Source organism: Balaenoptera physalus (assembly GCF_965194825.1).
Source record: "Balaenoptera physalus genome assembly, chromosome: 2".
Lineage (NCBI taxonomy): Eukaryota > Metazoa > Chordata > Mammalia > Artiodactyla > Balaenopteridae > Balaenoptera > Balaenoptera physalus.
In genome coordinates this window covers 59,523,259-59,595,347 of record NC_138883.1, presented here as the reverse complement: position 1 = coordinate 59,595,347, position 72,089 = coordinate 59,523,259, and the positions used below count along the sequence as shown (strand labels likewise).

Genomic DNA, 72,089 nt, shown 5'->3' with positions numbered 1-72,089 from the left:
TACATGACTCTTTTCAATTATGGTTTCTCAGGGTATATGCCCAGTAGTGGGAGGGCCAGATCGTATGGTAGTTCTATTTTTAGTTTTTTGAGGAACCTCCATACTGTTCTCCATAGTGGCTGTATCAATTTACATTCCTGCCAACAGTGCAAGAAGGTTCCCTTTTCTCCACACCCTCTCCAGCATTTATTGTTTGTAGATTTTTGGATGATGGCCGTTCAGACTGGTGTGAGGTGATACCTCATTGTGGTTTTGATTTGCATTTCTCTAATGATTAGTAATGTTGAGCATCCTTTCATGTGTTTGTTGGTAATCTGTATATCTTCTTTGGAGAAATGTCTATTTGTCTTCTGCCCATTGTTGGATTGGGTTGTTTGTTTTTTTGATATTGAGCTGCATGAGCTGCTTGTATATTTTGGAGATTAAACCTTTGTCAGTTGCTTCATTTGCAAATATTTTCTCCCATTCTGAGGGTTGTCTTTTTGTCCTGTTTATGGTTTCCTTTTTAAGTTTCATTAGATCCCATTTGTTTATTTTTGTTTTTATTTCCATTTCTCTAGGAGGTGCGTCAAAAACGATCTTGCTGTGATTGATGTCATAGAGTGGTCTGCCTATGTTTTCCTCTAAGAGTTTTATAGTGTCTGGCCTTACATTTAGGTCTTTAATCCATTTTGAGTTTATTTTTGTGTATGGTGTTAGGGAGTGTTCTCATTACATTCTTTTACATGTAGTTGTCCAGTTTTCCTAGCACCACTTATTGAAGAGGCTATCTTTTCTCCATTGTATATTCTTGCCTCCTTTATAAAAAATAAGGTGACCATATGTGCGTGGATTTATCTCTGGGCTTTCTATCCTGTTCCATTGATCTATATTTCTGTTTTTGTGCCAGTATCATACTGTCTTGATTACTGTAGCTTGGTAGTATAGTCTGAAGTCAGGGAACCTGATTCCTCCAGCTCCATTTTTCTTTCTCAAGATTGCTTTGGCTCTTCAGGGTCTTTTGTGTTTCCATACATATTGTGAAATTTTTTGTTCTAGTTCTGTGACAAAAGCCATTGGTAGTTTGATAGGGATTGCACTGAATCTGTAGATTGCTTTGGGTAGTAGAGTCATTTTCACAATGTTGATTCTTCCAATCCAAGAACTTGGTATATCTCTCCATCTGTTTGTATCATCATTAATTTCTTTCATTAGTGTTTTATAGTTTTCTGCATACAGGTCTTTTGTCTCCTTAGGTAGGTTTATTCCTAGGTATTTTATTCTTTTTGTTGCAGTGGTAAATGGGAGTGTTTCCTTAATTTCTCTTTCAGATTTTTCATCATTAGTGTATAGGAATGCAAGAGATTTCTGTGCATTCATTTTGTATTCTGCAACTTTACCAAATTCATTGATTAGCTCTAGGAGTTTTCTGGTAGCATCTTTAGGGTTCTCTATGTATAGTATCATGTCATCTGCAAACAGTGACAGTTTTACTTCTTCTTTTCCAGTTTGTATTCCTTTTATTTCTTTTTCTTCTCTGATTTCTGTGGCTAAAACTTCCAAAACTATGTTGAATAATAGTGGTGAGAGTGGGCAACCTTGTCTTGTTCCTGATCTTAGAGGAAATGCTTTCAGTTTTTCACCATTGAAAACGATGTTGGCTGTGGGTTTGTCATATATGGCCTTTATTTTGTTGAGGTAAGATCCCTCTGGAGGGTTTTTATCATAAATGGGTGTTGAATTTTGTCAAAATCTTTTTCTGCATCTATTGAGATGATCATATGGTTTTTCTCCTTCAATTTGTTAATATGGTATGTCACATTGATTGATTTGCGTATATTGAAGAATCCTTGCCTTCCTAGGATAAACCCCACTTGATCATGGTGTATGATCCTTTTAATGTGCTGTTGGATTCTGTTTGCTAGTATTTTGTTGAGGATTTTTGCATCTATGTTCATCAGTGATATTGGCCTGTAGTTTTCTTTCTTTGTGACATCTTTGTCTGGTTTTGGTGTCAGGGTGATGGTGACCTCGTAGAATGAGTTTGGGAGTGTTCCTCCCTCTGCTATGTTTTGGAAGAGTTTGAGAAGGATAGACGTTAGCTCTTCTCTAAATGTTTGACAGAAGTCACTTGTGAAGCCTTCTGGTCCTGGGGTTTGTGTTTTGGAAGATTTTTAATCGCTGTCTCAATTTCAGTGCTTGTGATTAGTCTGTTTACATTTTCTCTTTCTTCCTGGTTCAGTCTCGGAAGGTTGTGCTTTTCTAAGAATTTGTCCATTTCTTCCTGGTTGTCCATTTATTGGCATATACTTGCTTGTAGTAATCTCTCATGATCCTTTGTATTTCTGCAGTGTCAGTTGTTACTTCTTCATTTTCATTACTAATTCTATTGATTTGAGTCTTCTCCCTTTTTTTCTTGATGAATCTGGCTAATGGTTTATCAATTTTGTTTATCTTCTCAAAGAACCAGCTTTTAGTTTTATTGATCTTTGCTATTGTTTCCTTCTTTTCTTCTTCATTTATTTCTGATCTGATCTTTATGATTTCTTTCCTTCTGCTAACTTTGGGGTTTTCTTGTTCTTCTTTCTCTAATTGCTTTAGGTGTAAGCTTAGGTTGTTTATGTGAGATGTTTCTTGTTTCTTGAGGTAGGATTGTATTGCTATAAACTTCCCTGTTAGAACTGCTTTTCTGCATCCCATAGGTTTTTGGTCCTCGTGTTTTCACTGTCATTTGTTTCTAGGTATTTTTTGATTTCCTCTTTGATTTCTTCAGTGATCTCTTGGTTATTAGGTAGTGTATTATTTAGCCTCCATGCGTTTGTATTCTTTACAGATTTCTTCCTGTAATTGTTATCTAGTCTCAAAGCATTGTGGTTGAAAAAGATACTTGATACGATTTCAATTTTCTTAAATTTACCAAGGCTTGATTTGTGCCCCAAGATATGATCTATCCTGGATAATGTTCCATGAGCACTTGAGAAGAAAGTGTATTCTGTTGTTTTTGGATGGAATGTCCTATAAATATCAATTAGGTCTATGTTGTTTTATGTGTCATTTAAAGCTTGTGTTTCCTTATTTATTTTCATTTTGGATGATCTGTGTATTGGTGAAAGTGGGGTGTTAAAGTCCCCTACTATTACTGTTTTACTGTCGATTTCCCCTTTTATGGCTGTTAACATTTGCTGTACGTATTGAGGTGCTTCAATGTTGGGTGCATAAATATTTACAATTGTTATATCTTCTTCTTGGATTGATCCCTTGATCATTATGTAGTGTCCTTCTTTGTTTCTTGTAACAGTCTTTATTTTAAAGTCTATTTTGTCTGATATGAGAATTGCTACTCCAGCTTTCTTTTGATTTCCATTTGCATGGAATATCTTTTTCCATGCCCTCACTTTCAGTCTGTATGTGTCCCTAGATCTGAAATGGGTCTCTTGTAGACAGCGCACTTATGGGTCTTGTTTTTGTATGCATTCAGCAAGCCTGTGTCTTTTGGTTGGAGCATTTAATCCATTTACATTTAAGGTAGTTACCGATATGTATGTTCCTATTCCCATTTTCTTAATTGTGTTGGGTTTGTTATTGTAGCTCTTCCTTCTCTTGTGTTTCCTGCCTAGAGAAATTCCTTTAGCATTTATTGTAAAGCTGGTTTGGGAGTGCTGAATTCTCTTAGCTTTTGCTTGTCTGTAAAGTTTTTAATTTCTTTGTTGAATCTGAATGAGATCCTTGCTGGGTAGAGTAATCTTGGTTGTAGATTCTTCAGTTTATCACTTTAAATATGTCCTGTCACTCCCTTCTGGCTTGCAGAGTTTCTGCCAAAAGATCAGCTGTTACCCTTATGGGGATTCCCTTGTAGGTTATTTGTTGTTTTTTCCTTGCTGCTTTTAATATTTCTTTCTTTGTATTTAATTTTTGATAGCTTGATTAAAATATGTCTTGGAGTGTTTCTCCTTGGATTTATCCTGTATGGGACTCTCTGAGCTTCCTGGACTTGATTAACTATTTCCTTTCCCATATTAGGGAAGTTTTCAACTATAATCTCTTCAAATATTTTCTCAGTCCCTTTCTTTTTCCCTTCTTCTTCTGGGACCCCTATAATTTGAATGTTGGTGCATTTAATGTTGTCTCAGAGGTCTCTGAGACTGTCTTCAATTCTTTTCATTCTTTTATCTTTATTCTGCTCTGCGTAGTTATTTCCATATTTTATCTTCCAGGTCACTTATCTGTTCTTCTGCCTCAGTTTTTCTGCTATTGATTTCTTCTAGAGAATTTTAAATTTCATTTATTGTGTTGTTCATCATTGTTTGTTTGCTCTTTAGTTCTTCTAGGTCCCTATTAAATGGTTCTTGTATTTTCTCCATTCTATTTCCAAGATTTTGGATCATCTTTACTATCTTCACTCTGAATTCTTTTTCAGGTAGACTGCCTATTTCCTCTTCATTTGTTTGGTCTGGTTGGTTTTTATCTTACTCCTTCATCTGCTGTGTGTTTCTCATTTGCTTAACTTACTGTGTTTGGGGTCTCCTTTTCGCAAGCTGCAAGTTCGTATTTCCCGTTGTTTTTGGTGTCTGTCCTCAGAGGCCAAGGTTGGTTCAGTGGGTTGTGTAGGCTGGCTTCGTGGTGGAGGGGACTGGTGCCTGTGTTCTAGAGGATGAGGCTCGATCTTGCTTTTCTGGTGGGGAAGACAGTGTCAGTGGTGTGTTTTGGGGTTTCTGTGAACTTAGTATGATTTTAGGCATCCTCTCTGCTAATGGGTGAGGTTGTGTTCCTGTCTTGCTAGTTGTTTGGCATATGGTGTCCAGCACTGTAGCTTGCTGCTCGTTGAGTGTAGCTGGGTCTTTGCATTGAGTTGGAGATCTCTGGGAGATCTTTTACCGTTTCATATTATGTGGAGCCGGGAGGTCTCTGGTGGACCAATGTCCTGAACTCGGCTCTCCCACCTCAGAGGCACAGGGCTGACACCCGGCTGGAGCACCAAGACCATGTCAGCCACACGGCTCAGAGAAAAGGGAGAAAAAAAGAAAGAAAGACAAAAAATAAAATAAAGTTATTAAAATAAAAAATAAAAAATAATTATTAAAAATAGAAGAATTTAAAAGTAATAACAGAAGAATAAAAAGGAAAGAAAGAAGAGAGCAATAAAACCAGAAAACAAATCCACCAATGATAACAAGTGCTAAAAACTATAGTAAAAAAAACCCAAGGAGAACCAAAAAAAAAAAAAAAAAAAGCTGGACAGACAGAACCCTAGGACAAATGGTAAAAGCAAAGGCATGCAGACAAAATTACACAAAGAAGCATACGCATACACACTCACAAAAAGAGAAAAAGAAAAATATATATATATCGTTGCTCCCAAAGTCCACTGCCTCAATTTTGGGATGATTTGTTATCTATTCAGGTATTCCAGAGATGCAGGGTACATCAAGTTGATTGTGGAGATTTAATCTGTAGCTCCTGAGGCTGCTGGGAGAGATTTCCCTTTGTCTTCTTTGTTCGCACAGCTCCTGGGTTTCAGTTTTGTATTTGGCCCTGCCCCTACATGTAGGTCACCTGAGGGCATCTGTTCCCCACCGAGACAGGACGGGGTTAAAGAAGTGGCTGATTAGGGGGCTCTGGCTCACTCAGGCCAGGGGGAGGGAGGGGTATGGAATGCGGGGCAAGCCTGTGGTGGTAGAGGCTGGCATGACGTGATGTCGCAACAGCCTGAAGCATGCTGTGTGTTCTCCTGGGGAAGTTGTCCCTGGATTACGGAACCCTGGCAGTGGCGGGCTGCACAGGCTCCTGGGAGGGGAGGTGTGGATAGTGACCTGTGCTTGCACACAGGCTTCTTGGTGGCTGCAGCAAGAGCCTTAGCGTTTCATGCCCATCTATGGTGTCCGCTCTGATAGCCGTGGCTCGCTCCCGTCTCTGGAGCTCGTTTAGGTGGTGCTCTGAATCCTCTCTCCTCGTGCACCCTGTATTAGTGGTCTCTTGCCTCTTAGGTAGGTGCAGACTGTTTCCCTGACTCCCTTCTGGCTAGCTGTGGCACACTAGCCCCCTTCAGGCTGTGTTCACGCAGCCAACCCCAGTCCTCTCCCTGGGATCTGACCTCTGAAGCCGGAGCCTCAGCTCCCAGCCCCAACCTGCCCCGGTGGGTGAGCAGACAAGCCTCTCAGGCTGGTGAGTGCTGGTTGGCACCGATCCTCTGTGTGGGAATCTCTCCTCTTTGCCCTCTGCACCCCTGTTGCTGCACTCTCCTCCATGGCTCCAAAGCTTACCCCTCGCCCCTCCCCCCGGTCTCCGCCAGTGATGGTGCTTCCTAGTGTGTGGAAACTTTTCCTCCTTCACAGCTCCCTCCCAGAGGTGCAAGTCCCATCCCTAATCTTTTGTCTCTGTGTTTCCTTTTCTCCTTTGCCCTACCCAAGTGTGTGGGGAGTTTTGTGCCTTTTGGGAAGTCTGAGGTCTTCTGCCAGCGTTCAGTAAGTGTTCTGTAGGAGTCATTCCACATATTGATGTAATTCTGATGTATTTGTGGGGAGGAAGGTGATCTTTATGTCTCACTCCTCCGCCATCTTGAAGGTCTCCTCGACTTTTGTATTTGATCAAATTCCTCTCTTTAAGTCCGTAGGGATAGATTGTTTTTCTTTATGGGTTTGCTGAAAAGTAACAATCCCAACTGTCTGTTTCTTCAAACAAGAGGATAATTAATACTTAATATAAAAGGACACCACAGGCATACCTTGGAGATATTGCAGGTTCGAGGCCGTTGCAATAAAGTGAATATCGCATAAAGCAAGTCACATGAAGTTTTTTGTTTTCCAGTGCATATAAAAGTTATGTTTATAGTATACTGTAGTCTTTAAAGTGTGATGTAGCAGTATTTCTTAAAATGTGCGTACCTTAATTTAAAAATATTTTATTGTTAAAAAATGCTAACCATCACCTGAACCTTCAGCAAGTCATAACCTCTTTGCTGGTGGAGGGTCTTATCTTAGTGTTGATGGCTGCTGACTGATGAGGGTGGTGGTTGCTGAAGATTGGCGTGGCTGTGTCAATTTCTTAAAATAAGACAATGAAGTTTGCCACATTGACTGACTCCTCCTTTCACTGGTATGCTTAGAGGCAATTGTACGGTTATTAATTGGCCTAATTTCACTATTGTTGTATCTCAAGGAACAGGGAGGTCAAGGAGCGGGAGAGAGACTGGGAATGGCCAGTCAGTGGAGCAGTCAGAACACACACAACATTTATCAATTAATTTCTCTGTCTTATATGAGCACAGCTCATGGCACCCCAAAACAATTGCAATAGTAACAGCAAAGATCACAGACCACAGATTACCATAACAGATATAACAATAATGAAAACATTTGAAATATTGTGAGAATTACCAAAATCTGATACAGAGACACGAAGTGAGCAAATGCTGTTGGAAAAATGGCGTCGATAGACTTGCTCGTTGCAGGGTTGCCACAAACCTTCAATTTGTAAAAAAACACGGTATCTGTGAAGGGCAGTAATGTGAAGCACAATAAAATGAGGTATGCCTGTAATTACAAAAAGAACAATATCAAGCAAAGATAAGGTCCTAGGTGCCTCAGGCGTGGTAGAGTATTAGTTTCTCCTTTTCTGCCATGTACAGTTGTTGAGGATCTAACATGTGAACTCTGGAGCTCAGACCAAAATATCTGTGTAGAGGTTGCCGTTCTAAGGGTGAGGTTACTTTCCCGTCCTTTATTATTCTCCCTAGGTTTTGTTTAAAACACCTTATTTGGAATTAGAAAGATGCCATGCAAAATGTCCTTGGCCGCTCACTCATTGGCTAATGTAAGCATTTTATCTAGCTGTTCACCCAATTTGTAGCAACCAAGGAAGGAGTGCTGTGGTCAACTATTGGCTAAATTGTAAGCAGTTTCAGAGAAAGTTTCAGAGGAAGTCTGGGAACAGTTGCTGATATATCATCCAAAGAGCAGGAGTGTTTAAAAAAAATCCTTTTTCTTTATTATTATTTTTTATGTTGAATTAGCTCCCAGTATCCCCTTAGGCTGAATGCCAGCACTGTTGTCCTGGTTACAAAAACCACCTTGATGGATGGGGGGCATGGTAGACATGCTGACCTGAGCAATTGAACTGGTAAATGCCAGATTCTATAATGTGTGGATGGATGTTTGCACTAAGTGTTAAAAATATGTCTTGCCACAGGGAGATAGTTTGATCTGAGTATTCTCTTCAGAGCTCCCTGAGTTTCTATGAATGGGAAGTTGTAGAGCATTTCCCATCAGTGATAGGGCTCCAGTATCCTTTTATCCTCTTGGGGTGGTAGTAGCAAGTCTATAGGACTTGTGGTCCAGGGTGTCTTATTTCATCTTTCAGTTCTCTAGGTGGCATATTATATGATAGTATGAGAAAAATGTGCCTGCAATTCAAGTAGAAAGAATTCTAGAAGACTCACGTTATAGTCTTTATTCTCTGATTATAGCAGTGAAACTGCAAACTGTTCATTTGGATAGGGCAGCCATTGTGCACCTGGATATGACAATTCTTCTTATCAAATCTCCTGTTATTTGCATTTATATGGTACTCTAAAGCTCTTAAAACAATTTCAGCTTCACAATACTTGTGTGAATTGAATAAGAAGAAGCACACTTCATTTTGAGGCAGAGATAAAGGATGGTAATTGTCAATGGCTCTCCTCAACAGAACAGAACAGAGCACAGCCAGTGCCAAGTATTACCCACACTGATTCCCCTGGTGTCAAAGAGAAGGTTATTAAAGAAGGGGTCCAGACACACTGGGGAAAGGGTCCACTGTTAGACTTCACAGCTTCTGTGAATTCCCTGAGAAAATGTACAAAATATAGTCCTCCTTTGTATCTTCCTGGGCTGAGGGTTTACAGTACTTATCAGATTCTCACAGGGTTTAAGGAACATGGTCTGGTGCAGTGCTTCTCAAACCTCTGGTGCATCTGAATCAACTGAGATGTTTGTCAGAAATTGCTGGCCACACATCCAGAAGTTCCAAGTTAATAAGTTTGAAATGGGTCCTTGGGACCTGAATTTTAACACCATGTGATTCTGATTCTGATGAACCAAGAGTCACACTTAAGAGGCCTAGCCCCTTGAGGAGAGCTAAAGAAATAAGTGAATGGTTGGAATCTTTGGAAATTATTGTTTCAGACTTTGGAAGAGATTAGCCAGAGGGAGGGTGTAGAGACTGTAATAGTGGCATAGAGTGCAGATAACTTTGTCATGTGTCTTAAAACCTGAATTGTATTTCAGGAGAAGTTAGGTTTTAGTTCTTTGAGAGAAAATGATTTAAAATGGAAAATAAAACACCGTATGAAAGAACGATTTAAAAGATGCAGGATAATAGTGTTAGTAAATACAATAGTATTTTTAGATTTTTCTTATCTATTTTATATGGCCCTTAAGTCAGAAAAATAGAAGATGTTGGTGGGAAACAAATGCTCAGTGAAGTCATTAAATATTAGGTAAGTAGAAACTAAAATCTTGTCATTAATTAGAATCTAAGAAATAACAAGGTAAGGAAGACCATTTAGTCGCGTTTTTGGGAGAAATGAGTTAGCTGAACAAAGATCTCTTCTAAAGCAGCAAAGTATTTTGGGATTTCTTGTCTTTATAAACCCAGGAAAGTATAGCATAAGTAGAAGGATTTTATTCTGTTGAAGGGAGCACTTCTGCTTCCTTCCCACAAAGAATTTGTGTTTGACAAGAAGTTCTATGAAAATATTATTCTAAATATAGTCCGACCTGAACTGGGAGACCATCCAGATTCAGTGTAAACTGACGCATTGACCAGCTGGAAGAATACAATTTATTCCACCCCTGACCAGATCTTCACACTTTTCTCCAGGAACTACTCATGTCAAGGCCCAACAAAGTCCTCTTGTTACTCTGTCACCTTCCGTGCTACCAAATATACTTTGATGTGTGTGACACCACACTTAAGGAAAATTGCTTCATGAACTTTTATTTAAAGCTATAATAATGTTAGCTCTATGCCTTCTTTGCTTGTTACTTTGCCATTTAGTTTGGTTGCAAGAATATGATGCAGTGGTGAGTCAATTGCTCTGAAACCTCACCGCAATCTGTAAAGCACTATATTCGTAAAGTACCTTTTGGGAAGTACGTAGTGTCTTTTGAAGAGAATCTTTTTAAGTTTAACAAAGGCTTTTTTTGTAAATGTATTGACACACACTTAGAGCACAGAATGCTGGAGCCTGGCAAGATCTTTTGAGAACACTTGTGCATGGCTGATGAAATGCCACCATTTGTTTGGAAAAAGCTTTTAGGAAACTAAATTGTGTTAAAAGAGACATGAGCTTTCTTGTGCGGGTATAATGTACCCTAATGTAAAATTGTAGCAAGTTATCCTGAAGAGAGACTTTGAGGAAAGCAAAGAAGGGTCCTGGTTGAAGGGATCTCTATCCTTCAGGTTGGCCTGAGCCAACAGAAAGCAGTCTTCCTCCCATCTGGTCCAGCTTTTGTGTGATCCCACTCCTCTTCTTCCACCCTCTTAAAACCCCTCCTCCTTCCCCTGTCCCAACACACACAAAGTCCTATTCATTGTTGCATGCCCAGTACTATGAAACTGGCATACAGTCAGGCTGAACAGATAGTTTTAAATGAATTGATGAACGTGTTAAATTTCCAATGGCTTTCTATCAACCTCTGGATAAAAGTCAAAGTCTTTACAATGACCTACAGTGCCTGGGTTGATCTGATTCTAGCTCATTTCTAGCTCATTTCTTAATGTGTCCCCCACCCCCACTTCCTCATTCGGTTCCAGCTATACTGGTCTCCTTGCAGTTCCTCACATAAGCCAGGCCTATACTCCTCTTCAGGGCCTTTGTGCTTTCTCATCCCCCTGCCTGGAGTACTTTTTTTCCCCGATATCAACATGGCTTCTTTATCACCTCTAAGTCTTCTCAATGAAGTCTCCCTATTCCTTATCTCCTATTTCAGATGTCTATCTATTGTTACATAATGAGCCACTCTAAAAGTTAGTGGCTTAAACAGCAATTGTTTGTTAAGACAATTTTGCAGGTGGAGTGGATGCTTCTCTACCCCCCCCCCCTTCCCCAGGAGTGACTGCGTTCAGCTGGTATGTCTTGGGTCTCCTTCACGTGGCTCTTTCTACTTGATGATTCATCTTCCAGATCCTCTCCACGTGGCTCTCTCTCCAGCAGAATAGTCAGCCCTTGCTTAAATCATGGAAGCTTGCTTCCCAGTAGGAGTACTCCAGGAGGACAGGCCCCAAGGTGACCAGCTTATCAAGCCTCTGTTCACATCACACTTGCTAATGTTCCACTGGCCAAAGCCAGTCCACGGCCAAGCCCAATGTCAATGTGGAAGGAGATTACACTGAGTGTGAAGACCCGGAGGTATCATTCATTGGAGATTACCAACCTAACAGTCTACCCCATTCTGCCCTCTGACCTAAGCAATTCACATCCCTCCCACCTGTAAAATACACTCACCATCCCCCAAGACCCCTCAAGGTCTCATCCCATTAAGGCCTCCAGCTTAGGCTTGAGATCAGGATCCTATCATTTAGATCATGTCCAGGTGTGACTGAAGTGTGTGGGTGCAATTCCTTAGGCACTACTCCTTAAGTGTGGCTCCTCCCGTGTAGCTGCCTATGACTGAGTCTGCAAGATCATTCTTTGCCTCTCAGCCCCTAGCTTAGAAATGCAGCATGTGTCTGTCTTCCTTTCCAGTGGTCAATAGAATTTAGTATGCTTATCTTAATTCTTTCTCTTCTTAGGTAATTTAAATATTTTCTTTTTGCTCTATTCTCAGAAAAGACATAGATAATCTCATTGTTGCATTGTAGTTCTTCACTTTGATAATTACCAATTTCCTCTTTACCCACCCCTCCCATGTTTCAGTTATCTATTTCAGTATAACTGTGTATACAGTGTAAGCACTCCCAAATTTAGTGATTTAAATAATGATTCATTATTTCTTACTAATTTCTGGGCTTTTATTCTCTTCATATGGGGTCAGCAGGGGTCTCAAGTGTGTCGGCATGCAGGTGAGGAATCAGAAGGTGCAACTAGGTTCTCTCCCGTTTTATCACCTTCTCCACGTTGGCCTCCTCGTCCAGGGCTTCTCCATGTGGCCTCTCTCTCCAGAAGATAGTTGGGACTTCCTTACAGCATGGTGGCTGGGTTCCAAGAGAACCTAAACAGAAGCTGCCAGGTTTCTTAAGGGCTAGGCCTGGAGCTGGAGCTCCTGTCTATTCTATTAGTCAAAGCTAGTCATAAAGCCAGCTAGGATTCAAGGAGAGGGAAGATAGATCCTCCATCTGTTACAGAGAGGAGTGAGATGTGAATACAGAGAGAGGAGCAATGGGGTGTGGTCATCTTTGGGAACTATACACTATATCCCTTCTTCCTGATTTTATTTTCTTTTAAGCTCTTATCACTCTGCATTTATCTTGTTTAGTATGTGTCTCCTACACTGGATGGACACTAGAAAGTTAGGGGTTTTTGTCCATTTTATTCACTGCTGCTTACTCCCAGAATACTGTCTGCCACAGAGTGGGTGCTCATATAGTATTTGAAGTGAACGTTTATCACCCTAGTTACTGGTATTCTTTTCTTGCTCTTCCACCTAGATATTTATCATCTACATGGTCCCTTATGGCTGATTTGAACGCAGGGTTTTGAACACATATTGATATGTTTATATGTTTGTATATTTGACTTTTGCTATATCTGAGCCCATTGCTTTGACTGTATCTTTGGGAGTTAGCTCTGGAATCATCAAATTCTTAACCTAGTCTGTCTTTTGATGTGGAATGATGATGCAGAATTTGATGCCAACTTGGCTGGCTGGTCCTGTGCCCATTTCAGACTGCTTTTGGTCTGCCTTGTCCTCATATATTCCTTGCTGCCTACTAAAAAGACTGATATTTCCATAGACCCAGTATACTGGGAAAGTGACATTTTCTCTTATGTGTTGGGGAAATATATATATCTTTAAGACATGGAAAGGAAAATAGGAGTAAAAGGCACACATATTAGAGTTAACATCATGATAAAGTATAGAAATATTCCACACTTTGGGGTTCTGAAGATATCTAAGGGGAGGAACCTGATAGTATTTTTTTTTTTTAGTACTTGACAAATAAAAAAGAGGTACTAAAAACTTACAGATATTTTTTAGGGTATTAGAAGAACCAAAGGTTGATGTAAAAGTATCTATGCTTATTGATCTGTGCCATTTCTTTCTTTATTCCATTCCAGTGTAATTTCTTCTTATTACTTTTCTTCTTGTTCATTCCTTTCCCCAACTTATAAAAATTTCTTGTTGAAAAGGCAGAGTTATTTTTCTCAATTTCTACTTCTGTCTCAGCTCTCCCATCTACTTGATTTGGAAATATCTGATTGTTTTAACTCTGATTTTATTTGGCCTAAAGCTTCCTGGTAAAATTGTTGCAGCAGGGAATTACCTGTTGCTTTTACACAATATTGTGTTAGAGATAGAATTAACCACATAATGTGTTCATATCATAATGCCATCGACCCGAGAAACTACATACACAAGCCTAAATTTTTTTTTTAACAGTCACGCATCTTATCTAGTAATGAAAGACATTAGGGTGACATATGAAAATCATATTGAAACGGAGCAGGACCCTATGTTTCTCCCTGCCCCCGCCATGTCCTCAGCCTGCCTTTTGTCTGTGGAAAAAATTTAGCCAAAGAATAAGTTTAATCAGAGAAGTAAGAAAATGCAGAAACAGAGGAAGACAGTCAAAGGAGACCAAATAATAATAGTTTAGTCATTAAACATAGTCAAGACCTTTAGTTCCTCCTTAAGGGCTATAGATAATATTCTGAGTCATATCCTGTGAGCTGTCTTATAGATACTGAAACCCCCACCAGGTGGAAGAAGTTAACTACATGATGACCAGGCTGTAGCCATGACATAAGCTGCCACGATTCCAGGAACTGGCCTCAAAGAAATGGAAACAAACCGACCCTGGAAATGAAGATTAACTGTACCTAAAACAATCGAGATGATGCTGGTCAGACCACCGATGACCAATTTCAAGATGACTGTCAGAGCTGACTGTGTTGTTTCTGCATGTAGCCCCTCCCTCTGTCTATAAAAGCTCTTGCCCCCTGATTGTCAGGGTGGGAGTCAGCCTTGGGACAGGAGTATGCCCACACGCCCGGTTGCCAGCCTCCGAAATAAAGCAACATTTCCTACCAACACTTGTCTCTCGAGAATTGGCTTTCAAGCAGCGAGCAGCCAGACCTGGGTTCGGTAACAATATTAATGGGTGGTTTCATCTAGTATCTGTTGCTAGAAATTGCAAATGAATTCGGTGACTGCTACATGATTAGTTGTGCAGAATAAAAACAGCTATTATTTGCTGATAAGGCTTCTGTTTAAGCAAGTGAATATCATAGCCATGGGATAACTGCTGGCAGGATTTGTTGGGTGAAGTTTAAGATAAATAGGGAGAAGGAGTAGGGTAAAACATATAAAGAGACATTTAAGTAGTGTACTCAAAGCCAATGCTGAGAAAAAAGATGGAAGTGTCCTGAAACATATCATGAGATCTTTATGAATTATTAAAAAGAAAACCATAATATTATCATCCTTTCATATAAAGGATAATAATAGTATAAATTGAGAACATCTATAAACTTCTGGAGGATAGTGGAGATAGAATATGATCATAAAGTTGATTGCTTTCTGAAGTAAAATTAGTAGATGTAGGCAATTCAGTAGATAATAGTATTTAATCACAGTTTCTTTGCTAAATAAGTTTATGTGTCTGCCAATTTACTTTTAGAATGATAATTGAAAACCTTGCTTATAAGTTGAAGTAAGAGGAAATCATTAAGTGCCATCTCTCAGGGCAGTTTCAAACATTGCTCTTTCTCATCTATCAAGCTTGATTAAAGGAATCCAACCATTGGAGAAGAAGACTGAAGTTTTTGCTGTATTTTTAATTCTTACATTTTGTGTGTTGAACACTAACATCACAATGAAGAGTTGGGTCAAAATGAGAGTTCTAAAACAAGGAAAACATTCAATCCAAGTTAACAAAAAAATTTATACAGTTTTAAGACCCTTTCAGTCTGGAGAAAGAGAACCTCCTCTCGAATTTTTCTACTGGTGAAGTGGCCCTGTGGTGTGCTGACCATTCTTTTACCTAGACATTCCTCATGCCTGATGGCAAAGATCCACTAAAGTGGAAGTTCAATTACGTGTCCTCTCCGGGGCACAGATACAGTTTGAGAATGTTTTGGTTATGACAAAGAGCAATCTCAGATTTGGGGAAATCAGGAGAAAAGGAAACACTATTCTGAATGTGTGCTGCTGGGAAATTGTCTTACCAGTCACAGAGAATTCAGGGAGAAAATGGAGTCATCATCCACAGTCATTTATTGATATCCAACTATATATGTATGGCACATTTGAGGCACTAATAGAGAGAAGGAAATGCCCACCTACCCCCTGAAATGGAAATAATCAGAGGTGGGTTACACCATCTTTTGGAGAAAGATAGATCTAAAGGATTTTGTAGAAATAAAATTTTAGGGCAACAATGAATGATGTTTTTTAAAAAAAATCCTAGGGCTGATTCATTTTTGGCATAGAAATATTAATTTAACATAAAGATTTATTTTCTTTTCCAATTACATTTCTGTTTTGTAAATTGTTTATTCCTGTTCCTTTATTTGTCCATTTCCTTATGAAGACTTTAATATTTTTCATATCAGGAATGCTAATTTTTAAAGGTAAAGTATTAGCTCATGTACTAAATTTAATTTTAGAGGACAACTTCTAGGAATGCATCTAGTCTATCAGTTAAACAGTTCAAACAATCTTCACCATCTTTACAAATATTTTTATGGAAAAGTGAAGGTTGCAATGATCACATCATTCTGCTTGTCAACAGTCTTTAATAGCTCTCTAGCACACAGTAAAATTGAAAGCTCTCCAAAATATAAATGCAGTGTGTCTTTTCATCTTTTCCCTTAATGCACTATATCCCTTTCTGTTAGTATTCTTCATCCCTTCCTGGGCTTATCCTATACCTATTAAACTTAAATCCTTGTTGTATTTGAAACAATATTTTCTACTCTTCAGCTTGCTTCCTACAGACTCTCTCTGTGCTATTAACTCTATCCCAAACTTGCATATCTAGATTCTTTAAGGCTGTTTATGTTCCACCTTCTCGTTTCATCTAGGCCTTCCCAGATATCCTCCAATGAGAAGTAGAATCTTTCCCCTGTTATTTCATCATATCTGGTGAAGCTATTGGAACACTTTGCATCAGGGATGGCAGTGGTGTCCCTGAACGGCAGAGAACTGGTGTCAGGCATCATTAGGCTTATTCTCTGTTTTCTGTTCTTCCCAGCCCCTCTATTCTTCACTCCTGTCCTACTCTGCTTGGATTCAATAGCAGTGATTCTATTCCCATGACCACATTGATTTCTCTTTTCCATTGTTCTTCTGTTGACCTGGGAAAATCCAAATCCTGGATGAATCCAGTTATCATCCTTACCTGCATACTGAGACTACTGACCAAATATGGGAGAATCTTGCAACCAGCTAGTGTGGTATGGTTACCCTCTGAACCTGATGGGCCGTCAAAATTGCTTACTTTCTGCGATGATCATTTCAAGACTTTGTTCGCTACTCTTCTCAGTTCTCTCCACCTACCACATCCTTACTTTCTCTTAGAAAATCACAATATTTTCTGCTCTACAAAAAAATAGAAGCCAGGACAAGAACTGCCTCAAATTTCCACCACCAAATCTCAAACTTACCTTCATCTACCAGCCCTGTTCCCTCCCTTCTTTGCTCCCTTTATAGTGGAAAAAGTAATTCCCCATGTATAAGGCAAGCCTTCTGTCTGAAGACTCTTAACCTCTCCTGCCTACAGAAGAACCTTGTCCTGGAACAGTGGTTCTTTTTTTTTTTTTTAATTTTTTTATACAGCAGGTTCTTATTAGTCATCAGTTTTATACACATCAGTGTATACATGTCAATCCCAATCGCCCAGTTCATCACACCACCCCCCCACCCCCCCCGCCGCTTTCCCCCCTTGGTGTCCATTTGTTTGTTCTCTACATCTGTGTCTCAATTTCTGCCCTGCAAACCGGCTCATCTGTACCATTTTTCTAGGTTCCACATACATGCGTTAATATACGATATTTGTTTTTCTCTTTCTGACTTACTTCACTCTGTATGACAGTCTCTAGATCCATCCACGTCTCAACAAATGACCCAATTTCTTTCCTTTTTATGGCTGAGTAATATTCCATTGTATACATGTACCACATCTTCCTTATCCATTCGTCTGTCAATGGGCATTTAGGTTGCTTCCATGACCTGGCTATTGTAAATACTGCTGCAGTGAACATTGGGGTGCATGTCTCTTTTTGAATTGTGGTTTTCTCTGGGTATATGCCCAGTAGTGGGATTGCTGGATCATATGGTAATTCTATTTTTAGTTTTTTAAGGAACCTCCATACTGTTCTCCATAGTGGCTGTATCAAGTTACATTCCCACCAACAATGCAAGAGGGTTCCCTTTTCTCCACACCGTCTTCAGCATTTGTTGTTTGTAGGTTTTCTGATGATGCCCATTCTAACTGGTGTGAGGTGATACCTCATTGTAGTTTTGATTTGCATTTTCTAATAATTAGTGATGTTGAGCATCTTTTCATGTGCCTCTTGGCCATCTGTATGTCTTCTTTGAGAAATGTCTATTTAGGTCTTCTGCCCATTTTTGGATTGGGTTGTTTGTTTTTTTAATATTGAGCTGAGTGAGCTGTTTATATATTTTGCAGATTAATCCTTTGTCCAATAATTCATTTGCAAATATTTTCTCCCATTCTGAAGGTTCTCTTTTCATCTTGTTTATGGTTTCCTTTGCTGTGCAAAAGCTTTGAATTTTCATTAGGTCCCATTTGTTTATTTTTGTTTTTATTTCCATTACTGTAGGAGGTGGATCAAAAAAGATCTTGCTGTGATTTATGTCAAAGAGTGTTCTTCCTATGTTTTCCTCTAACAGTTTTATAGTGTCTGGTCTTACATTTAGGTCTCTAATCCATTTTGAGTTTATTTTGGGGTATGGTGTTAGGGAGTGTTCTAATTTCATTCTTTTACATGAAGCTGTCCAGTTTTCCCAGCACCACTTATTGAATAGACTCTCTTTTCTCCATTGTATATCCTTGCTTCCTTTGTCATAGATTAGTTGACCATAGGTGTGTGGGTTTGTCTCTGGGCTTTCTATCTTGTTCCATTGATCTATGTTTCTGTTTTTGTGCCAGTACCATATTGTCTTGATTACTGTAGCTTTGTAGTATAGTCTGAAGTCAGGGAGTCTGATTCCTCCAGCTCCATTTTTTTCCCTCAAGACTGCTTTGGCTATTCGGGGTCTTTTGTGTCTCCATACAAATTTTAAGATTTTTTGTTCTAATTCCGTAAAAAATGCCATGGGTAATTTGATAGGGATCCCATTGAATCTAGATTGCTTTGGGTAGTATAGTCATTTTCACAATATTGATTCTTCCAATCCAAGAACATGGTATATCTCTCCATCTGTTGATATCATCTTTAATTTCTTTCATCAGTGTCTTATAGTTTTCTGCATACAGGTCTTTTGTCTCCCTAGGTAGGTTAATTCCTAGGTATTTTATTCTTTTTGTTGCAATGGTAAATGGGAGTGTTTCCTTAATTTCTCTTTCAGATTTTTCATCATTGGTGTATAGGAATGCAAGAGATTTCTGTGCATTAATTTTGTATCCTGCAACTTTACCAAATTCATTGATTAGCTCTAGTAGTTTTCTGGTGGCAGCTTTAGGATTCTCTGTGTATAGTATCATGTCATCTGCAAACAGTGACAGCTTTACTTCTTCTTTTCCAATTTGTGTTCCTTTTATTTCTTTTTCTTCTCTGATTGCCGTGGCTAGGACTTCCAAAACTATGTTGAATAATAGTGGTGAGAGTGGACATCCTTGTCTTGTTCCTGATCTTAGAGGAAATGCTTTCAGTTTTTCACCATTGAGAATGATGTTGGCTGTGGGTTTGTCATATATGGCCTTTATTATGTTGAGGTAGGTTCCCTCTATGCCCACTTTCTGGAGAGTTTTTATCATAAATGGGTGTTGAATTTTGTCAAAAGCTTTTTTCTGCATCTATTGAGATGATCATATGGATTTTCTTCTTCAATTTGTTAATATGGTGTATCACATTGATTGATTTGTGTATATTGAAGAATCCTTGCATCCCTGGGATAAATCCCACTTGATCGTGGTGTATGATCCTTTTAATGTGTTGTTGGATTCTGTTTGATAGTATTTTGTTGAGGATTTTTGCATCTATATTCATCAGTGATATTGGTCTGTAATTTTCTTTTTTTGTAGTATCTTTGTCTGGTTTTGGTATCAGGGTGATGGTGGCCTCATAGAATGAGTTTGGGAGTGTTCCTTCCTCTGCAATTTTTTGGAAGAGTTTCAGAAGGATGGGTGTTAGCTCTTCTGTAAATGTTTGATAGAATTCACCTGTGAAGCCATCTGGTCCTGGACTTTTGTTTGTTGGAAGATTTTTAATCACATTTTCCATTTCATTACTTGTGATTGGTCTGTTCACATTTTCTGTTTCTTCCTGGTTCAGTCTTGGAAGGTTATACCTTTCTAAGAATTTGTCCATTTCTTCCAGGTTGTCCATTTTATTGGCATAGAGTTGCTTGTAGTAGTCTCTTAGGATGCTTTGTATTTCTGCGGTGTCTGTTGTAACTTCTTTTTCATTTCTAATTTTATTGATTTGAGTCCTCTCCCTCTTTTTCTTGATGAGTCTGGCTAATGTTTTATCAATTTTGTTTATCTTCTCAAAGAACCAGCTTTTAGTTTTATTGATCTTTGCTATTGTTTTCTTTTTTTCTGTTTCATTTATTTCTGCTCTGATGTTTATGATTTCTTTCCTTCTGCTAACTTGGGGTTTTGTTTGTTTTTCTCTCTCTAGTTCCCTTTGGTGTAAGGTTAGATTGTTTATTTGAGATTTTTCTTGTTTCTTGAGGTAGGCTTGTATAGCTATAAACTTCCCTCTTAAAACTGCTTCTGCTGCATCCCATCGGTTTTGCATCGCCGTGTTCTCATTGTCATTTGTCTCTAGGTATTTTTTTTTTTAAACTTTTATTATTTTTTTTAATTTTTATTTATTTATTTATTTTTAATTTATGGCTATGTTGGGTCTTCATTTCTGTGCGAGGGCTTTCACTAGTTGTGGCAAGTGGGGGCCACTCTTCATCGCTGTGCGCGGGCCTCTCACTATTGCGGCCTCTCTTGCTGCGGAGCACAGGCTCCAGACACGCAGGCTCAGTAATTGTGGCTCACGGACCCAGCCGCTCCGCGGCATGTGGGATCCTCCCAGACCAGGGCTCAAACCCATGTTCCCTGCATTAGCAGGCAGACTCCCAACCACTGCGCCCCAGGGAAGCCCTCTCTAGGTATTTTTATATTTCCTCTTTGATTTCTTCAGTGATCTCTTGATTATTTAGTAACGTATTGTTCAGGCTTCATGTGTTTGTGTTTCTTACGTTTTTTTTGCTTGTAATTCATTTCTAATCTCATAGCGTTGTTGTCAGAAAAGATGCTTGATATGATTTCAGTTTTCTTAAATTTACTGAGGCTTCATTTGTGTTCCAAGATGTGATCTATCCTGGAGAATGTTCCATGCGCACTTGAGAAGAAAGTGTAATTTGCTGTTTTTGGATGGGATGTCCTTTAAATATCAATTAAATCTCTCTGGTCTAAAGTGTCATTTAAAGCTTCTGTTTCCTTATTTATTTTCATTTTGGATGATCTGTCCATTGGTGTAAGTGAGGTGTTAAAGTCCCCCACTATTATTGTGTTACTGTCGATTTCCACTTTTATAGCTGTTAGCAGTTGCCTTATGTTGAGGTGCTCCTATGTTGGGTGCATATATATTTATAATTGTTATATCTTCTTCTTAGATTGATCCCTCAATCATTATGTAGTGTCATTCCTTGTCTCTTGTAGCGTTCTTTATTTTAAAGTCTATTTTATCTGATATGAGTATTGCTACTCCAGCTCTCTTTTGATTTCCATTTGCATGGAATATCTTTTTCCATCCCCTCACTTCCAGTCTGTATGTGTCTCTAGGTCTGAAGTGGGTCCCTTGTAGACAGCATATATATGGGTCTTGTTTTTGTATGCATTCAGCAAGCCTGTGTCTTTTTTTGGGAGCATTTAATCCATTCACGTTTAAGGTAATTATCGGTATGTATGTTCCTATTACCATTTTTTAAATTGTTTTGGGTTTGTTTTTGTAGGTCCTTTCTTCTCTTGTGTTTCCCACTTAGAGAAGTTCCTTTAGCATTTGTTGTAGAACTGGTTTGGGGTGCTGAATTCTCTTAGCTTTTGCTTGTCTGTAAAGCTTTGGATTTCTCCATCGAATCTGAATGAAATCCTTGCTGGGTACAGTCATCTTGGTTGTAGGTTCTTCCCTTTCATCACTTTAAGTATATTATGCCATTTGCTTCTGGCCTGTAGAGTTTCTGCTGAGAAATCAGCTGTTAACCTTATGGGAGTTCCCTTGTATGTTATTTGTTATTTTTCCCTTGCTGCATTCAATAATTTTTCTTTGTCTTTAATTTTTGCCAATTTGGTTACTATGTGTCTCAGTGTGTTTCTCCTTGGGTTTATCCTGTATGGGACTCTCTGCGCTTCCTGGACTTGGGTGGCTATTTCCTTTCCCATGTTTGGGAAGTTTTCAACTATAATCTCTTCAAATATTTTCTCGGGTCCTTTCTCTCTCTCTTCTCTTTCTGGGACCCCTATAATGCAAATGTGGTTGCATTTAATATTGTCCCAGAGGTCTCTTAGGCTGTCTTCATTTCTTTTCATTTTTTTTTTGTTTATTCTGTTTCTCAGCAGTGAATTCCACTATTTTGTCTTCCAGGTCACTTATCCGTTCTTCTGCCTCAGTTATTCTGCTCTTGACTCCTTCTAATGTAGTTTTCATTTCAGTTATTGTATTGTTCATCTCTGTTTGTTTGTTCTTTAATTCTTCTAGTTCTTTGTTAAACATTTCTTGCATCTTCTCGATCTTTGCCTCCATTCTTTTTCTGAGCTCCTGGATCATCTTCACTGTCATTATTCTGTGTTCTTTTTCTGGAAGGTTGCCTATCTTCACTTCATTTAGTTTTTTTTCTGGGGTTTTATCTTTTTCCTTCATCTGGTACATAGCCCTCTGCCTTTTCATCTTGTCTATCTTTCTGTGAATGTGGTTTTTGTTCCATAAGCTGCAGGGTTGTAGTTCTTGCTTTTGCTCTTTGCCCTCTGGTGGATGCGGCTATGTGAGAGGCTTGAGCAAGTTTCCTGATATGAGGGACTGGTGGTGGGCAGAGCTGGGTGTTGCTCTGGTGGGCAATAGTCAGTAAAACTTTAATCTGCTTGTCTTCTAATGGGTGGGGCTGGGTTCCCTCCCTGTTGGTTTCTTGGCCTGAGGCGACCCTACACTGGAGCCTACCTGGCTCTTTGGTGGGGCTAATGGCGGACTCTGGGAGGGCCCATGCCAAGGAATACTTCCCAGAACTTCTGCTGCCAGTGTCCTTGTCCTCATGGTGAGCCACAGCCACCCCCCACCTCTGCAGGAGACCCTCCAACACTAGCAAGTAAGTCTGGTCAGTCTCCTCTGGGGTCATTGCTCCTTCCCCTGGGTCCCGATGCACCTATTGCTTTGTGTGTGCCCTCCAAGAGTGGAGTGTCTGTTTCCCCCAGTCTTGTCAGAGTCCTGCAGTCAAATCCTGCTAGCCTTCGAAGTCTGATTCTCTAGGTATTCCTCCTCCCGTTGCTTGACCCCCAGTTTGAGGAGCCTGTCGTGCAGCTCAGATCCTTCACTCCAGAGGGTGGACTTCTGTGGTATAAGTGTTCTCCAGTCTCTGAGTCACCCACCCAGCAGTTATGGGATTTGATTTTATTGTGATTGTTCCCCTCCTACCATCTCACTGTGGCTTCTCCTTTTTCTTTGGATGTGTGGTTTCTTTTTTGGTGAGTTCCAGTGTCTTCCTGTCGATGATTATTCAGCAGTTAGTTGTGATTCTGGTGTTCTTGCAAGCGGGAGTGACAACACATCCTTCTACTCTTCCATCTTGGGTTGTGGGGTAACAGTGTTTCTTAAGCTTAAGTCTGAATCACAGTCCTTTGTGGGTGGTCTGTTAAAAACCTATTGCTGGGACCCACTCCCAGGGTTCTCCAGAGAAACAGAACCAATAGGATGTGTGTATGTATAGGTGTGTGTGTGTGTGTGTGTGTGTGTGTGTGTGTATGCCTGGCATATAAGATGCTCACTGGATCGAAGTTAATTTCTCTACCTTTAGAAACCAAGAGATTAGTGTCATCTCTTCCACTAGATTGGGAATTCCCCTAAATGCTTTTATTGTTCAACATCTCATGGCCCCCTGTTTTTTTTTTTTTTTTCCTACATTTATTTATTTTATTTTTATTTTTGGCTGTGTTAGGTCTTCGTTTCTGTGTGAGGGCTTTCTCTAGTTGCGGCGAGCGGGGGCCACTCTTCATTGCGGTGTGCGGGCCTCTCACTATCGCGGCCTCTCTTTGTTGTGGAGCACAGGCTCCAGATGCACAGGCTCAGTAGCTGTGGCTCACGGGCCCAGTTGATCCGCGGCATGTGGGATCTTCCCAGACCAGGGCTCGAACCCGTGTCCCCTGCATTGGCAGGCAGATTCTCAACCACTGTGCCACCAGGGAAGCCCAGCCCCGTGTTTTTAAATACAGTAATTTTAATGTTGCCTTTTTAATTAGAATATTGATATAAAGAGGTGTTACCATTTCTATAATGATCTTCAGAATTTTTTTGGAGTATATATTTCCTGTATATTATTGGTCTAGATTTCTGAAATGCATAGAAATTGATTCTCACTGACAAAGTCCTTTTTTGGAGCTTTACATAAAAATATCATAGTTTTGCAGTCAAAAATCACATTGGAGAGATTTGATATATTTCCCACATGAAAGGTGGTTCTGTTTCACATTATCTAAAAATAGTCAAATGCATAACTTTGTCAGATGACACAATTGTGTGATATGAATAGCTATCATTTGAGATTTGTAATGGCATCCAAGCTACTCATGTATGTATGAGTTATTATTAGAAGCCTGCGTTTTAAGAGAGATATGTAAAGTATTACTTTACTTTTCTGATATGGGAATAGGAAAGACTTTAATCATAAAATTACTACTTGTATAAATGCTTAGTTGTAGGTAAAATGTTGCAGAATGCCATTCACATACATAATTCAAATCCCTTAGGTACTTAAAGAGAATTCTCAGGACAAAAGAGACCTTGGGGTTTTTTCCTAGGCTGTGATAAAGTTCAAAACTAAAAAAAAATTCTGTAAAACCTAATATTAGTTCATGTTATATGACAAAAGGGTTGAGCAAATTCACCTCTAAACAGTTGGATTTTACTAACTGACTTGTACAGGTGGATACCAGGCATGGTGCACTGTCTGTTAAGCATCTCTGAAAAGTACCCATGCTGCTCTGAAATCTTCTAGGAAGGCTGAAACTAGGATTCTTCTTGCAAAGCTACAAAAACGTGATATTAGAAACGTACATAAGATTAAAAAACAAGAACAACAACAAAAAAACGCAAGTTGTGAAGGGGAAAAATCTCATCATAAGTGTTAAACAATTGTAGACCAGGTCATGTGGGTACACCATTGCATGGTAATCTGACACTTGAATCTCCAGGCCACACTTCAATACTCTCTATTTAGATGAGTATAGTACTTTCTGTTCTATTTGGCTTTGTGAGCCGGCATACTTCTCATTTCCTAATGAGCACCAGATTCTCCCAGTGTGTAAATTAAGGGCTTTTGGAATCCACTACCGGGCCACAAGGGTATCATTCAGTACATTGAAGTAGTAATTTACTAAATGGGACCCTCATGGCCCAAAAGAGTTCATGCAGCTTCCCAAATGCCTACCTTAAGCAGGCGATGGTTTATGGTCTGGAGAAACTATTGATTATTCAATTACAGTATTATATTTAGAAAAGGAGACTGGTATTTCCCCAGAAATTGTAGCTCTGCTTTATGCTTTATCTCAGTTAGAGTTAGGTTATTTTTAGTCTTCTTATTCCCACCAGGCTTTTTCCTCTCTTATGTTTTAAATTTTGCTTCTGTTAGGTTGCTTAAGTAGCACTCCCTTACCTCCAGCTAATGATTCTATTGGGTTTTAGTTACCATAATTATTTCCCTAATTGGCATCACTTGAAAGAATGATTATTAGGAAAGGTGATAAACACTGAAAAGTCTGCCACTTGGTCTCATTCGTTATTCTTCCAATTCCTTTTCAATATTGTTCTTGGAAATTTAAAAAACACTAAATTTTTGACTAAGGTTTTATTGCAGCATTAATAGTACAGCATTTTCTGTCTAGGTATTCTGCTATTATTCAGAAATGACTACTTCAGAATTATTTTGAACTTTTAAAAGATTGTCTCTGTTAATTCACTCTCTATGAAATTTTAAAACACAACTAAAAAAATTAAATTTGATATCATATGAATAATTAATTTAAAAAATCATAGCATTAGAATTTAACATTGCTTTTGAGATTTTAAATTTGATTTGTTTTTAGTTAATAGGACAATATTATTCTTTTTTTAAACATCTTTATTGGAGTATAATTGCTTTACAATGGTGTGTTAGTTTCTGCTTTATAACAAAATGAATCAGCTATACATATACATATATCCCCATATCTCCTCCCTCTTGCGTCTCCCTCCCACCCGACAATATTATTCTTGCAGTAAATGTAGAAGGCTAAGATGCTCTCATTTTTATGTTCTCTAGGTGGCAGCTTAGCTCCACCTTTAAAAATTTCCCTTTTAGTATTTTTCTCACTGGCATTTCATTTAAAAACTGGTAACATAATGCACAACAATATGTCAAATGAATACAGCCAAACATGATCTGCCTGCTTTTAATGTCTTGACAAGGTTTTTCATGTAGTACACTGCTGATTTGAGTTGAAAAACATAGATATACAGTCCTCCAAAAAGTGCTCTCATTCACCATTTTCCTTATACGAAGGTCAGTAACCGGATCTTTTATGATGAAGCTGTAGTATAAAGCATCAGCCTTGCTCTAGATTTGTACTTTTCTGCATGTGTTGTTGAGCCGATTGTCATGCTATTTAGTCACATCTGGGATGTATGTATTTCCCTTTCTCTGTTACAGTTACATGAACAGCTGAGTCTGAATGTCATCCTCATTCTGTTCAGTTAGAGCCCAAATATTGTCCTAAGAATTATGAAAAGAGTAGCTTAACTCCAAAATAAGAAATCACATTATCTTGTAGAACAACATCTCAACTGGGAGTGATTTTGACTCTCAGGGGATATTTGGCAATGTCTGGAGACATTTTTGATTGTTCCAACTTGGGGGGAGGGGAATACTATTAGCATCTAGTGATTATAGGCCAGGGATTCTGTTAAACATGCTTCAGTGCAGAAGATAGTCCCCCCAAACAAAGATTTATTTGGTCCAAAATGTTAATAGTGCTGAGGTTGAGAAATGCTGTTGTAGGGAAATAGAGCTATAGTTTTATAATATCAAAATCAGTGCAAAATGTTAATAATCACTGTAATGAATTCTTTTAAGAGAGGTTTACTGAAGGTCATAAACATCATAAATATCCTTTACAAAAACAGCTTGTTTGATTAATTTAGTAACAAATTTCTCATGAATCTATTCCTTTTCCCTATTGTCCCACTTATTTTTATCTCATATGGTTAAAAAAAAAAGCTGTGCCCTTGTATTACACTTTTTAATTCAAAAATCATTGCTCAAGTCTTATTCTGCATATCTAAAACTCAGGAAATCTCTTTGTGAAAATATTTATTGTATTTACTGAGTACATAAAGAGTTAGTCTGCACAGCTGTCAAGATCTATGTACAATTTTCTTTCTATTTTGTAAGTCAATTTTAATAAAACAGGTTTGAGATGGCTTAAGTTTATCAAACCTATTGACTGTGGACTATATTAATTAAAATTACTGAAAATCAAGTTTTGAGAATACTGCCGTTCCCAAAGAGTTTAGTGTAAAAGAAGCTACTTAATTTATCTTTGCCAAGAGGTTGTGAAACAATGACAAACTTGTTTAGTATCCTGAAATTGTGCTTCAGATACAATTTATCATCGTGTTTTGCCTGAAGAGCCATTATGTGACACAATTAAGAATACATACCATATATGGATTAATCAGATAATACAGTGAGATGTTTTGGCGACCTTATGCTCTTCTCAGATCAGTAATTTTTCAACTGACATCTTATTCTAAATCCCCATATATAAAATGGATTAAATTTGAGTTACTTTTTTTTGTAAGGATGGAGGCCTGCCTTGCTTTTTGCAGCAGCCGCAGGGTACCATCTCAGAAATACAGCCTTTTGTTGAAAACAGTTTGAAAATCACTGGCCTAGAGCAGGGGTATGTCAAGCTTTCTTTTGTTTTCTTGGCATGTAAGCGTCCATCTGAAGGGGGAAAAAAAAGACAAAATCCTATCTTGACCCCATATCCCTTCTTGCTACTATCCTCCTTTCTTCACTCCTTTCCCCAGCAAAACTTCTACATACCTTGCCTCACTTTCTCACCTTTAATTCACTCCTAAAACTGCTCATCTGCTTCTAGCTCTGCTATTCCACAGACACTGCTTTTGTCATGATCTCCAGCTGCCTCCCTGGTGCTACACTTGATGGTCACTTTACTCTCATTTTGCTCCACTTCTCAAAAACCATTGATGAAGTTGACCCCTTCTTCCTTTTTCAAACAATCTTCTGGTTCTCCTTTTTTTCTTATTGGCTTCTTTGTAGTCTTTCTTTACTCTAAGTGTTGGAATTCTTCAGGACTAGGTCTTGAGCTCTCCTATTCTTCTCTGTAAACTTTCTGGGTTTTCTGATTCATTTCTATGATCTTAAATACCATCCATATGTTGGTAACTCCCATATTTTACACCTTCAGGCCAGACGTTTCCTCTGAGCTCCAGATCTACACACCAAGTTGCCTATTTGAAACCTTTTCCTGGATATCTCTTCTCATCTGCCATCCAGAGTCACTCCAACTAGAAACCCAGGAGTCATCCTTTATTTTCCATCTTCCTTCATCATCTGTGTCCACCATCAGAAACATCTGTCTGTACTTTCTCCACTCTTATGCTTCAAACCTTTCCACACCTCTCATTCTCTACTGCTGCCATGTTTAGCTATGTCTCCATAATTTCTCATTTCAAGAGCCTCCTAAGTCATCTTTCTGTTTCTACCCTTGCCCTGCCCTCATCCATTTTCCGCAAGGCCACCAGAGTGGTATTTTAAATAACAAATTGATTACGTATCTTTCCTGCTTACAATTCTTACCTAGCTTCCTATTGCACATGGAATAAAATATGAACTCCATACTATGGTCTGGGTCTGCTTCTCCAATTTTGGTTTCTGTCACTTCAACTTCTCTTCTACTAATGTTCTAGACGCGCTGACATGGAGCATCTAGAAGAGACTGAATTCTCTTTTTAATCTCAGGGTATTAAGTTCTCCTCCCTGGCTTTTTGCATGCCTAGTTGTTTTTCATCCTTCAGGTCTTATCTTAAAAATCATCTCCCTAATCAATACATATTCACTTTCTGCCATTTTAAAGCTTATTTATTTATCTGTTCATTTGTTCATTGTCTGACTTACTAGAATTTAGGCTTCCTGAGGACAGGGATCTGGTCTTTCTTCCTTGCCAGGAAGCTGGTAGTCACTCAGCACGCATTTGATGAATGCATTAATGAGTTATTGTACTAAGTAATCATCAGATTATATAGGAGGGTCCAACATGTATACATATGCTTGCCCTATACATCTTGGCTTTAGAAAGGAGATGACTAAAGAGGGACATATCATATCGGTGTCTAGTATTTGAAGACATAATATGGAAAATAGGATTAGACATGGGTTTGGCAACTAGAAAACAAAACTGAGAGTATGAGTGGAAGTTAAACTGGAACAAACAGTGGAATAGTAGGTGCTTGGGAGATGGCAAGCTTTGTCTCACTGAAGATGTTCAACTAGAGAGCCGGATGACAGCCTGTCTGGCAAGTGGTGGTGGGATTTCTTGCTTTACATTGGAACTTGATCTAGGGACTTCAAAGGGCTCTTCCCTCTCTGAGATGCTTGGATTTTGTGATTACAGAGGAGTTCTTACTGGTATCTCCTAGCATTAATCTATGATTGTATGGGTTATTCTTTTTCAAGTCACACTTTATTGGATGTCCTCTTAAGACCTCACTGTTCTCTCAGAAATAATAATAATGCAGAAGCTAAAGAAACCATTTTTTTCCTGTTTCTATTTTGTTTGAGAAAGAAATGTTAGATAATAAAAGAAGAATTAGATAGAAAATATCTTCTTGATGGCTTAATCTTTTAATAGACATGTCTAAAAAAAACAGATCAGTGTGTGATTTGGCATTACTTTCAAATCCTTTTCTTAAACTTATGGAAAACAGAATCAATAGGAACACACCTTTGTTTATCCAATATCCTTAAAAGTTACCATCATGACTGGAGTTGGGATACGGGGGTCAGGTCCAAAACAACTCTGCATATTACATTTTGAACTTTACTTTTTAATAGCATCATAAACCTCCCATCATATCCTTCAATATTTCCTATGGAATTTCTTGTTTATCTTCAGTCATAAGCTAATGTATTTGATGTGAGAAATAGAGAAATAATGACTTAGAATTCTCCAAACATTAATTGGCTGACTTCTGGAAATCATAAAACAACTCTGGCTAGGTCTTATTGAACACAGCATTAGGAGAGGTTCAAAATCCATATTCAACTGAAGAAAAGTCACATCCTCAAAGGTGGTTTATGTTTTCTCATCACCAATTCACACAAAATTTTTCATTATGTTGTGTGACAGTATGTGACTCTGCAGGGACAAGTACAAGAAAACCTACATTCAGTCATCTGGCATGACTGAAAACTGGTTTGTCGTGAAGTCATTTTCAGAAGTTATGGTATATATAATCTCTCTTCTTTCAAATAATGTAGAATTACATGCTAATTTGAATGATTTGGATATGATTTGTCCATAACTTTTAATGTTACTCTGGCCATTTTTTTATCCAATTAAGTCTAGACACCATAAAAAACCCAATGCCCTATGTGTGTGTGTGTGTGTGTGTGTGTGTGTGTGTATACGTATTTGCTTTATGATTTTCTTTATGTTATCCATTTCTAGTTTCACTTCTTTCTTTCTCTTTGCTTTCCTTATTTTCCAAGAGCAATGTATCAGTAAATATCTCTTGAAGCTTGTCATGTGAAGGACATTGTATATCTTCCACTTTACTTCTTTACTCTGAAGAACTTGGCCTTAGTACTGTAGCCTGCCCTTTGTTATTCTAGCTATTGCAAGTAGAAGTTAGTTTTGTTGATATTCATAAATTCTTTTGTTTTGGCCCTCTATCTACTATTTCCTAAACTTCTTGTCTTCATCTTTATTCTACTATGGCATTTTGAACTTATCCCTCTTGGCCTTTTGGGAATCCTTTCCATCATAGTTTTTACTGTGAAGTACTGTATTAGTTTTCTATTGGTGCGCTAAGAAATGACCGTAAATTTAGTGGCACAAAGCAACATGAATTTATTATCTTATAGTTCTGGAGGTCAGCAGTCTGAAATGATTCTCAGTTAACAAAAATCAAGGTGTTGGCAATTCTGCATTCCTTTCTGGAGGCTCTTGGGGGAGAATTCATTTTCTTGCTTTTTCCAGTTTCCAAAAACCATCTGTACTCCTTGGCTCCTGGCTCGCTTCCTCCATCTTCAAAGGCAGCAACTATGGTCAAGTCTTTGTCATATCAAATCACTCCAAAACAACCCCTCTTCTGCCTTCTTCTGCAACCTTAATCCCCCTTTGCCATATAATAGGCAACATATTCACAGGTTCTGAGGATTAGGCTGTAGATATCTTTGGGGGCCCATTATTATGCCTCTCATGAACACTTACCTCTTTTTCTTTTGATGTTTGCAACCCTGCAACCAAGCCACTCTCCACTCAATAGGAGGAAGCTCCCCTGTTCCATTTAGTCGCTCCCGTGGTTTTTACATTTGTCTCTGGCTGCCTGGTCTCTGCTGACTCTGAATAATTATGTAAAATATACTTGCTTGTTGGCTTTTTGTAGTTAAAGCACATTTAAACCACAATTAAATTGCTTTGATATCTAAGTAACTTTGGAAAAAATAAGTAAAGACTGCTGACCACCTTGTTCTCCCTTTATTTAAATTATTTATATTGGATCTGTTTTCTTCCTTTTTCCTTTGCAAAATATCTAACTATTTTCATGCCATTAGAGATATAACAGAGCAATGTAAAAAACAGAACTACTCTGAGAAAACATTTTACTTATTAATCATTTTATTCTTATTTGCCACTTCTTTTTACCATTTTTGTAATTTACTATGAATTGTATAAATAATTCATACTTGCTCCCTTCTCATTTTAGTTTTGATATGAACCTATAAATTGTACTTCTGCCAGAGTCTTTCTGTGCTTTAAAGTATGTTCATCCTATTTTTTTCTGTTTATGTATAAACTAGGTATTTAATTCTAGCAACATGTTTTTGAGAAAAAAGCTTTTGGTTTGAAAGAATACTGGTGATCTTCAGTAATTAAGACTGTATAGTTAACCAAGCTCTCTAAATTCCAGCGTGTAAGACATTTCTATAGGTGATGAGCTTATTACTTATATGCTATTTAATGCTTACATGATTTCTCTTAGACACAAAGAGACAAGTGACATATACTTAAACATATCCCTATCTTGATATTTGGGATGTTGATCTTTCGTAACATAAAAAGAAGAGTATTATTTACATTTTCTCTGAAGTAAATGAGAAGACCAAACCTACATGGATTTTGAAATTGATCAGGAACAAGAATTTTGGGAATTCTCAGAAAGGAACTAATTTTCTCACAATTTAAATTTACTTTTCACCAGAGGAAAGATATTCATGTGTTTCTGGACTATATCAATTCATTGAACTCTACCTGTTCTGAATAAAGAGCTTCTTTATGCAATCAATGAAGCCAAGCAAAACACTACAGTTTCTGAGTTCAGTACAAATTATTTCCCATTATAAGGGATCCCTATCATTGAGAAATATCTTCTCTATTCACATCAATGATGAGAAAATGACATCCTGTTGCTTTCAATTATATGCATATGTTCCCTTTAAGACCCAACATATTAGCATTGCTGACTCTTCAGGATGACCTCTTTTTTTTTTTTTAAATAAATAAATTTATTTATTTATTTATTTTTGGCTGCATTGGGTCTTCGTTGTTGTGTGTGGTCTTTCTCTAGTTGTGGTGAGCGGGGGCTACTGTTTGTTGTGGTGCACGGGCTTCTTATTGCTGTAGTTTCTCTTGTTGCAGAGCATGGGTTCTAGGCACGTGAGCTTCAGTAGTTGTGGCGCGTGGGCTCAGTAGCTGTGGCTCACGGGCTCTAGAGTGCAGGCTCAGTAGTTGTGGTGCACAGGCTTAGTTACTCCATGGTATGTGGGATCTTCCCGGACCAGGACTCGAACCCGTGTCCCTTGCACTGGTGGGCGGATTCTTAACCACTGCACCACCAGGGAAGTCCCAGGCTGACCTCTTTAATTAGGGTCAAATCAAGGAAATGAAATAAATATATGTAAATTCTGAGACTAAACTGAAACAACTAGTCAGGTAATTTTTCTGTTCTCTGTGCAGAAGCACAAGCTTAGGACTTTTTATAAATCAAATTGAAATATATATCTTTTTATTATGGCTTTTTAACTTGTTCTGAGTAGATTTTATGAACCTAATGAAAAAATTGAAAATAACTTCTCCAGCATAACTTCTGAGTGATAATATTGTACAGGGATCAGTATAAAGAAAGGAAAGAGTTTGATACAGTGACACCTAGAAGTGCTAAAAAGACACTATTAGTTGGTAATTTGTAACTGGTTCATTTTCCAAACATTGTAGGGTCTAGAGGAAAATGTGAACAACAGAATCTCCAGGTTTAGTTTTTGATATTTTTATGGTAGGCTGACAAGAGCTTGAAGGTTGAGGCATTTATCTTGAAATAATGAGAGAAGTTTTTGCTTTCTGAATTACTTAGAGAATTGGTACTAAAACTGCCCCAAGGCATGGGCTGTGAATCCAAGTGTATCCACACCAAGCCATCTTTCATTTAAGTCTGTTTAATAAATCATCTTCCTAACTGGAGCTTGGGGTATAAAAGTTCATGCCTCTGGCACAACTGAAAGGGAGAAAAAGATCAGGAGCATGGAAGTTTAAGAAATGTAATTTTATTTTCAACTTTGGTTTTCTGACATACAAGGAAAAAATGCTATTTAAAAAATATTCCTACTTGGATAAAAGCAGCTGCTTCTAGATGGTGCAAAATAATAAAATTTGAAAAGCTGGAAATGGCCCAGCTTTTGTCCAGGATTCAGTGAATTTCATGGAGCAAGTGCTAGACTGAAGATTTATGAGGACAGGGTTAGGTGACCATTGATTGTTGAATGAATTAATAAAAGAGTGAAAATTTAAGTTTCTTTGACTCCTTCAAATCTCAGACATGTTATTTAGATATGGATAAGGACATAGGTTTTGCTACTATTGCTGGAGAGATGGAGCTTGGTATTTTTCCCCATGAAGCTTGTGGGTTCTCTCTGGTCAACAATTTCATGGGAACTTGATGAATACTTTATATTTGGTTACTAAACCGGTTTATAAGCCATTCATAAAAGTAATGTGATTTGTTTTGGGGGCAAAGGTTTGGTAGTTTCATGTATTCACTCAGTAAGTAAATGTTTGTTGAGTGCCTACTATATGCCTGGCAGTGGCTAGTACCCTAGCCTTATATAATACATATGTCCCTCTGCTCTTGGAGAAATAGACATGTAAGCAGTTAAAAATCAATATAGAGTAAGTTCTGTAATGGACGAAGAACAATACATCACAGAAGCATGTAAGATAAGGTTCAAACCCAGATTTGCGGGATTAGGAAACACCTTCTAGAGGAAGAACATCTCAGCTGAAACCTTAATTTAAAATAGGAGCCTGCTAGTAGAGGGAGGCAGAAAGAGTGTTTGAGGCAGGAGAGCTTGGTGAAATGTAGGAACTGGAAGCACTTTAGTCACCCTTCAGAGTGAAGAGTGGAGTGAACTGAAGCTGCCATGGTGAGCAGAAGCCAACTTCAGAAGCACCTTGAAGCCATGGCAAGGAGTTCAGAATGTGTCCTTAGAGTTTAATTAAAATAGTAATTGAGTAGGTGACTAGTAAGAGCCAAGGGTGATGGGAAGCCATTGAAAGCTTTTAAGGAAAGGAACTACATAATTAGACTTGTGTTAGAACACTGTCCCTGGTTGTAGGGTGAAAAACAGATGGAGAGGACTCAAGGCTGATTGTAGCAGCCTAGTGAGAGGCAATCATAACCTGAAGCGGAGAGGTGGCCATGGGGATTGCGTGATATGGGCAGATTTAGAAGATTGTTATGAGAAAGAATGTCCAGATCTTGGTGATCAGTTAGGCATGATGTACGTGAAAGACCAAGGAGTTCAGGGTGACTCCCAGGTTTGAGTCACAGTGTGCTATATGGTACCATTTTCTGAGGAAGGCGGACCAAAATGAGACAGAAATATAAGTTCAGTTTCAGGCATGTTAAGTTTTAGGTACCTGAGTGGAAGCTAGTTACATAGGTAAGACTAAAACTATAGAAAAAGATCTGAACGAAAGACACACATTTGAGGATCATCAGCCTAAGGGTGGAAAAGAAACCCTGGAAATTGATCCAGTTGCTCATGGTGAACATGCAGTCTTATAACATGATCCTTAGAGACACAAGTTTTTAACAAATGGACAGAGGAAGAGGAATTGACCAGGGAGACTGAGAACAAGTGAACAGATAGTTAAGAGGTACATCAAGAGAGTGTGGTGTCAAGGAAGCTAAGGAAAGAAAATATTTCGAGAAGGAAATGCTCAGCAGAGGCCATACTGTGGTGAGTTGAAGACAAGACTCAGTAATAAGGTGGTTGTCAGTATCTTGCCAGCTTCCTTGAAGGGGGAGGGCAGAAATCACTTCACAGGTAAGAAGTATGTGGGTGGTGAGCATGTGGAGAAAGAGAGCAAGAGCGTACACACTGCTTTAGGGAAGTTTGAATGTGAAGAAAGCTGAACAAGATAGTAGTAATGCTAGATAGCTAAGGGATCTAGGGAAAGGTCTATTTTTTTTTTTTTTTTTGGTCAGTTTGTTTTAATGAGTGAGACCAGAGTATGTTCAAATGCAGAGGAAAAGAAGAGTTTAAAGATGAAGTAAGAGGAGCAGGTTTGCGGTTGGATAATTGAAAGAAAAAAAAGATCCCTGAAGAGGCAAGAGAGGACAGAGTCCCAGGGTAGCTGTACCAGGGTCAGGGTGGGGCTGGTTTTAGGCAAGAAACAGCACATTGGCGGGCTGACAGTGATGGTAGGAGGTGGTGGAAGTTGGAAGTTTGAGGAACTTGAAAAATGTTTCTGATGGTAGCTGTGTGAAATAAAAGAAAGCTAAAAAAACACAGATAAGTTGCCAAACAGCATGAAGGACCTAGTACAAGTTGAATGCCATGAAACTATAGTGACACCAATATGATTATGTGATTTTTTTTTCTTCTTCTCCAGCAGTGCCCAAGTCCTGAGCTTTGGCAAGGAGATAGCAGACATTGTGGGTGTTTTCTAACTGGGTGTGAGTGAAATGCAACGGGACAAGGTAAATGGGACATTTATAAGCAAGTATCTGAAGCGATGAACTAGACACTTGTCTCCAAGCTGTTTTGTTCTCATGTTCTCAAAAGAAGTTTGAAAAAGTGGCTACTCAGACACTTTTTAAAGTGGAAATCTAAAAAATGTTAACACAAATTTAAATATCATAAAATTAAATAGTTGCAAAAGTTGTTTTTTATGGTTTATTTTATGTAATATACGTACATTAAATGTATTTTTATCCAAATCTTAGAGCTGTAGATTTAGCTTATTCAATTTATAGGCATGTCCTTCAGATAGATAATCAGGTATCATTGTGAAACTAATCAGCCAAATCAGAGTTACTTTTCATTAGAAAAGGTTTGATTTTATTTTAAAATTCATAGGTTGTGAATCTAACACTCTTCTCACCTCTGTATTCTGAGGTAGGTTAATTGATTGATAGATGAATGATTGATTGCTAGGTAGGTAGGTGGGTGGATAGATGGATAAAACAAGTCATGGATGAATAGATGGATACTTGCCTTGGGTACGTCTCCTGGATGAAACAAGGTCCCCCTGAATATCTTTCTGAAGGTTTTTGGCTTTACTTTCAAGAGTCTTTCCCTCAGGAAAGTGTCATTCTAAATTGGTTCCTATTTTTGATGCCTTGAAGATTTTTGCACCCTGGAACAACTCACCAAAATACAATTTAGGATAAGGGAGAGCATGACTTTCTTTTTGAAGGTGGAGAAGGGCAATGGGAAAGGCGAGAAAGGGAGGAATAATTGTTAGATATTAGAGCTGGCAGGCAGGTCAGCTTTAGGAATAAGTTTTTGGAAGTTTAGATCTGGATGTTTTTACCCTATTGCTAGCTAAGCCTATTTATACTCTAGAAAATCTTTGTGTCCATACTTCAGTTTGAAGACCATTGGACTATTGCATAAAAGCCAGGTCAAGATGAAGAATGAAGGTGGGAGGATGTGAGAAAGCGGTCAAGGAGATTGAGATCTCCTAGTTCCAAAACCTGTAATTTTTTTTTTTTTAAATTTTTTTTTTAACTTTTGGGTTTATTTATTTATTTATTTATTTATTTTTGTCTGTGTTGGGTCTTCGTTTCTGTGCGAGGGCTTTCTCCAGTTGCGGCGACTGGGGGCCACTCTTCATCGCGGTGCGCGGGCCTCTCACTAACGTGGCCTCTCTTGTTGTGGAGCACAGGCTCCAGACGCGCAGGCTCAGTAATTGTGGCTCACGGGCCTAGTTGCTCCGCGGTATGTGGGATCTTCCCAGACCAGGGCTCGAACCCGTGTCCCCTGCATTGGCAGGCAGATTCTCAACCACTGCGCCACCAGGGAAGCCCCAAAACCTGTAATTTTAATGGCTTATGTTTAGTATTTTTTTGTTTGTTTGCTTTGACATTCAGAGAATCTGTGTTGATCTTTATTGAAAATGGAAATATTAGGGCACATTTGGGGCTTGTGTTTCCATCAGGCACCGTGTAAAGAGAGTGGGCTTTGGAGCCCAACACACCTGGATTTGAATCCTTCCTCTACCACTTACTCATTGTGCTTCCAGGCAAGCCAGTTATCCTTTCTGTGATCAGATTTCTCATTTGTAAAATTAGAATAACAGAATCTACCTTGCAGGCTGTTACAAGTTCTAGAGATAACTGGTTCTTTTATTCAACAAATATTTACTGAGTGCCTACCGTGTGCCAAACACTGTTCAAAGAAATATTAAGAGCAAAATACCTCACACAGCATTTGGAACATATGAATAAACCAATCAATGGCAACTAAAAGGGATGTGTTTGAGGGTAGGAAGCCTGTCATGTTCTTCTGTGATAAAAGGCAGTAATTATTGGGTCAAAAGTGAAGGACAATTGCAAATGTCCAGTGTTTTTCCTGAAGCTTATAAGGTGTTCAGGCCTAAGCTTACTTTTTTCCTCTCTCACTTTTATCAAAGTATAATTTTCAGTGAGTTAAAGACATGGCTTTCATGCACATATGAGAGAATACTTGTCAGAGATTTTACCCAACTCGTTATTTAATGAGAGAACCAATATGAGGGTAAAACTGATTCCAAGAGCATTTATGGAACAAGGATGTATATAGTCCATCAGGGAAGACATTAAAAAGTAAAAGAATGTTGGAATAAGATAGCTTGGTTAGATATAAAATTGTTACTGGCCCACAGGGCAACAAAACAGCAAACTTTAGGATTATCTTTTTGCTATGGGCTGAATGTTTGTGGTTTCTTGTCAAATTTGTATGTTGAAATCCTAATGATGGCATTAGGAAGTAGGGCCTTTGGGGGGCGCTTAGGTCATGAGGGTGAAGTCTGTATGAATGGGATTAGTGGTTTTATAAAAAAGACCTCAGAGACCTTCCTAGCCCTTCCACCATGGAAAGTCACAGCCAGAAGACAGCCAACTATGAACTGGGAAGTGGGCTCTCACCAGACGTTGAATCTGCTAGCACTTTGATCTTGGGCTTCCCCAGCCTCCAGAACTGTGAAAACCATGGGAAATGACAAGTTCTAAGGCTTTCTAAAATGCGTAAGCTGTACGTGTGTCATCATACACTCAATTAGCGCTCCTAAACTTAGACAGGCTTTGGGTAATGCCAAGACTCTAGAAATAATATACTATATAGGTTAAGAGAGACAAAGAGACATTTCACTAAGAAAAAAGTTAGGCAAAGAAAGAAAAGGCAAAAAAAGGAGCTTATCATGATACTTTTGGGGTACCCCTATTAATCTCAGAAACTACTTCCCTATAACTGATTACATGTGTTGCACATTCCATAATGTATAATATGGAAAAATAGTAAACACACAAATATTGTCAATTTTGTGACATATTTGCTCAGAAATAGCTGTACTTATTATCTCAACAACCTTGTAGTTGGAACAGACACATTATGCCTCTCATTTTAAGACTAAAACCGTGAATTAGGAAGTGGTTCAGCAATAGGGCCAAGACTGTACATCAGTGCTGCTATCTTGTCTCTAATCTATTGGACCTGACAGGCTGGAGATAGTTGTAAAAGCAGTCTGCAGTTTCCAGGTGAGTTATGTTCCTAAGGATCATTTGTAGGTCAGTTGTTTTGAACTTCGCACGTTTTCCCATAGTAATAAATAGCGTGATGAATAAAGGTTATGCATCCAGCCCAGCCTGCCAAAGCCTTTAACCTATGATGCGTCTGTAGTTCAGCGATACAGAATCTTTCGCCACTAATTTCCACTGGAGAGTTAGTTCAGGGCTCTAATTTGGAATGTAGGGAGCATATTTTCCTGTGCCCTACCTTCTTCCACTTCAGCACCACTGCTGAGAGGGGAGAACTTTTCCAGCTTTAGACGGTGGAGGGTAGCTCTGCTGTGTCTGGGTGGAGAGAGTCTCTCACAAGGGCACCTGAGGGCATTTGATGCAGAATCGCTGGAGAGAGCCCTGACATAGGTGCCTATGCAGGACAGAGACTGGAACTTTGTGGGAGTGAGTTTGAGGAGGGGATGCTGAAGGACTGGGTCGAAGCCTGTGTTGACAAAGGCAGACAGTTCTTAAAGCAGTAGACCTCTAGCAATGGGAGGAGAGTCCCAACCATGCAAGGTGTGTAACAGCTCCTTAAATGAGATCCACAGAACAGATTTGCAGGTACAGTGGTAAGAAAGAACAAAGTTGCTCTTTTGCTTTCTCCCTGTGGAGTTCAGCTTATTCAATAAACTGGTTGCATGTGCTTAAATCTCCTTGTTGACTTTATAAAATGTACTGTCATGGAAATGGAAAATTAAACAATATTGAAAACTGCAAAGAAAAATGTAAAAGTCACACAAATCCCTTTCATCCAGAGATAAGCATTATTAGTTTAAAGGTTTCAATCAGTATTGGGGAAACTATTTCAGAAGCGACTTTACAAACGACTCCATATACTTCTCAATAAGGGAGCCTGAGGTCCAATCCTCCATGACTAATAATTTTAGTATCTCTTCCCTATCATTTTTCCAGATTAGGTAATGTTACAGAATATCTCCAGCCTTCACTTTATTATCTAATACATTGGATCATCTAATTTCTTTTCTGGACTTTGTTATTGTCCTGTCACCTTTTCTCAAATTGATCTGTAAGTACTATGGAACAATGGAGGAAGATTCAATGTCAAAAAGTCTGAGCTAAAGTCACAAAATACTGAACAGTGAAGGAGGGCATATTCTTATTTATCCATGTGCTTGCCAATAGTAGGATTTGCCAATTTTTTTTTCTGTAGTGGCCCATCTGATAAGGGGAAAATATTTCTCATTGTTATTTCTAATTGAATTTCTAATTAAGGTTGAGTATTTTTTCCATATTTACATTGGAAATATGGAAAAAGTATTTTTTCCACATGTTCCATGTGTGTTTACAGGACACATGCCTGGGTGAGAGGTATGAACAAGAGTTGAGATTTGAAAACTAAGGGTATGCAGGTAACAGTGGATGTTCTAAGTACTGTTGAGGTTTAATTCATGATGGGCATCATTGGCAAGGGTGTGTGTATGTGTTTGTACATGTATACACATTGTAAGGGAGGGAGTTTCTATTTAATCAGCATAATTATAAAGTTCCTGAAGTGATGGGGAATCCCATGTAGTAACTGGACATCTAGAGTTGTACCTGTGGGTCCCCCCACTCCCCAATCCAATAGTGAAAAGTCTCTGGGAGGGTGGACAGGTAGGAGTTTTAATGAAAACAAAAAATTACCCTTTTCTAACTAGTAACTGTGGATCAATACTTAATCTTAGTTTACGCATCTGTAAAATGGGGATAATAACAGTGCTCGTCTCATTGGGCTCTTGTTAAGATTCATTGAGAGAATACATATGAAATCATTAGCCCAGTGCCTAGAACATGGTAAACTCTCAGTAAATGTTAGGTGTTCTTAATTTTTTGTATGTAAAACAACGGAGTTAACTGGGTGATCTCTAAGGCACCTTCCAGAGCTACAGATCCAGATTTATGATACTGAAAATATTTAGCTTTCCGTATTTGATCCATAATTTGAAGAAAAATTGAGGACACAGCAGCTTTAAAATGAGCAAAAATGAGCTGGGTAATTACTCTCAATTTAAGCTATGTCTTCAGGAAAATGCATCGAGTAAGACTGTAATATATATAACATAACCTGTAAGAAGCGGCTCTTACACAGTGAAGGACACAGTCAAGCCTCTAGAATAGAGCTGACAACATTTAATGCCACCTATTTAGCTAAGTTTACACTTTTTTTTTTTACATCTGTATTGGAGTATAATTGCTTTACAATGTTGTGTTAGTTTCTGCTGTACAACAAAGTGAATCAGCTATACATATACATATATCCCCATATCCCCTCCCTCTTGCGCCTTCCTCCCACCCCCTAAGTTTACAACTTTATTGAGAAATATGGAAAATAGCTCAAAACCTTGAAAATAAATTCTATAGAACACAAAGAACAGTTATCAGCTATCATTCTTTTCCGCCTCTACTGAAAGTCAACAACTCCTATGCAGAAGTCAGATGTAAATGTTTGCAGCAATGTTTGAAAAAAAAAGAAACATAACAAGCTTATCAAAAAAAGTTAGAGCTGTTGACCTATCAATATTTAGCTCTTCAAAACCAAGTCTTTGTAAGCTCAGCTCAGTATATTTAAATACTGAGCATAGTGATTTTCTTTTTTTAAAAAATTTTATTTATTTATTTTTATACAGCAGGTTCTTATTAGTTATCTCTGTTATACATATTAGTATATATATGCCAATCCCGATCTCCCAATTCATCCCATCACCCCCTGCCCTGCTTTCCCTCCTTGGTGTCCATATGTTTGTTCTCTACATCTGTATCTCTATTTCTGCCTTGCAAACCAGTTCATCTGTACCATTTTTTGAGATACTACATACATGTGTTAAAATACGATATTTGTTTTTCATTTTCTGACTTACTTCACTCTGTATGACAGTCTCTAGGTCCATCTACATCTCTACAAATGACCCAATTTCATTTCTTTTTATGGCTGAGTAATATTCCATTGTATATATGTACCACATCTTCTTTTTTTAAAACATCTTTATTGAAGTATAATTGCTCTACAATGGTGTGTTAGTTTCTGCTTTATAACAAAGTGAATCAGCTATACATATACATATGTTCCCATATCTCTTCCCTCTTGCATCTCCCTCCCTCCCACCCTCCCTATCCCACCCCTCTAGGTGATCACAAAGCACCGAGCTGATCTCCCTGTGTTATGCGGCTGCTTCCCACTAGCTATCTATTTTACATTTGGTAGTGTATATATGTCCATGACACTCTCTCACCCTGTCACCCCTCCCCCTCCCCCTCCCCATATCCTCAAGTCCATTCTCTAGTAGGTCTGTGTCTTTATTCCCGTCTTGCCACTAGGTTCTTCATGACCTTTTATTTTTCCTTAGATTCCATATATATGTGTTAACATACTGTATTTGTTTTTCTCTTTCTGACTTACTTCACTCTGTATGACAGACTCTAACTCCATCCACCTCATTACAAATACCTCCATTTCATTTCTTCTTATGGCTGAGTAATATTCCATTGTATACATGTGCCACATCTTCTTTATCCATTCATCCAATGATGGACACTTAGGTTGCTTCCATGTCCTGGCTATTGTAAATAGAGCTGCAATGAACATTTTGATACATGACTCTTTTTGAATTATGGTATTCTCAGGGTATATGCCCAGTAGTGGGATTGCTGGGTCGTATGGTAGTTCTCTTTTTAGTTTTTTAAGGACCCTCCATACTGTTCTCCATAGTGGCTGTATCAATTTACATTCCCACCAACAGTGCAAGAGTGTTCCCTTTTCTCCACACCCTCTGCAGCATTTATTGTTTCTAGATTTTTTGATGATGGCCATTCTCACTGGTGTGAGATGATACCTCATTGTAGTTTTGATTTGCATTTCTCTAATGATTAATGATGTTGAGCATTCTTTCATGTGTCTGTTGGCAATCTGTATATCTTCTCTGGAGAAATGTCTATTTAGGTCTTCTGCCCACTTTTGGATTGGGTTGTTTGTTTTTTTGTTATTGAGCTGCATGAGCTGCTTGTAAATCTTGGAGATTAATCCTTTGTCAGTTGCTTCATTTGCAAATATTTTCTCCCATCCTGAGGGTTGTCTTTTGGTCTTGTTTCTGGTTTCCTTTGCTGTGCAAAAGCTTTTAAGTTTCATTAGATCCCATTTGTTTATTTGTGTTTTTATTTCCATTTCTGTAGGAGCTGGGTCAAAAAGGATCTTGCTGTGATTTATGTCATAGAGTGTTCTGCCTATGTTTTCCTCTAAGAGTTTGATAGTGTCTGGCCTTACACTTAGGTCTTTAATCCATTTTGAGTTTATTTTTGTGCATGGTGTCAGGGAGTGTTCTAATTTCATACTTTTACATGTACCTGTCCAATTTTCCCAGCACCACTTATTGAAGAGGCTGTCTTTTCTCCACTGTATATGCTTGCCTCCTTTATCAAAGATAAGGTGACCATATGTGCGTGGGTTTATCTCTGGGCTTTCTATCCTGTTCCATTGATCTATATTTCTGTTTTTGTGCCAGTACCAAACTGTCTTGATTACTGTAGCTTTGTAATATAGTCTGAGGTCAGGGAGCCTGATTCCTCCAGCTCCATTTATCGTTCTCAAGATTGCTTTGGCTATTCGGGGTCCTTTATGTTTCCATACAAATTGTGAACTTTTTTGTTCTAGTTCTGTGAAAAATGCCAGTGGTAGTTTGATAGGGATTGCATTGAATCTGTAGATTGCTTTGGGTAGTAGAGTCATTTTCACAATGTTGATTCTTCCAATCCAAGAACATGGTATATCTCTCCATCTATTTGTATCATCTTTAATTTCTTTCATCAGTGTCCTATAATTCCACATCTTCTTTATCCATTTATCTGTCAATGGGCATTTAGGTTGTTTCCATGACCTGGCTATTGTGAATAGTGCTGCAGTGAACATTGGGGTGCATGTGTCTTTTTGAATTATAGTTTTCTCTGGGTATATGCCCAGTAGTGGGATTGCTGGGTCATATGGGAGTTCTATTTTAGTTTTTTAAGGAACCTCCATACTGTTCTCCATAGTGGCTCTATCAATTTACATTCCCACCAACAGTGTAAGAGGGTTCCCTTTTCTCTACATTCTCTCCAGCATTTTTAATTTGTAGGTTTTCTGATAATGGCCTTTCTGACCAGTGTGAGGTGATCCCTCATTGTAGTTTTGATTTGCACTTCTCTAATAATTAGTGATGTTGAGCAGCTTTTCATGTGCCTTTGGCCATCTGTATGTCTTCATTGGAGAAATGTCTGTTTAGGTCTTCTGCCCATTTTTGGATTAGGTTGTTTGTTTTTTGATATTGAGCTGCATGAGCTGCTTGTATATTTTGGAGATTAATCCTTTGTCTGTTGATTTGCTTGCAAATATTTTCTCCCATTCTGAGAGTTGTCTTTTTGTCTTCTTTACAGTTTCCTTTGCTGTGCAAAAGCTTTGAAGTTTCATTAGGTCCCATTTGTTTATTTTTGTTTTTATTTCCATTACTGTAGGGGGTGGATCAATAAAGATCTTGCTGTGATTTATGTCAGAGAGTGTTCTTCCTATGTGTTCTTTGCTCTAAGAGTTTTATAGTGTCCGGTCTTACATTTAGGTCTTTAATCCAATTTGAGTTTATTTTTGTGTATGGTGTTAGGGAGTGTTCTAATTTCATTCTTTGGCATGTAGCTGTCCAGTTTTTCCAGCACGGCCTATTTTTTTTTTTTTTTTTTGCTGTTCTTTCATCTTTTTTTTTATTATGGTAAAATATGCATAAAACAAAATTTATTATTTCAACCATTTATTTAAAAAATCTTATTTATTTATTTATGGCTGTGTTGGGTCTTCGTTTCTGTGCGAGGGCTTTCTCTAGTTGCGGCAAGTGGGGGCCACTCTTCATCGCGGTGCCCGGGCCTCTCACTATCGCGGCCTCTCTTGTTGCGGAGCACAGGCTCCAGACGCGCAGGCTCAGTAATTGTGGCTCACGGGCCCAGTTGCTCCGTGGCATGTGGGATCTTCCCAGACCAGGGCTCGAACCCGTGTCCCCTGCATTGGCAGGCAGATTCTCAACCACTGCGCCACCAGGGAAGCCCCCTCAACCATTTTGAAGTATACAATTCAGTGACATTAAATACATTCACAATGCTGTGCAACCATCACCACTGTCCAAATTCAAAATAATTATGTCAAAAGATTGAGCAGGACCTCAGAAAGATGGAGGCAGCAGCATAGTTTCTGAATCTCTCCAAACCCTTTCATGGAAGAAGATCAACTAAAACCAAACACCGATAGGTGGCATTTATCAGCATTTACTATTTCCAGAACTTTTTAACCATTCCAAACAGAGACTCTATATAGCCATTAAACAATAACTTCCCATTCCCTCCTCGATCCATGTTCTTTCATCTTTCAGCATGACTTATTGAAGAGGCTGTCTTTTCTCCATTGTATATCCTTATCTCCTTTGTCATAGATTAGTTGACCATAGGTGCGTGAGTTTATCTCTGGGCTTTCTATCCTGTTCCTTTGATCTATATTTCTGTTTCTGTGCCAGTACCATATAGTCTTGATTACTGTAGCATTGTAACATAGTCTGAAGTCAGGGAATCTGATGCCTCCAGCTCCATTTTTTTCCCTCAAGATTGCTTTGGCTATTTGGGGTCTTTTTTGTCTCCATACGCATTTTAAGATTTTTTATTCCAGTTCTGTAAAAAATGCCATTGGTAGTTTGATAGGGATTGCATTGAATCTGTAGATTTCTTTGGGTAGTATAGTCATTTTCACAATGTTGATTCTTCCAATCCAAGAACATGGTATATCTGTCCATCTGTTTGTGTCATCTTTGATTTCTTTCATCACTGTCTTATAGTTTTCTGAGTACAGGTCTTTGACCTCCTTAGGTAGGTTTATTCCTAGGTAGTTTATTCTTTTTGTTGCAGTGGTAAATGGGAGTGTGTCCTTAATTTCTCTTTCAGATTTTTCATCATTAGTGTATAGGAATGCAAGAGATTTCTGTGCCTTAATTTTGTATCCTGCTACTTTACCAAATTCATTGATTAGCTTGGGTAGTTTTCTGGTGGCATCTTTAGGATTCTCTATGTATAGTATCATGTCATCTGCAAACAGTGACAGTTTTACTTCTTTTCCAATTTGTATTCTTTTTATTTTTATTCTTCCCTGATTGCCGTGGCTAGTACTTTAAAAATTATATTGAATAATAGTGGTGAGAGTGGACTTCCTTGTCTTGTTGCTGATCTTAGAGGAAATGGCTTCAGTTTTTCACCATTGAGAATGATGTTTGCTGTGGGTTTATTGTATATGGCCTTTATTATGTTAAGGTAGGTTCCCTCTATGCCTATTTTCTGGAGAGTTTTTATCATAAATGGGTGTTGAATTTTTCGAAAGCTTTTTCTGCATCTATTGAGATGATCATATTGTTTTTATTCTTCAATTTTTTAATATGGTGTATCACTTTGATTGATTTGCATATATTGAAGAATCCCTGCATCCCTGGGATAAATCCCACTTGATCATGGTGTATGATCCTTTTAATGTGTTGTTGGATTCTGTTTGCTAGTATTGTGTTGAGGATTTTTGCATCTATATTCATCAGTGATATTGGTCTGTAATTTTCTTTTTTTGTAGTATCTTTGGTTTTTGTATCAGGGTGATGGTGGCCTCATAGAATGAATTGAGGAGTGTTCCTTCCTCTGCAATTTTTTGGAAGAGTTTTAGAAGGATGGGTGTTAGCTCTTCTGTAAATGTTTGATAGAATTCACCTGTGAAGCCATCTGGTCCTGGACTTTTGTTTGTTGGAAGACTTTTAATCACAGTTTCAATTTCATTACTTGTGATTGGTCTGTTCATATTTTCTATTTCTTCCTGGTTCAGTCTCAGAAGGTTATACCTTTCTAAGAATTTGTCCATTTCTTCCAGGTTGTCCATTTTGTTGGCATAGAATTGCTTGTAGTAGTCTCTTATGATGGTTTGTATTCCTGTGGTGTCCATTGTAACTTCTCCTTTTTCATTTCTAATTTTATTGATTTGAGTCTTCTCCCTGTTTTTCTTGATGATTCTGGCTAAAGGTTTATCAGTTTTGTTTATCTTCCAAAGAACCAGCTTTTAGTTTATTGATCTTTGCTATTGTTTTCTTTCTATTTATTTCTGCTCTAATCTTTATGATTTCTTTAATTCTACTAACTTTGGGTTTTTTTTTTTTTTTTTCTAGGTGTAAGTTTAGATTGTTTATTTGAGATTTTTCTTGTTTCTTGAGGTAGGACTGTACTCTTAGAACTGCTCTTGCTGCATCCCATAGGTTTTGGATTACCGTGTTTTTATTGTCATTTGTCTCTAGGTACTTTTTGATTTCCTCTATGATTTCTTCAGTGATCTCTTGGTTATTTAGTAAGGTATTGTTTAGCCTCTATGTCTTTGTGTTTTTTACATTTATTTCCCTGTAACTTATTTCTAATCTCATAGCATTATGGTTGCAAAAGATGCTTGATATGATTTCAATTTTCTTAAATTAACCGAGGATTGATTTGTGACCCAGGATGTGATCTATCCTGGAGAATGTTCCATGTGCACTTGAGAAGAAAGTGTATTCTGCCACTTTTGGGTGGAATGTTCTATAAATATCAATTAAATCTATCTGGTCTATTGTGTCATTTAAAGCTTGTGTTTCCTTATTAATTTTCTGTCTGGATGATTTGTCCATTGGTGTAAGTGAGGTGTTAAAGTCCCCCACTATTATTGTGTTACTGTTGGTTTCCTCTTTTATAGCTGTTATCATTTGCCTTATGTATTGAGATTCTCCTATGTTGGGTGCATATATATTTATAATTGTTATATCTTCTTCTTGGTTGATCCCTTGATCATTTTGTAGTGTCCTTCCTTGTCTCTTATAACTCTCTTTATTTTAAAGTCTATCTTATCTGATATGAGTATTGCTACTCCAGCTTTCCTTTGATTTCCATTTGTATGAATATCTTTTCCCATCCCCTCACTTTCAGTCTGTATTTGTCCCTAGGTCTGAAGTGGGTCTCATGTAGACAGCATACATATGGGTCTTGTTTTTGTATCCACTCAGTGAGCCTGTGTCTTTTGGTTGGAGCATTTAATCCATTCACATTTAAGGTAATTATCAATATGTATGTTCAATTACCATTTTCTTAGTTTTTTTGTAGGTCCTTTTCTTCTCTTGTGTTTCCCAGTTAGAGAAATTCCTTTAGCATTTGTTGTAGAGCTGGTTTGGTGGTGCTGAATTCTCTTAGCTTTTGCTTGTCTATAAAGCTTTTGATTTCTCCGTTGATCTGAATGAGATCCTTGTCGGGTAGAGTAATCTTGGTTGTAGGTTCTTCCCTTTCATCACTTTAAATATATCATGACACTCCCTTTTGGCTTGTAGAGTTTCTGCTGAGAAATGAGACGTTAACCTTATGGGAGTTCCCTTGTATGTTATTTGTCATTTTTCCCTTGTTGCTTAAAAAAAATTTTTTTTGTCTTTAATTTTTGTCAATTTGATTACTGTGTGTCTCTGCGTGTTTCTCCTTGGGCTTATCCTGCCTGGGATTCTCTGCACTTCCTGGACTTGGATGGCTGTTTCTTTTCCCATGTTAGGGAACTTTTCAACTATAATCTCTTCAAATATTTTCTCTGGTCCCTCCTCTCTCTCTTCTCCTTCTGGGACCCCTATAATGCAAATGTTGGTGCATTTAGTGTTGTCCCAGAGGTCTATTAGGCTGTTTTCATTTCTTTTCATTCTTTTTTCTTTATCCTGTTCTGCAGAAGTGAATTCCACCATTCTGTCTTCCAGGTCACTTATCCATTCTTATTCCTCAGTCATTTTGCTCTTGATTCCTTCTAGTGTGTTTTTCATTTCAGTTATTGTATTGTTCATCTCTGTTTGTTTGTTCTTTAATTCTCCTAGGTCTTTATTAAACATTTCCTGCATCTTCTCAATCTTTGCCTCCATTCTTTCTCTGAGGTCTTGGATCATCTTCACTATCATTATTCTGAATTCTTTTTCTGGAAGGTTGCCTATTTCTACTTCATTTAGTTGTTTTTTTGGGGTTTTATCTTGTTCCTTCATTTGGTACATAGTCCTCTGCCTTTCATTTTGTCTAGCTTTCTGGGAATGTGATTTTCTTTCCACAGGCTGCAAGATTGTAGTTCTTCATGCTTCTACTGTCTGCCCTCTGGTGGATGAGGCTATCTAAGAGGCTTGCGCAAGCTTCCTGATGGGAGGGACTGGTGGTGGGTAGAGCTGGGTGTTGCTGTGGTAGGCAGAGCTCAGTAAAACTTTAATCCACTTGTCTGCTGATGAGTGGGGCTGAGTTCCCTCTCTGTTGGTTGTTTTGCCTGAGGCAACCCAGCACTGGAGGCTACATGCTCTTTGCTGGGGCTAATGGCAGACTCTGGGAGGGCTCACAGCAAGGAATACTTCCCAGAACTTCTGCTGCCAGTGTCCTTGTCCCTGTGGTGAGCCACAGCTGCCCCCCGCCTCTGCAGGAGATCCTCCAACACTAGCAGGCACGTGTTGTTCAGTCTCCTATGAGGTCACTGCTCTTTCCCCCTGGGTCCTGATGCACACACTACTCTGTGTGTGCCCTCCAAGAGTGGAGTCTCTGTTTTCCCCAGTCCTCTCGAAGTTCTGCAATCAAATTCCGCTAGCCTTCAAAGTCTGATTCTCTGGAAATTCCTCCTCCTGTTGCTGGAATCCCCAGGTTCGGAAGCCTGATATGGGGCTCAGAACCTTCACTCCAGTGGTTGGACTTCTGTGGTATAATTGTTCTCCAGTTTGTGAGTCATGTACCCAGCGGTTATGGGATTTGATTTTATTGTGATTTTGCCCCTCCTACCATCTCACTGTGGCTTCTTCTTTGTCTTTCGATGTGGCGTATCTTTTTTGGTGAGTTCCAGTGTCTTCCTGTCAATGATCGTTCAGCAGTTAGTTGTGATTCCGGTGCTTTTGCAAGAGTGAATGATCACACGTCCTTCTACTCCGCCATCTTGAACCAATCCTGATTTTCTTATTTTAGGGGAATTTCAACATCCAGGGTTATTTATTTGACCCTAGGAAACAAAATCCGTGGTCTTAAAGGAACTTCATGGCAAATTTGGAATCTAGAATCCTAGAGTTTCCAGGAGCTTAGATAGCTAAACTTTTCCATAATATTCTTAATGAGGATTTGATCTCTGATTAAATCCTACTTAGAGTTATGGTCAGTGTTGCAAGTGCTTATCAAAACTTCTGACATTCCTTTCCTTCTAGTCACTTGGGGGTGTTATGCCCCCATTTCCTTAAAATTAGAGATGGCCATAGTCTTGCTTTGGCCAATAAAATTTTGGTGGAAAAGACGTGAATCACTTCTACATAGAAACATTTAGGAGCCAATTTGAGATTCAAGCCCTGTTTCCTTGCCAGAATGACCCCCGGCAACTGGTGTTTGGATGGCAGTGTCATAGGATAGTGGACCTTCTGTCATCTTTGGTCTCTGAGTGCTACAGTGAGCAGGCCTCCTGGTGACCTGTGTTGGATAGGTAATGTGAAAGAGAAATAAAGTTTTGTGTGATATGCTATTGAGATTTAAGGGTTCTTTGTTGCTGTAGCACAAACTAGACTAACTTGATCAATACTTTGCAAAACTTTGCTTTTACATAAGCCTCTTCTGTGTCTGGATAAACATTATTATTGTTTTGTCTCATGTGAAGCTAAGATGTGACTCCATATAAGAGTAAATGTTTAGAAAAAGAAACTGCAAAAAGAGTAAATATTTAACCTTTTTATGCCCTCCAAAGAAGAAGAGATTTGCCACTTTTGTTCTTCCACATATCAGAACACAACAATTATGTTCCCCATAAGTCCTCTCCCTGCACAGAAACTCTATTTTTCCTTTGACACATGGTTTCTTGACTTTTCACCATCCTGGTTACTCTCCGTATAACATTTGTTTTGCTAATGTCCCTTTCAGTTTTAATGTCTAGAACTGAATACAATTCTTAGCAGATTAGATGCTGCAGGGGGAGATCATTAGTTGGCTTTTCTAAGATTTTTGATGATGGAGAATTATTAGTATAGGTACATTATTTTAGACCATATTTAGGTAGGACTGACATTTTTAGTTAGGTCCCAGCAGTGGGTTTGGGTCAGGAAGTGTATGGCTCTCCTCTATCCCCATTGGAAGCTGGTAATCTTTGGGGAGCAACAATATCAGGAGCTTAATGTGGACCATATCTAAGGTCTAACTCTGGACAAAATGGGAGTAATTGAAGATTTTCAATGGGAGAATGGTAAGGACACATTTATGTTATGAACTCTGGAAGAAACAAAAAGAATAATTGCTAGGTGATACATACTTGGGAAGGGGTGAGACCAAAGGTAGGGAGACCAATCATTCAATCAAGCAATCCACATAATGTGTTGATTGTTTACTGATGTATTGATTGCTCACTATGGTTGGCCATAGCTAAACAAAACATATATCTGAAGACAGGAAGGAGAAGGTGTAGTAAACGTGGTCAATGGATTTGATATTTTGATCAGATATTGTAAGTATAAGTGAAGAAACTGAAAGGACAGAAGGCTAACATCTGAGGACAGGCTTCCTAAAGTAGCGATTTGAGAATCAGCAATTTCTAGTGGTGACAAAATCCGTGAATGTAACAAGAAACCCGTCTCAAATTGTTTAAAAAACAAACAAAATTCCAGAAGTAGGGTTGTTTATGAAACTGCTTGATCAGGGCTGTCTCTACTTTTTTTTTTTTTTTTTCTATTTCTTTGGCTCTTCTCTTTATATGTTTATATGTTCAGTTTATATGTTAGCCTTTTCTTTAGGCTGATTTTTCTCATGGTTGCAAGGTAGCTATCAGCAGTAATGAAGAATCCATACTTTCTAGTTTGTCTCTAGTGGGAGAAAAAGTACCCATTTCCCAGAACCACTGAACCTAAGTTCTGGGATTTGCTCTGATAGGATTATTCCTGAATCAGTCACTGTGGCCAGGTAAATGCATGCACTAATTCTGGAGGTAGAGCTAATGTCAGTTTTTCAAAAGACAGGTAGCATAAGTGAAACATAGGTGTCTATTAAAAAAATTGGGATATAATTAGCAAGGGCAGAGGGGGAATAAATGCTGTGTAAACCACTCACAAATGCCCTCTAGAGAATGTACAGAAAAATGGGACCACACTTAGAGAGGTAGAGACTTTTTCACTTGAATGGGGGTGATAATTATTGGGAAGGGACTTTGGAGAATGAAGGAGACATGGACATGAACTAAGGGGTTCACATATACTCTGAAATGTTTGAAGCTGGAGAGAACGCTTTATGTAAGGAGTACAGGGGAAGCAGTTTATTGGCAAGGGCATTTGTAGCTAGGGGACAAAATGGAGGTACAGTGACAGTGGATTTTGAGAGGCTGAGGGAGAGCCCTGTGATTTGAAAATGGCAGCAGAGAAGTGGTGCCATTAGCTCATATGTGGAATGTAGCAGGAGGAGAAGGTCTGGCTGGATCTTTCCACATCTCTACCCACAGGTGAAGGGTTTCAAGACATTTGAGTTGCAGCTCAGAAGAGACTGGGTGATTCAGAGGATATTTATATTTGGGGAGAAAATGAGAAAAGCATCAGAGCAGTTTCTTAGGATGGAGAATATAGGAGAGAAGTCTCCTCTGTGAAATCTTTTCTGGTTTTCTTAAGTTAGACACTCTCTGTTACATAGGTAGTTATTTTTTCCCAACTGATAAAGATTTTAGTTAAATGTGAACTAAAAGCAAGAGTGCATTATGATGGTACTGTGATGACAGAAGCCAGACACTAGGGGCTGGTTTTGATGATGGAGGAGGGACCACCTGCCAAGGAATGTAGGTGGCTTCTAGAAGTGGGAAAAGGCAAGGAAATGGATTTTCTCCTTGTCTCTCTGGAAGGAACCAGCCCTGCCTTCAGCTTGCCTTCAGCTTGCCTTCAGTCCATTGAGACTGATTTTGGACTTCTGACTTGCAGAACTGTAAGAGAATAAATTTGTATTGTTTGAAGCTACTAAGTTTGTGGCAATTTGTTACAATAGCAATAGAAAACTAATACAGTGATGAAAACTAATAAAAAAAACCCAAAAAACAAAGAGTACATTATGATCATTTTGAAACCTTTGAAGAATCAATTTCTGGGACTCCAAATTCCAATGAGTAACATTTTGTTAGCATTCATAAACATTTACATATTTGTCATTTGCATACTTACATATTGGATACATCCAGTTTCTCCTTAAGTGGAACACTTACAGGTACCAGCTGCCTTTGGTCCTCTGGCCACAAGAACACTTGCTCTTGCTCATCATATCTCTGTATGTTGGGCACCCATGGCTCGCTCTTCAGTTCAGTTGAGAAGTTTGAAATTCACCTCCTGGAAGCTGGACACCCAGCTCCACTTGGCTCTGTTCACTTAAGATCTCTCAGCGGCAGTGAAAGCCACTGTGTCCCATGCTGTCCTCTCCCAGAAACTCCTCTTTAACCCCCTATTAGCTTTCTTCAAGATGCACAGCTAGACACATCTCAGCATCAAACTGGGCATGCTGCCCTTCCTCATTCCACATGCCCGTGGAATGCTTTATGCTTTTGTCTACTTAATCTGCTCTCTGTGTTCCTATTCATGACATTATTGACACGTTTCTCCTCAGGCTTCAGGTGGTTTTCCATATTGTGCCCCCTCACACTCTCATTCCTATATTAGGTAAACTCATTTATTTTAACTATTATGTCTGAATATTTTATTCAACACTATTCTAAATTTTCTGACTCCAAACTCCTGTAATAATTTTTTTCAGCTATAGTGTTTTTTAGTTTCTGTCTCATGTGGTTGTATGTTTGTCCTATCTGAGTGTATGCATATAACACAATACAGTGTCTGCCATATCTTCAGGTTTACTTTCTGTACTTGAGCGCAGCATTGCTTCCACTACCTATACTGTCTACAGTACTAGCACAGTGCCTTACGTACAATTTTCCCTCAAACATTTGATAAACTAAATTTATGTGTGGACAAATGCATATCTAATTATTTTATCAATTATGGGGTGGGGATAATGGAATTTAACTTATTTTTAAATGAAATATTTTTATATTAGTGTTATCATTAAGCCAAGTGTTTCATATTTCCTTACTGTTAGGAACAAGGTAACATATTTGATACTTTGGCATTGATTTTTGCAGCAGATTTGTAGCAGGCATGCCTCCAGTGATCCTCTTGCAGTCATAATAAAAGTTGCTAAGTATCAAGTACTAATCTATTAAGCCTGGATTCTTCCTTAGAACCCTTTTCCATGCTGTGCTATTGATAGCTACCACAAGTGGTTAGAGTAGGAACATAACATTGAATATTTAAATGGTTTGCTAGACCAAGTGAGAATACTATAAGTGAGTCCTGACTTAAATAATCAAAATATCTCTTCTCTATGTAAGTGGCAAAGAGTTCTTGTGGCAGGAACGAGTTTAATGTGGTCTGTGGTGTTCATGAGAAAATAAACAGGGAAAGGTAAGATAATTATTTTTTGTTTTACTATAATGAGTTGGTTGAATACTGAAATATTGTGACTATCATGTAAATAGAAGATACCTGGGTTTAGAGAAAATGCTATAAATTCTTATACCTCATGACCAGTAAGTTATTCTAGAAATATGTTATGAACAATAGTGTTGGTACTGTCTGATGCAATTTAATTCTTTACCTTTTTTTTTTAAGATAGAGCTGCTAACTCTCCTCTCAGCTACGATGTAATATTCTTAAATCTATAGTATATTACCCTTCATATTAAAGAATAATGGTACTGTTAACACAATGACTGTTGATCTAATGGAATATTTTTTAGTTTTACAAGGCTGTCTGTATAAACAATCATTAATCTTCAGAATATCAAGATAAAAGCTTTAGAAATACCAAGTTATTAATTTTTCAAGATATTGTAAAACTGAGTTCTAATGGCAGAAAACCCACAAAACAAAGTTTTCAAATTTTTATCATATAATGTATATGAAGAAATGAGAATTTGGCTCAGTAACCTTTGCATTCTTTTGTTATTTGTTCATATTCTCATTGATGACCTAAATTTATAGATACTTTGAGAACAATCTTCCCGCTAAACTAGGGAGACATTTCCTTATGTAAACAAAGAGTAAATATTCTATTGGGGGGAATTTTTGGCCCAACTTTTACCTCTCAAGAAATTTAGTATTAAGGACATGTTTAGAGGTTCAGATTTTTCAAAAGATCTTTTCAATGATTTCCTAAAAGAATAATTTTTAGGATAAGATGGTTATAATATAGACTTTTTCCCCCTAGAGCAAATACTAAGAAAATGCCTAATATTAAGACTTTAAAGAAATTTAATCCCAGAAACAGTGAAGCATAAAACTGAAGTTTTGAGAGTAGGAACTGATATGTTAAAATGGCCCAAACAATAAAGGTTAATGTCAAAGAACAAAACTACGCAATCTGATGAATTCCCATGACTAAGCAGATTGATTTGGTGTTTCATTTCTTTATCATTTCATCTTTTTTCAAGGTTTAGAAATTGAACTGTGCTTCAACTGATGAAAATTATATTAACTTTGCAAGATAAGAAATTCAGTCTTTTTACTTGGAGTGTTGAAAAATAAATTCTGAATTTTTAAAGAAAATCTATTTTATTTAGCCTTTTCAAAGATTTAAGATTCTATTAAAAACTACGCAAACATAAGAGATTTTAAGGAAACTATATATTTAAAAAAATATTTTAATGTACACTGCTGACTCTTAGAACAAAGGAAAAACTATTGACATTTTTCACCTAACAATTTCCTTCGAAACATAATCTCAATTACTGTAGAAAATGCAGCAATATATTAACCTTTATTAGACTATTTTATTGAAATAGAGCTGATGTAATTTAGTTTAATGTAATCAAAACAGGTTAAATACATAGTACCCTCTTATATCTTATTGCTAAAGGAATAAAATTAAGGAGGAAAATTTTAAGTGGTATTCAAAGAGTGATATCCTTCATGAAACTTATTTACATATGTTCAGTATAAAATGAAACTACAAATTATCCATGGAATTTTAAAATTGAGTATCAGTATTTGGCAGGCAAACTAATGGCTTCTCAAAGTTGTCCTAGTCTCCAGAATCTGTGAATATGTTACATTACATGGTAAAGGGTGAAGATTGAATTAAGTTTGCTAATTAGCTTAAAATAGGTAGATTATTCTGGATTATTCAAGTGGGCGCAGTGTAATCATAGGGGTCCTTAAATGTGTGAAGAGAGGAGCGGAAGAGTGATTGTTAGAGTGAATGCAATGTCAGAAAGACTCAAACAGCCATTGCTGGCTTTAAAGACAGAAGGGGCTAGTAGCCAAGAAATGCTTGTAGAAGCTGGCTTGTAGAAGGTGGAAAAAGCAAGGAAACAAACTCTCCTTTAGAGTGTCCAGAAAGGAACACAGTCCTGCTGACACCTTGATTTTAGTCCAGTGAGACCCATTTCTGACTTTTCACCTCCAGAACTGCAAGATTGTAGATTTGTGTTGTTTTGCAACACTAAATTTGTGATAATCTGTTACAGTGATAGAAAATGGACACAAATATAATTTTTTTCTGAAAATCCTAAATTTCAAAACTTGGGACCAGTTTGGAGGAGAAGTAACTGGCAACAATAGTTGCCACAGTTGCTATTAGCGGCAATGGCTACTCTGTTCAAGTTTATAAAGCGCTTCTACTTGGGTCTCTCATGGGCGCTTCACTGCAATTAAGCCAGGTAGAAGAGGCTATGTTGGTGCATAGTTTACAGCTAAGGAAACTGAGCCTCAGAGAGATGATGTGGCATAGACAGAGATGGAGTGCAGTCCCCCATCTTCCTTTGCTGAATTCTGGGTACTTTAGCCTGTGTGCCAGTCCAGCACTAGTAGACATAAAGAAGGCTTTTAACAAGCATGAGTCTTATTTCTATATCCAAGGGCTTAAATACAGTTTGGATGGTTGGCAACTACTTAGGTTTCAAACCAACATTAAAAGTTATAAATATCTTTGAATCTGCTCTCAATAAATCTTCTAGGGTTTTATTTGTGGGTAGGTGAGTACAAAGACATTACAGAGTTCCTAGTATGACCTTGAGAAAATTATGAACAACTTCATTTGTTTTCTGAGTCAAGGAAATCCAGTACTTATTCAGCTGCTGGGCAAATTGAGAATAAATGACTCTCCTTGCTATGGTTTAATTTTTTTTCAAGTTTCGGTTTATTAGTATAACTCATTTAATTTTAAATTTAATATTACTGGACTTCCCTAGTGGCGCAGTGGTTAAGAATCTGCCTGCCAATGCAGGGGACACGGGTTCGAGCCGTGGTACGGGAAGATCCCACATGTCGCAGAGCAACTAAGCCTGTGAGCCACAACTACTGAGCCTGCACTCTAGAGCCCACAAGCCACAACTACTGAGCCCGAGAGCTACAACTACTGAAACCTGTGCTTTGCAACAAGAGAAGCCACTGCAATGAGAAGACTGCGCACCGCAACAAAGAGTAGCCCGCGCACCGCAACAAAGAGTAGCCCCTGCTCGCCACAACTAGAGAAAGCCATGCACAGCAACAAAGACCCAATGCAGCCAAAAATAAATAAATAAATAAATAAGTTTATAAAAAAATTTAATATTACTGAATTAATTCAGTTTTTAACTTATAATTTATATCAGTCATGGAGTAGAAAGGTCTAAGCCATTATTAAAGATTAATAGGTAGGTAAAAAGATTGGATTCTGCCATGGAACATGGTAAACTAGTGGGTTGTTGGTGGTGGTGGTTATAAGTGTGGGATGCCTGAGTTTGAATTCTGGCTTCTCCCTTACTAGTTGTATGACATTTGGCAAGTTATTTATCATTCTGTACTGTCAATTCTTCATCTGTAAAATAGGGATTATAAAAATTATTAACTTAGAGGGTTTACATGAGAATTGAGATAATGTGTGGAAAGTATTTAAAACAGTGCTATATAAATGTTGGTTATTATTATACAAATCCTGTTTAAATTCATTACTTTTAAAAGGGAAGAAAAACTTCTTTTAATTACAACACTTTCTAACATTGATGTGACTGATCTACTTTACCCCAGTTACCATTATATTCAAGGCAGATTTTTTGCATCTATAGTAAGAAAACTGGTGCTTGTATGATACTACTAAGAATTTGTTTCCTAGTAAATAAAAGCCTTTAGCTTTGAACTGGAGCTGTGTAACCATATATTAATGGAGACAACACCACATGGAATTGAGAAAATATGGTATGTACAGCAAATTATGAATGAGTTCTCTAGCAGAACATTTTTCCATTTCCCTATTCTAAATAAGATGAGGAGAAATAATTTTCCCAAGTTGCTAAAATCTTGACATTTTTACTGAAAACTTCAAGTCATAGCTGTATTGTTTTCTCCAAGTTACCTTTAAAAGTGGAGACAATGTTCATAAGCAAAAAGAATCACTTTATGTAGTATGTGGCTTTCTACACACTGAAAAAAATAAAAAAGAAAAAGAAAACCTCAAAAGCCCCCAACAACAAAAACCAAAACACAAAAACTCCAAATAGCAATGGAACAAATCTGCAATGTGAAAACTTGGGTAAAAATAAATATCTTATTAAAATCAAATAGGGGCTTCCCTGGCAGTCCAGTGGCTAAGACTCCATGCTTCCACTGCCGGGGGCATGGGTTTGAACCGTGGTCAGGGAACCAATATTCTGCATGCTGTGCGGTATGACCAAAAAAAAAAAATTAAAATAAAGTAAAATAAAAAAGCAGTGATGTTTTAAAAAAAATTTATTTATTTTTTGGCTGCGTTGGGTCTTCATTGCTGCGCACCGGCTTTCTCTAGTTGCGGTGAGTGGGGGCTACTCTTCCTTGTGGTGTGCAGGCTTCTCATTGTGGTGGCTTCTCTTGTTGTGGAGCACGGGCTCTAGGCACGCAGGCTTCAGTAGTTGTGGCTCGCAGGCTCTAGAGAGCAAGCTCAGTAGTTGTGGCACATGGGCCTAGTTGCTCCGCGGCATGTGGGATCTTCCCAGACCAGGGATTGAACCCGAGTCTCCTGCATTGGCAGGTGGATTCTTAACCACTGCACCACCAGGGAAGCCCCAATAAGCAGTGATTTCAAGGCACATGTTCAAGTAATAAGCAAAACTTTAAAATGTTATTTGATTAAAAAGATATTTAGCACAGGGAGCTCAGCTCAGTGCTCTGTGATGACCTAGATGGGTGGCAATGAGGTCCAAGAAGGAGGGGATATATGTATACATATAGCTGATTCACTTTGGTGTACAGCAAGAACTAATACAACATTGTAAAGCAATTATACTCCACTTAAAAAAAAATATTTAGCTTTCAGAAATGCATTATTTGTTCTAAATCAAAGGAATAGTATCAATGAAAAGGTGATTGATATATAATATATTTTGGTTCCATATATTATTATTCATTGGAGAGACTAGAATTATTTTTTTTTAATTGAAGTATAGTTGATTTACTATGTTGTGTTAATTTCTGCTGTAGAGCAAATTGATTCAGTTATACACACACACACACACACACACACACACACACATATATATATATACACATTCTTTTTTATATTCTTTTCCATTATGGTTTATCACAGGATATTGAATATAGTTCCTTGTGCAATACAGTAGGACCTTGTTGTTTACCCATTTTTATATAATAGTTTGCATCTGCTAACCCCAAACTCCCGCTCTGTCCCTTCACCCCGCCGCAACTCCCTCTTGCCAACCACAGGTCTGTTCTCCATGTCTGTGAGTCTGTTTCTGTTTCACAGATAAGTTCATTTGTGTCATATGTTAGATTACACATATAAGTGATATCATATGGTATTTGTCTTTCTCTTCTGACTTACTTCACTTAGTATGATAATCTCTATTGCATCCATGTTGCTGCAAATGGCATTATTTCATTCTTTTTTATGGCTGAGTAGTATTCCATTGTATATATAAACCAGCAGTCCCCAACCTTTTTGGCACCAGGGACCAGTTTCATGGAAGACAATTTTTCCACGCACTGGGGTGGGGGATAATTTTGGGATGATTCAATCTTATTACATTTACTGTGCACTTTATTTCTATTATTATTACACTGTAATATATAATGAAATATGTAAATATAATTATACAGCTCACCATAATGCTGACAGGAGGTGGAGCTCCAGCTGTAATGCGAGTGATGGGGAGTGGCTGTAAATACAGATGAAGCTTTGCTCACTCGCCCGCCACTCATCTCCTGCTGTGTGGCCTGGTTGCTAACAGGTTGCAGACTGGTACTGGTCTGTGGCGTGGGGGTTGGGGACCCCTGATTTAAACCACATTTTCTTTATCCATTCATCTGTCAATGGATATTCAGGCTGTTTCCATGTCTTGGCTATTGTGAATAGTGCTGCCGTGAACATAGGGGTGCATGTATCTTTTTGGATTATAGTTTTATCTAGATATATGCCCAGGAGTAGGATTGCTGGATCATATGGTAACTCTAGTTTTAGTTTTTTGAGGAACCTCCATACTGTTTTCCATAGTGGCTATACTAATTTACATTCCCACCAACAGTGTGGGAGGGTTCCCTTTTCTCCACACCCTCTCCAGCATTTGTTATTTGTAGACTTTTTAGGATGGCCATTCTGACTGGTATGAGGTGGTACCTCACTGTAGTTTTGACTTGCATTTCTCTAATAATTAGTGATGATGAGCATCTTTTCATGTGCCTGTTGGCCATCTGTATGTTTTCTTTGGAGAAGTGTCTATTTAGGTCTTCTGCCCATTTTTCAGTTTGTTTGTTTGTTTTTTTGTTGTTGAGTTACATGAGCTATTTGTATATTTTAGAAATTAAGCCCTTGTCAGTTGCATCATTTACGAATATTTTCTCCCAGTCCGTAGGTTGTCTTTTAATTTTGTTTATGGTTTCCTTGGCTGTACAAAAGCTTCTGAGTTTAGTTAGATCCTATTTGTTTATTTTTGCTGTTACTTCTATTGCCTTGGGAGACTGACCTAAGAAAACATTGGTACGATTTATGTCAGAGATTGTTTTGCCTATGTTCTCTTCTAGGAGTTTTATGGTGTCATGTCTTATATTTAAATCTTTCAGACATTTTGAATTTATTTTTGTGTATTATGTGAGGATGTGTTCTAGCTTCATTGATTTACATGTGGCTGTCCAATTTTCCCAACACCAATTGCTGGAGAGACAGTCTTTTTCCCACTGTAGGTTCTTGCCTCCTTTGTCGAAGATTAATTGACCATAGGTGTGTGGGTTTATTTCTGGGTTCTCTATTCTGTTCCATTGATCCATATGTCTGTTTTTGTGCCAGTACCATGCTGTTTTGATTATTGTCGCTTTGTAGTATTGTCTGAAGTCTGGGAGGGTTATGCCTCCTGCTTTGTAGAAACTAGAAATCTTAATTTTAGCATATTAATTCCTTTGTGAAAAATGGAACTTCATTTTATTTCAAAACTTGGGTAAAATGGACAGTCTTTTCAACAAATGGTGTTGGGAAAGCTGGAGAGCTACATGTGAATCAATGAAATTAGAACACTCCTTCACACCATATACAAAAATAAACTCAAAATGGATTAAAGACCTATATATAAGGCATGACACCATAAAACTTCTAGAGGAGAACATAGGCAAAATATTCTTGGACATAAATCATAGCAATATTTTCTTAGATCAGTCTCCCAAGGCAAAAGAAATAAAAACAAAAATAAACAAATGGGACCTAATCAAACGTCAATATTTTTGCATAGCAAAGGAAACAACCAACAAAACAAAAAGACAAGCTATGGAATGGGAGAAAATATTTGCAAACAATGCAACTTACAAGGGGTTAATATCCAAAAACTCATACAACTCAATTTCAAAAAACAAACAACCGAAACAAAAAATGGGCAGAAGACCAACAAGGATTAGTATTCAGAATAAATAAAGAGGAAAGACAAACAACACATAAAATGGGCACAGCATATGAACAGAGATTACACAGAGGAGAAGAACTGATCTTCCAATCAACATTTGGAAAAATATTAAAGTCATCGGTAATCAGGGATAGTCAAATGACATACCACTTCACACATATAAAGTCAGCCAAAATTAAAATGACAAACCTCATGATGTATTGATAATCATGTTGAGAAATGGGAACTCTTAAATACTGTTAATGGGGAATATAAAAAATGAGTAATAATAATAATTGGAGTATGTTTGTCAAAGAAAAATTGCTTTGGATAAATTAGCCAAGGAAGTCTTTATTCAAGACTATTGTAATAGAGGAGAGAGACTGAACTTAACTCTGCTAAAACTAAAGGTGGGGGGAGTTTTAAGTTCTGTAGTGAGCTAGTGGAAAAAGTTCTGGAGGATGTTAGGGGCAAGGTTGGTCCATCTGATTAGGCATCTGTTTTTGCTAATCTAAATTAGGCTACTACCCTCTCACAGAAACTGGGAAACAGGAGCACTACTTCCTTGAGGATTACATTAAAAAAAAGTATGGCTCCCAGGTCCTTGAGAAAGCATTCCTGGGTTGTAAAACCACAAGAAGCTTTCAAGAAGATTTGTATCTCTAAGGGATGACTGGTGGGGAGGAGAAAGACTTTGCAATTACAAGCTTTCTAAAGTTAATACTAAGAAAAGGGAGGTCAGTGGCCTAGAGTCAGGAAGAGACCTGTTTAAAATTCCATCAAGCTGAGGGGAATGTTAAGGCCATTTTGGTCACTTTGAAGAATAATTTGGCAATATCTAGTAAGCTTAAAGATGCATACAATCTAGGACCCAGACATTCCACTTCCAAATATATATACCCTAGGGAAAGTCTTAGACCTATGCATCAGGAGACATGTGCCACATATTTATTCATCGTAACGTTGTTACTAATAGCTAACTGTTGGGGGAAAAGAGAATGAATGAATGAATACGTTATAGAGTATTTATACAATAAAATACCATAGAGAAGTAAAAAATGAATGAACTAAAGCTACACAAATTGACATGAATAATCCTCAAAACCAATATCAAGGAAAAATACAAGTTCCAGAATGAAATATGTAGAATAATACATTTACACAAGAATCCTATATATTTCTGGATAAAATTATGTGTAGGAGTAATACCCATCCACTTGAAGATAGTAGTTAGCTTTGGTGCAGGGAGAAGAGAAGAGAATGGGATTGAAGTGGTTATATAGAAAGCTTCAATCCTCTCTATAGCATTTTATTTCTTGAATAAAATAATCTGAAGCAATTATGGCCACATATTTTGATTTTTTTAATATGAAATATTTCCAAATTTCATAATAGAACACAGCCTAACAACTCCCTAAGGTTTTTTCAGAGTTTTTTAAAAATTGGAGTGTAGTTGGTGTAAAATATTATGTGTCACAGGTGTACAATATAGCAATTCATGATTTTTAAAGGTTATACTCCATTTATAGTTATTATAAAATATTGACCATATTCCCTGTATTGTAAAATATATCTTTGTAGCTTATTTTATATGTAATAGTTTGTAGCTCTTAAATCCCTACCCCTATATTGCCCCTCCCCCATTCCCTCTCCCCACTGGTAGCCACTAATTTGTTCTCTATATCTATGAGTCTGCTTCTTTTTTGTTATATTCACTAGTTTGTTGTATTTTTTAGATTCCACATATAAGTGACATCATACAGTATTTGTCTTTCTGTCTGGCTTTTTTCACTTAGCATAATACCCTCCAAGTCCATCTATGTTGTTGCAAATGGCAAAATTTCATTCTTTTTTATGGCTGAGTAATGTTCTATTGTGTATACATATGTACCACATCTTTATCCATTCATCTGTTGATGGACACTTAGGTTGTTTCCATATCTTGGCAATTGTAAATAATGCTGCTGTGAACACTGGGGTGCATGTATCTTTTTGAATTAGTATTTTTGTTTTTTTGATATATACCCAGGAGTGGAGTTGCTGGGTCATATACTATTTCCATTTTTAGTTTTTTGAGAAAGCTGCATACTGTTTTCCACAGCAGCTGCACCAATGTACATTGCCACCAACATTGTACGAGGTTTCCCTTTTCTCTACATCCTTGCCAACATTTGTTTTTGTGTTCTTTTTGATGATAGCCATTCTGACAGGTGTTAGATGATATCTCATTGTGGTTTTGATTTACGTTTCCCTGGTGATTAGTGGAACATCTTTTCATGTGCCTGTTGGCCATCTGCATATCCTCTTTGAAAAATGTACATTTAGGTCTTCTGCCCATTTTTTAATTAGGTTTTTATTTTTTTGGTATTGAGTTGTATGAACTGTTTATATATGTTTGATATTAATCCCGTATTAAGCATATCACTTGCAAATATTTTATCCCATTCAGTAGGTTCTCTTTTCATTTTGTGGATGGTTTCCTTTGCTGTGCAAAAGCTTTTAAGTTTAATTAGGTCCTATTTGTTTATATTTGCTTTTATTTCCTTTGCTTTAGGAGACAGATCCAAAAAAAATATTGCTACGATTTATGTCAAAGAGTATTCTGCCTATGTTTTCCTCTAGGATTTTTATGGTTTCTGGTCTTACATTTAGGTCTTTAATCCATTTTGAGTTTATCTTTGTATATGGTGTTAGAGAGTGTTCTAATTTCATTCTTTTACATACAACTCCCTAACTTTTTGAAGTTTAAACTTTTTGACATTTAAATTTCAGTAGCTCTGTAGAAAATATACAGTATTAGTTTTTGTGTATCTTTTAATATAAATGGTATCATATGTACCTGTATTAGTTTCCTACGAGTTCTGTAACAAATTACCACAAATTAAAAAGAAATGAAATTGAGTTATTTGTAGTGAGGTGGATGGACCTTGAGTCTGTCATACAGAGTGAAGTAAGTCAGAAAGAGAAAAACAAATACCGTATGCTAATACATATATATGGAATCTAAAAAAGAAAAAGAAAAAGGTTCTGAAGAACCTAGGGGCAGGACAGGAATAAAGACTCAGATGTAGAGAATGGACCTGAGGACGCAGGGAGGGGGGAGTGTAAGCTGGGACGAAGTGAGAGAGTGGCATTGACATATATACACTACCAAATGTAAAATAGTTAGCTAGTGGGAAGCAGCCGCATAGCACAGGGAAATCAGCTCTATGCTTTGTGACCACCTAGAGGGGTGGGATAAGGAGGGTGGGAGTGAGATGCAAGACAGAGGGGATTTGGGGATATATGTATACGTATAGCTGATTCACTTTGTTATACAGGAGAAACTAATGCAACATTGTAAAGCAATTATACTCCAATAAAGATGTTTAAAAAAAAAAACACAGTAATTTATTCCCTCTCATATCTGGAGGCCAGAAGTCCAAAAGCAGTATCACTAGGCTGAAAACAAGATGTCAGCAGGGCTGTGTTCCATCCAAAGGCTCTGAAAGGGAATATGTTCCTTGCCTCTTCCAGCCTCTTCCAGCTTCTTGTGGCTGCCAACATTCCTCAGCTTGTGGCTACATCACTCCAGTCTTCAGGGCCAGCATTGTCAAATCTCATTCTGCTCCATTTTCACATTGCCTTCTCCTCTGTGTGTGTGTCTGTGTCAAACCTCCCTCTCCTCTCACTTGCGACTGTCTTTAGAGTCCACCTAGGTAATCCAGGATAATATCCCCATCTAAAGATTCTTAATTTAATCCCATCTGTAAAGACCCTTTTTCCAAATAAGGTAATATTTACAGATTCCAAGCATTAGGACCTGAAATCTTTGGGACCATTATTCATCCTATTACAGTATCTGACATGCAACTTTTTCCTTTTTATTCCATAATACAACTTAGAGTCCATATTGATCGATACAGACCTCTCTTATTCAATGTCATTGCTGTAGAGTATGCTCAAGATGCATATTTCATTTTGTTTTTCAGTTCCTAAAGTGATGAGTGATGTTTTTATTTTTCTGTTTTATAGACATGCAATAATGATGGTGAAGGGTCTAGAGTGATGTAACTGATAGATAACCATTGTTACATTTCAGGGGTAGGGGATAAGAACTATATTTGGGTTACTGGTGAAAGAGAATTTAGATCTATCTATATTATTTCAATTTTTCTTAATAAAGAAATGCAATTATATATTACTTATTTGCTTAAATAAATAAATAATAAATAATAAAATAATAACTAAATATAGCTGGGTTTTGACGCTATTCCTCATTTGAACTTTTAAGACCAATGTTTATGGCCTATCCATTACTCTGAACTCTTAAAGTGAGTCATTTTTTTTGTTTTGCCAAAAGGTCAAAGTCAAAAAAACATAACAAAGGAAATCATTATAATGAATATCTTACCTGATTTCTGAAATTATTACCAAGCACGGTGGTCCCAGATCTGGCAGAGTGCAACTTACACTGAGCTCCCTGAATTTCATCCATAATAATAGAACATTATACAATTCTCTTGCTAAATTTTGATGCTGCTGAGACCAATCTCTTAAATTATGATTTTGATGCTGCTGAGACCAATCTCTTAAATTATACTATAACAATAATAGCAGAAATGTGAGGAATGATTGACTGCTTAGAGAGGAACTATTTAAATGAAATGTAATTTAGCAAAGACTGGTATTTTTGCCCAAAGTGTTAAATTCATAATTATCACTTTAAAATTTATGGTAGTATTAATATTATCTACTTATATCTACTTTTCATCAAACTAGATTATAAATAACCCAGGTGAAAAATCTAAGATTAAGTCATTTGTTTACTTAAACTAGATATATAAGTTTTAAATAAATGAGTGAACAAGTAGAGAAAATTAGCATCAAGGATCTCTAAGATGCTAACACTGTCTGAAGCTGTGCTCATTCTGATTATTCATTAACCAGAGAAGAGCTTTCCTAGCAAGAAACCCTCACAGCATAAACTTCCTTTCTCAATAGTACTGTTTGACAGCAGACAAGCAGGAAATATTTAGAACTGGAGAGCAGGCTTACAAATAATCAGTACACATAATTCGTGATCACATAAATACATTGTATTTTATATACACTAATAATTAACTATCAGGAAGAGAAATTAAGGAAACAATCCAATTTACAATTGCATCAAAAAGAATAAGATACCTAGGAATAAATTTAACCAAAGATGTGAAAGACCTGTATGCTTAAAACTAGAAGATATTAATGAAATAAATTGAAGAAGACACAAATAAATGGAAAGATTGTTCCATGCCCATGTTTTAGAAGAGTTAATATTGTTAAAAAGTCCATACTACTCGAAGTAAGCTACAGATTCAATGTAATTTCTATAAAAATTCCAGTGGAATTTTTTACAAAAATAGAACAAATAATCTTAAAATTTATATGGAACCACAAAAGACCCCAAATAGCCAAAGCAATCTTGAAAAAGAAGAGCAAAGCTGGAGGCATCACGCGCCCTGATTTTAAACTATATAACAAAGCTAAGTAATCAAAACAGTATAGTATTGGCATAAAAACAGGGACACAGTTCAATGGAACAGAATACAGAGTCCAGAAATAAACCTCACACATGTGGTAAATTAATTTATGACAGAGGAGCCAAGACTATACAATGGAGAAAGGACCTTCTCTTCAGTTAATGGTGTTGTGAAAACTGGACAGCCACATGCAAAAAGAATATAATTCTACTGGTATCTTATACCATATACAAAAATTTACTCAAAATGGATTAAAGACTTGAAAGTAAGACCTGAAACCATAAAACTCCTAGAAGAAAACATAGGCAGCAAACTCCTTGACATAGGTCTTGGTGATGATTTTTTAAATCTCATGCCAAAAGTAAAGCAGCAAAAGCAAAAATAAGCAAGTGGGACTACATCAAACTAAAAAGCACAGGAAAGGAAGCCATCAACAAAATGAAAAGGCTGAATGGGAGAAAATATTTTCAAACTGTATATCTGACAAGAGGTTAAAATCCAAAATATATAAAGAACTTCTATAACTCAAAAGCAAACAAAACAAAACAAAAAAACCCAAATAAACAGATTAAAAAATTGGCAGAGGATCTGAATAGACATTTTTCCAAAGAAGACATACGGATGAACAATAGATACATGAAAAGGTGTTCAGCATCACTAATTACCAGGAAAATGCAAGTAAAAACCACAATGGGATATCATCTCTTACCTGTTAGAATGGTTATTATCAAAAAGACAAGATGTGGTTTTTTTTATTATTAGTTTTTATTGGAGTATAGTTGCTTTACAATGTTGTGTTAGTTTCTGCTGTACAGCAAAGTGAATCAGCTATATGTGTATATATATCTCCTCTTTTTTGGATTTCCTTCCCATTTAGGTCACCACAAAGTACTGAGTAAAGTTCCCTGTGCTATCCAGTAGGTTCTCATTAGTTATCTATTTTATACATAGTAGTGTATATTAAAAAAACTACAATTTTTATTTTAAAAATAAAAAAATAAATTAGACTCTTTATTCCTGGCCCCCTGTGGACCCACTCTACCATTCTCTACTTCATCAACTAGTTTTATTTTCTTCATATGATTTATCATTATTTGAGATTATTTATTTATTATAATGTTTGCTTTTTGTTGTCTATGACTTGCATCAGATTATAAACTGTGGGAGTAGTGAATAAACTGGTTTACCACCGGGGGGGAAAAACACAAGAAATAACAAGTGTTGATGAGGAATGTGGAGGAAAGGGGAATTCTTGGCACTGTTGGTGGGAATGTAAATTGGTGCAGCCACTATGAAAAACAGTATGGAGTTTCCTCAAAAAATTAAAAATAGGACTACCACACAATCCCAGCAATTCCACTTCTGAGTATTTATCTGAAGAAAACAAAAGTGCTAACTCAAAAAGATACATGCCCCCAAATCACTGCAGTGTTGTTTATAATAGCCAAGATATGGAAACAATTTATGTGTCCATCCATGGATGAATGGATAAAAAATTGTGGTATGTATACACAGTGGAATATTACACAGTCATAAAAAAGAATGAAACCTTGCCACCTGTGACAACATGGGTGGACCTCAAAGGCATTATACTAAGTGAAATACGTCAGACAGAGGAAGGCAAATACCATATGATCTTTCTTATATGTGGACTCTTAAAAAATAGATAAACAAAAAATTTAAATGCTGTGTGAATTAGTGATACAATAGATGAGGTTCTAGTTAACATAAGAAGGAAAATATATTTGAAGAGATTATGGATTTTCTCACTCTACTTATTCTGGACTTCCTACCACAAGGGAATCTTTTCTTGTTCCTATCCAGAAAAATGCACAAGGCAGGGCTATTTTAATTTGAATTTATTATTATTATGTGGGGTTATTTTCCTCTATGATATCAAGAATATGCCATGAAATTAATTTCATTCTTTTTTAAAAATGAGATGAAGCTTCAGTTCTTTACCAAGATTCTTCAAATGATTCATTCCATTCAAGAATATTTATTGAGCACTCACTTTGTTCAAGGTATAAAGACTGGTGACATAAGAGAGGACAGGGTAGAAGACATTGTTACTACTTACAAGACTTTATAGACTAGTTGTGCAGAGGATATGATGCCAACTGGTGATATGGCTGGCTGTGGTCCGGAGTCCCCAGGAGAGGCAGAACAGGGAGTTTGATAAAGCAAGAGCATCTAACAGATATTCTCATCTTTCAAAGCAACATTTTAAGATGAGTAAGTTGTTAAGTATGTGGGAAAGAGCAAGATTGTGTCTTTGGGAAATAAATGTCTGTTGGTAGGTGGTTAGGAGTACGTAGGAACTCTGAGTAGAGGTCCTTGCTTGCACACCCTAAATTCTGGAGAATTACCAAAGTCAAGAGAAGCCAAGTGGGTTAGGATAAGAGGCAGTAGTCCCCAAAGTTATATTTTCTGATTCTAGGGCAATAGCTGCTTCTCTCTGTTGGATTTACGTTCTTTTCTCTGAGAGGGTGGAAAAGATTTCCATTTATATCTATCCTTAGGGAGAGGAGCACTTGTAGAGATCTTATTTAATATAGTATTTGGGAATTTTCAACTGTTACCCTAGTTACACGCATCATATAACAAGTCTGCAAACTCTGGATTAGAAAACTTGCTTCTTCTGAGAGCTGCTATCTTTAGGCAGAATTTTTAAAAAGTACATTAATTTAGTGCTTAATTTTCAGAAAGAACTAGAAAATATTTCAGTAATACACTCTGTTCAATTCTAGTTGCTCCTGGCCATGACACTCACAGATACAGAGTAGAACAACAATCCTTCAAACATTTCTGGCTCTATTCCCATCACTCTCACTTACTGATTTAGGGCTTCCAGCTTTCTGAAAGTTCACCTCTGAGTAAGATGACTATCATTGGTAATGGGAAATGTATAAGTTTATGCTTGTTATACTGGTGTCTTGTCTTGTTTAGAGTTTGTCCTGGATTTCTTATTTTTTTAAACAAAGTATTGTTACTACTTGCTTAGATACAGCTATATGGATTTGGTAGACACCCCCTTTGTATATCTATTCTGCCTTGGTCTCTTCTAGTGTTATGTGAAATCCACATGCAGTGAATAGGGTTCTCACTTTAACACACGTTTACATCTGGAATTATGACCAGTGACAACTCATATCTCTTTTCCAACCCTTTCCAGACTCAATGTAACTAACAAGGACAGAATCCAGAGCTGATAAAACCAAGTATATGTGGACAGGAGTGCCTATTTTCTTCTTGGGTTGGTGGTAGGAAAAATATTTGGTGCTGCTGGCCACTTGATTGTCAACCTCTTCCCTCCTTGCCTGTACAATTTGGTTTTTTTTCAAACAGGAAGACTCCAAAATTTATCCTACGTAAGCAAGGAAGAAACTGAACAAACTATATCACAAATCAAATGATGTACATTATTTAATTCTGAAATTCTGTAATTAAACTTTGGAGTCAACTTACAGGAAGAATATTTTGATGGAACTATGATTTTTAATTGAATAAATATATATTCTCTATGGAATGAATTTTGCTGCATACATTTCTGATGTAATGTTCAAAAGAATAATAGAGAAAAGCTTTTTCTTGTAAAATATTTTTAGTAGAAAAAGACTCTGAACGGAGGCAAAAAGACAGTAGAAATAGTTAGGGTAAGATATTTAAACACTGAAATTTCAACAGAAAAATTAGAATTGAGAATATTCTCTATATAGGAGAATTTTTTTCTCTGAGTCTTCTAGGTATGTCAACATCTGTCTAGAGAATATCTTCCTAATTAATATATTATTGTCTACAGAAAAGAATCAATTTTAAGTCTCAACAATTTCAGGTTTTCTAATTATAAAATTCAATTTTAAGAGGATTACATACAATTTTACGTAATAAAACATAATAGGACCATTTTGAAAACATATATTCTTCCAAATAAAATATACCATTGACATGGTATAATAAATAGATACAGAGGCTGCCCTGGTGGCGCAGTGGTTAAGGGAGCAACTAAGCCCGTGCGCCACAACTACTGAGCCTGAGCTTTAGAGCCCGTGCGCCACAACTACTGAGCCTGTGCTCTAGAGCCTGTGAGCCACAAATACTGAGCCTGAGTGCCACAACTACTCAAGCCTGCGCGCCTAGAGCCCGTGCTCTGCAACAAGAGAAGCCACCGCAATGAGAAGCCCAAGCACCACAGCGAAGAGTAGCCCCCTCTTCCCGCAACTAGAGAAAGCCTGTGCGCAGCAATGAAGACCCAGTGCAGCCAAAAATAAATAAATAAATAAATATTAAAAAAAAAATAGATACAGCTAAAAAGATTGTGAATATATTCAAAGAATGATTGTTCTGCTTACATTATTTTTAATGTTCAGATAATAATTATAAAAAAGTGCTTTTACTTTGCTTTAATGTACCTGGATAAATGTTATTTTATTTTCTAAGAAAAATTTTCTTTTTGAAAATAGTTTTTTAATATAACTATTTTATAAGAACAACACTATGACAAAGCCAATTTATTAGTCAATAAACAAAAGTTTAAAATGATGTGATTTTGGTTATTTTTAACAGCCCCTTTCACTCTCAGTTGTGTCCCTATTTGGATGATAAATGCCCTTCCTCCAAGCATATTTAGGAATTCCCTGGCCATGTCTTATAAACACTGCTATAAGTTGATATTCCCAGGGTCCTGCTGAAACTCTGCATTTTCTGCCAGAGTCCACCACTATTCCATGAGGTGCATATCTCTGCCAGGTGCTACTGTCACCTGGTAGAAACCG

At 37.6% G+C, this 72,089-nt stretch overlaps 1 long non-coding RNA gene across 1 annotated transcript; it reads right to left on the bottom strand.

Annotated features, from left to right (window-relative positions):
• Positions 1-23,473: 23,473 nt before the first annotated feature.
• On the bottom strand, positions 23,474-43,450 carry LOC309656149. The gene is made up of 2 exons (XR_014261179.1): positions 37,166-43,450; positions 23,474-36,826 (listed from the first exon to the last, which is right to left on the bottom strand). It is a non-coding gene; the product is annotated as an uncharacterized lncRNA (long non-coding RNA).
• Positions 43,451-72,089: the final 28,639 nt, after the last annotated feature.